Source organism: Dipteris shenzhenensis, chromosome 10 (genome assembly GCF_047967505.1).
Source record: "Dipteris shenzhenensis isolate YYH24624 ecotype China chromosome 10, Dip_SZ_1.0, whole genome shotgun sequence".
NCBI lineage: Eukaryota > Viridiplantae > Streptophyta > Polypodiopsida > Gleicheniales > Dipteridaceae > Dipteris > Dipteris shenzhenensis.
In genome coordinates this window covers 22,860,351-22,932,439 of record NC_141605.1, presented here as the reverse complement: position 1 = coordinate 22,932,439, position 72,089 = coordinate 22,860,351, and the positions used below count along the sequence as shown (strand labels likewise).

Genomic DNA, 72,089 nt, shown 5'->3' with positions numbered 1-72,089 from the left:
GTTGCTGCATCTTCAGCTATGTTTGATCAATGGACCACTCCATGCTACTTTCCTCCTTGCTACTTCAAGAGCATTAAAGGAATCCTCATTGGTTGCCAAACATATGGCTAAATTGTAGATGAGGGAATGAGCTACCATTCCGATTAGATCAGTGAATAAAGAGTTACAGGAATGGTTCCATGGACAATGGTCTAGGTGGAGTATAGTAGGGCACAAAGGGCTTGACACATTCTCAGGTAGTGATTTTTGGCCCCTTGGCATTTTTGAACGAGAATTTCTTGGCTCCTTATTTACCCAAGGGTGTCCTTATAGCATCAAACACATAAGAGACACCAATCCACCATCCGCTACTCATGCATGGATGCTATGAAGATGCTAGTTGTCAAGCTCTTGCCCTCAGGTGTCATGAATGGTGAAGGGGACAATGCACCATGGTATCTTTAATTACAACATCCGGTCCTACCTTTAGGATCTCTATTCCTTGTTCCTGTGGTTATGGGTTCTGGGGTTTTTAGTCAATTTCCATCTTCCAGTTCCATCCAAAGGATTTCCATATACTACTTCCAGTCAATGGATTTCCATCCAACAATTTTCATTTGGCAAACTAGATTTTGATCAAGGTCAGACACTCTACCCAGATTCCAATCCTAGTACTGACCAGACAATCAATCTGACTAGTTTTGGTCAATAGGCAGCTTGTTCTAAAGATTTAAAAATTTTGTTTCATCACCTTAGATCTAAGATCCATTGAGATCTATGGCAAAGAATGATTTCTTTTGTCCCTACTGATGCAAGGATGAGCTAAAAATGCTCAAGTTTCTCTCTTGTTCATGATGTATAGGTGATACAAATGTATTCTCTTACTATTGTGTAGTGATGCACAAGTATTATCTTCCCATTGTCCAGTGATGCAAATGTGTTCTCTTCCTATTGTGTAGTGATGCACATGTGTTCTCTTCCTATTGTGCAGTGATGCACAAGTTTTTCTTCTCCCTCTTCACAGATGTGCAGTCAATGCACATGATGATCTCAATCCATCGATCTGTTCATGAATCTATCCAACCATCCATCGGTCTGTCCATTAGTCTGCCATCCATCAATGTCTGTTAGTGTATTGGTTCACTAGTCTATTAATTCCAAAATTTTCGTTGAATTTTGATAGTTTAGACACATTCCAAATAGTTTCTTTCCATGATATGAGAGCCAAAATACCAATCCAACACTTTGAGATCTGTCTTGACTCAATTTTGGTGATTTGACTCCCATCCTCTAGAGTTTACCCTTCCCAAATATGCATTGTCAATGCACATGGTTCTTTTGCTTCTCTTGAAAATATGTGCAATGACAAACATGCTTTTTCTTTTGTAATCGATCGAGGTTCAATTCTTTCCCTTTCCCTATTTTTGTGTGGTAGATGCACATGTTCTTGATGTTGTGCGTCAATGCACAAGGTTTCCTCTCAAATGTGTAGCAATGCACAAGTTTCCCCCCCTCCTAAGATGTGCAATAGTGCACAAGCTTTGTCCTTGTGGTAATGCATGGGTTCTTTTTTCTCCATAGGATGTGTGGTGATGCACATGTTTATATTTCTCTCTTCACAATGTGCAATCAATGCAAAATTTTTTGTTAAATGTGCAATGATGCATAGGAATTGGTATTGGGTTGATGATAAATCCATGAATTGTATTGAGCCACTTGTAAATCCAAGGTCAGCATAAATAGACTATTAGATACATGCATTACATGAAAAATCAGGGGATGGAGCTTTCCTAGTCATGAGACAACATCCTAATACAATACTAATCTAAGGAGGATGCAACCTAAGTGCAAACATGATGAAGAGAGTGCTCATGACATATACCTCAAGTCAATTAGGTTCCAAGATAGATTAGCTTGGACTCATAAAGAGAATCTTGAGATAGTGCAAAGTGCTTGATTGATATTACTTCAAATGAACCTCCCCTTTATAGGTGAGGGTACTTACATCCATATGCTTGCTCACATGTGGCATATCTCCTCCATGCCATGAGACAGCTTGCCCTTTCCTCATACCTTTGCTCTACATGTGCTCATGGCACCACAACTCTCAACACCTCCCCTTGGTGCCATGATCCTTTGGCTATTGCAAGGTGGTCAGATGTGAGTTACAAGATCAAATCCTCTTCTAGGTGCCTACACGGCTACTCTCAGGTGGTCAGATTTGATTTACAAAATATAGGCAAGGTTGGCAAGGTTTTTTGCTTCTCAATACATTCCATTGATGTCACCTTTTGGCTCATGGCTTGATGACGATGGCGTTCACTTCTTTGCTTGGTGTAGCTTCATGCATGATGCTTTGTTCATGATGTGTGCATTCATGCTTTGATTTATCATTTGTTGCAAAGGTCTTATCATGAGCTTTATTTTGCTTCAATGGTAGTGTCTAATTGCTAACAATGATTCTGACTTGATAGACATGTAGAGCTGAAAAGACCGATCATTTTTCCTTTTTGGAGCACATGCAAATTCTTCCTGGATTGGAAGTTACGACTTGTCGAAGTTTTGCTCAAGAAGAGGGACCTTTGATGATGTGGCATAGAGATTCACATGCTAAATTCCATAATGTGCTTGGCAGGGGCTATGTGCTTAGGTGGCACTTAACTAATCTTACCCTAACCATGGTTATTGCTGGTGACTTAACTTAACCATGGTTGCATCTTATCCTGCCATGTGTTTTTACCCTCTGTTGCCACGTGTCCTAGGGTTTACAACCTTAGAGAATAAGGAAATGGAAGCTCTCTGCAGACGGCAAAGCGGTGAGGATGCGGTGAAGATCTCTGGTCATAGTCATGGTCGGCGGAGATGCTGCTGGTCATTCTATGATGGAGCGTGGCTATTGTAGGTCATTCAAGCTATGGCGGTTGAGCATAGGCTCATCGCTCTCTCGATCATCTGCTCTTTCTTCAGCTTTTGAAGAATGGAAGCCTTCTTAGAGGTCGTTGCTTCTTCAACACTAGCAGTCATGCCTTCGGAGCTATGGCTGCCACCAGAAACCTTGCTTGCCACAGTAGAGTTGCAATGTTTGTCCTCCTTCGGCTCTTGCCCTTGGAGGCTCGTAGAAGCCGTAGAAGGTTTGGGGCTGTTGGATGCGTCGTGTGCAGAAGAAGCTGGTGGAAGAGCTGTCTAGAGGCACTGAGGGGTTGTAGAAGGAGTCGTTGGAGTCGAGGTGCTCACTAGAGTGACAAAATATGAAGAGGGGAGAGGAGAAGAGTGGAGATGAGGAGAGAGGGCACAGCTAGAGAGCACACCACAAAATGACTAACTGTACACTAGATTTAGTTGCAAAAACAGAATATATACAAACCCTTTTAGGGTTAGGGTTAGGGGATCTAACCCTTTCCTTTATAGCACTCTATAAGATTAGTGCTATGCACATATGATCACGTGATGGTGCTATGCACACATGATCACATGATGTTGAGCGTGAACTCTCAACACCTTCCCTCAAGATCAACATCATGAAGTAGGCCTTCCCTCAAGATGATGATTCTAGGGAATCAAAGAAGGACTGAGCATTACATTCCATCACACCCCTTTAACGGGAATGTCCTTCCTCTGTGTTAAACCAAGAGCTAGTTGGTGTTTCTCAAATAGCTCTTTACCGAGTGGTTTGGTAAAGATGTCTGTAACATTTTCTTTGCTATCACAATGCTCCAGTGTGATGTCACCGAGTAACACTCTTTCTCTGATGAAGTGCTCTCTGACATCAATGTGCTTTGTCCTGGAGTGATATATTGGATTCTTGGCCAACCGATTGACTATCACAGTATATTGTTGTTGGTTTTGACTCTTCAAAGTAATTTGTTTCTGACAATAGTCTTCTGAGCCATATAGCCTCACATGCACCTGTAGTGAGTGCCCTATATTTTGCTTCAGTCAAAGACAAAGAAACAGTTGGTTGTTTGTTTGACAACCATGATATAGCACCTTGACCAAGGAAAAATGCATATCCCTGTGTCGATCTCCTAGTCTCATGATCTCCGACATAGTCACTGTCATAGTATCCCATGCAGCCGTGGATGACTTCCTCTGTATTCTATCCCAAACTGTCTTGTACCTCTGATGTATCTCAAGACTCTTTTGGCTACATTCCAGTGAGACTGTTTTGGATTTGCCATAAACTGTGCTAGTGAGCTTACTGCATAACAAATATCTGGCCGTGTGATTGTCTGATATATAAGAGATCCGATGAGCTACCTGTAGTATTTGTCATTGACTGTAGGCTTTTCTAAATCTTTAGTAAGTTTCAAACTTTGTTCCATGGGAGTGGCTGCAATCTTGCAATATGCCATATGAAACTTCTTCAGGAGACTGTCAACATACTTGAGCTGACTCATGAATGTGCTATCTGAATCTCTCCAGGACTCAATTCCAAGACAATAGTGCATAAGTCCAAGATCTTTCATGTCGAACTCTGCAGATAAGTCTTGTTTTAGTTTTTTGATGAAGCTATCCTTGCTTCCTGTCACAATCAAATCATCTACGTACAAAAATGCAATAGTAATGTCTTCCCCTTGAACTTTGTAGTAGAGAGTATGATCTGCATTGGACTTCATGTATCCTAGATCAGAAAAATACTTATCGATTCTGCTGTACCAACTTCTGGGTGCTTGCTTTAAGCCGTAGAGACTTTTCTTGAGATGGCAAACCTTATTCTCCTTTCCTGGTTCAACATAACCTGCTGGTTATTGCATGTAGACTTCCTCGTCTAGATAACCATTGAGAAATGCATTCTTGACGTCGAGCTGATACACATTCCATTTATTGAGTGTCGCTAGTGATATCAAGAACCATATGGAATCCATCTTTGCTACTGGAGCATAAGTCTCATCATAGTCCTGACCATATTGTTGTGCAAATCCTTTTGCAACTAGTCTGGCTTTGTATCTTTGAATACTTCCATCTGGATTGTACTTCACTTTGTATACCCATTTGTTTGCTATGGCCTTCTTTCCTGGTGGAAGGTCGCATAATTCCCAAGTCTTATTTTTATACAAAGCATCCATTTCTTCTTTCATAGTAGTTTGCCATTCTGGCTTGTCTACTGCATCTTCGAAGTACACTGGCTCTTCTGTAGCCATGATGGTAGTCATAAGAGCATAGTTGGTGGTTTCCACCTGAATTGCTTTGCCTTTCTGAGCATATGTCAATCTGGCTGGAGGTCTGCTTTCCCTAGTAGACTGTCTGAGCTGTTGTGGCTCTGCTTGGGGTGTTGCTGGCAATTCTTGCTCTTCTTCATCAACCTATTCTGTAGATGACTGTGAAGTCGATGCTTCTATCTCCTATGTAGGTGAGGTTTTCCATTCTGATTCCTCATCAAAGATTACATCTCTAGAGATAATGACTTTGCGGTTGATGGGATCATACAATTTGTATGCTTTGCTTTCTTCATTGTAGTCAACCATGATGCATTTGCGTGACTTTGAATCCAATTTTCTGCGATGGTCATCATGTATGTGGGCATATGCTATGCAACCAAATATGCGGAGATGTCCAATGCATGGCTTGTGTCCAGTGAATGCTTCATAAGGAGTCATACCCTATATCGGTTCGGTAGGAAGCCGATTAAGCAAATAGTTTATAGTGGCTATTACTTCTGCCCAATACTGATTCGGAAGATGCTTTTCACTAAGCATTGCTCTAGCACTGTCTGCTAAAGTCCCATTCTTCCTTTTAACTCTTGCATTCTGCTGAGGAGTATTTGCACATGTGAATTATCTTCGAATGCCATGATTTTTGCAAAAGTTCATGAATGCTGAAGACATGTATTCACCTCCTCTATCTGATCTCATGACTTTGATCTTTCTGCCTGTTTGGTTTTCTACCATGGCTTTGAATTCTTGAAATCTGGAAAACACTTCAGATTTCTATTTCAGAAAGTAGACCTAACAATATCTGCTGTAGTTGTCGATGAAGTTCAAGTAATAAAGTGAACCATTGATGCTGCGGGTCTAGGCATAACCCCATACATCTATATGTATCAAATCAAGAATACCTCATGCACGAGAGGTACTTCTGCCAAAGTTGGTTCACTTTTCTTTGCTAAAGTAGCATGCTTCACAAACTTTTCCAAGAAACTGTAGCTTCGGAATCCCAATTGCCATATTCTGATTCTTGAGATCTAACAAGTACTTGAAGTTGACATGACCATATCTCTTCTGCCATTTTGTAGATAGTGGCATCTGTTGTGGTTGAGCTGACATGGCATGCTTATCTGGTACTGTAGCTAGCATTCTATATAAGTGTCCTTCCTTGACACCTTTTGCTACTAGCTGGCATCTTTTGGATTTGTCTCTGATAGTGCATTCATCACTGTCGAAGATGACTTTGTAATTGTATTCCATCATTTGACCTACTGACAAAAGGTTCTTGTTGAGCTTCAAAACATAGAGCACATCTTTCACTAATCCTTTTGTACCAGTGAAATTGTTCATAGGGATAACACATGTCCCTTGAACTGTGGATTCGGTGTATTGTCTGCTGTGTAGATGACATTTTTTTGTCCTTCTAATGGCTTCATTTCTGTGAACCATTCCTAATGATTTGTCATATGAGATGATGCACCGCTGTCGATATACCAAGGATCCTGTTCCACTTGGTTGGCTTGATAGCTGAAATCCTCTTTGGGATTGAAATCAGTGTCTAGGTACACTATATCATTGTGATGCAATTCCTCGCTTGCAAGAAACATATTTCCATGTTCATTTGCAAAATGACTGTGACTAGAATGTCCACCACGATGGTTTCCTTTGCCTTGGGAATTCCCTCGATTACTGTTGGATTGACCGCCTTGTCGTACTGCTTCTTGCGGCAATCTCTTTCATAGTGTCCAAACTTGTGACAGTAGTTGCACTGAATGTTTGACACATTGGTGGATGCATTCCATCATCCTTGAATCTTCCTCGATTGGAATGATTTCCTCTTTGCTGATTCTGATGTTGTTGAGGATGATGCTAATGCTGATGCTGATTCTGACTTTGATTTTGTTGATGATGACCACTTTTTTGGTATGATCTACCTCTGCCTTTGCCTTTGCTTCTATCCGAAGCTGTGAATTCCTGATCATTAGAATGACCTTTACGTGTTTGAATTGCTTGAGTCCTGAGTTCTTCACCAAGTAGAACTAACTGAAGTTCTTCCAGTGTCGGAATTTGCCATTAGATGGCAATACTCTGGACTAGATTCTCATATCCCTCTCCTAGTCCATTCAGAATGACTTAAACCATTTCTGTGGGGTTCATAGTCTCTCCTGCTATTGCAAGTTGATTGTTGTAGTCTTTTATGCGGAGTACATAAGCATGACCGGTTTCACTGCTGTTGTAGAAACTCTGGTTGATCTGGTTTCTCAGGGTGAGAATTTTGGATGTGTTCCTGGACTCATAGAGAGCTGCAAACATATCCCATGCTTCTTTTGATGTCTTGACTGTGTTGAGCTGTCCTAGCATGACATCTTGCACATTCTGCTTGATCAGGTGATAGGCATACTTGTCTTTCTTATCCCATTCTGCTTGAGCTCGGGCAATGGCAGGATCTGCTACTAGTGTGAAAACTATTTGTGTAGATGTAGATCCCATTGTAGATTCCGTTGCTGGTGCTATGACAATAGATGGAGTAGAGCTACTGGTGGCTATATTGTCCAATGGTCTAGGTGTAGACCCATTGACATACTCCCATTTGTCCTGAAGCACAAGAATGGTCTCCATTCGGTATTTCCATGTACCGTAATTGGAGTTGTCTAACTTAGCAGATGCCTCCAGATTAAGATTGCTAGTCGACATGGTGCAAGAAATGTACTCAAAAGTGTCCTGAAGATATCTGTATGAATTAACTGCAAATACACTGAATATGCCAAGTGAAATCTCTGTACCGTCGGTGAAGATAGAACTGCAGTATATAAAACCTGATCTGTATTACAAGGCTTGTGGCAATGATGCCGGGAATAGCCAAGAGGCTTTACAAGGCTGAAATGATGTGCATGATGCCGTGAGATAGCCGAATAGGCTTTACAATGGTGGCATGTGTGTGTGAAATCAAGTGCTATCTGCCCATTGAAACAATCTACAATGCCTCTGAACTCTCTGAAGTGTGCTCACTGAACTGATGAACATAAGGTTTCAGGTAATGTAATGATGTGAAACCGTATGATGTGAGTGTATGGATGACTCCAAGTAGGTACTAGTCGAGAATTTCGGGCATGGCTTAGATTGGCAACTTGGGGAAATTCAAAGCGTCCCCTCTATGGCAATCTAGTCTACTCTGATCTTGATCTAAACCAACAGTCGATCGTTGAAAGAACAACAAATAATTCCTTTTGTTTTGTTCTTTTTAAGTGCTGGGTCAGATGCGTCGATGTAGAGGCAAATGTGCATGAAGGAAGTGGTTTTGTCGGCGAGGCTCAAATGTGAGTGTAACTTGCACCGAAATGTGTGATGTGACGAGCACATAAAGCACGAAAAACCGAGTGACTTTCCATCTTGGAGCGCCCTCAAATTCTTTCTGGATCAAGAGATATGACTTGATCTAGGTGGAGGGGCAAAAGGAGTGCAAATGTGCTCAATGATGATGTGTCACTGAGTCACATGCAGTGATGATGTGGCACTATGCCTAGCAAGAGGTTTGCCTATGAAGCCTTATGCTGAGGTGGCAAGATTGGTCACATGCAATGATTGTGGAGCACTCTGTGTGCCTGCAGAGGGTCAGTGCTGACTGGACAGCTAAGGTGGCACTGCTGAGGTGGCACAGATGATGATGTCAATAGATGATGTGGCAATGCTGACGTGGATGTGATTACATGGCACTGATGATGTGGTAGTGGTGATGTGGACTACTGATGTGGCAGTCGGTGATGACATGGTAGTTGAGCTGAGGCGATGATGTGGCAGATAAGGATTGCCATGTGGCAATGCTTGACCATAGCTTAACTGGGGGTTAACTTGACCCGGGTTTACCTAACCAACCCTATCCTATCTTGACAAAGGGTGGTTAGCTTGCCACGTGTTTGACTTCTGGGCAGTGGAATCAAGGAAAGGTACTAACGAAATCTACGAGATTCTATCAACGGAACTTCGAAGATGCTCAGCTGGGGAGCCCGTTAGGTTCGTGTGTGGACACGCTGGCCGTATGCTGAAAGTTTGCATAGGTCATTGTGGAAGGCAGCCATTGGTGAAGCTTCCATTGATGGCGGAGCACGTTGGTGGAGCAGCCGCATGGAGCGTTGCTTGTTGGGGTCATCGTAGTAACCGGATCGCATAGTGCAGTGGATTAGCGGGTGCTATGCCACTGGTCCTTGCGAGAGCCCTACCAAGTTGCGCTTGGGAGTTGCAAGGTAGGCAGAGGAGCCTATGGACATCCCGTGCTATGGCTTGGAATGGCATTGGAGAGGCGATGGCTCGTGTTGATCGAGGTTGGCATTGGCGCAGTTGAGATCGCTGATGGAGGAGGACTGGTTGCCTGTTCATTTGGGTGGCTATGGAGACTTTGCAGAGGCTATTGTAGAAGCTCACTTGTGGAAGGAGGCTTACTATTTGGAGGAGGCCCGTCGATGGAGGTGCAGTCAATTGAGTCGACTTGGAGGTCTGCTTGTGGCGTGAAGGTCTCTGCTACACCATTTGCTGCCACCCATGGAGAGCTTGGAGCGCTGCATGAAGGAGGTGAAGAATAGAGCCCGTTGTGGGCTGGAGAGCCACTAGCTACTAGCTTGGAAGGCCTTGAGCATGGGTGGATGGAGTTCACTTACACAACTGGATGAGAGCATGTGTACCTTGCCTAATCTTTCAGGAGGTTGATTCCATTGTTTGTCGTAGGAGGCATGGGTAGTCGTAGAAGTCCTGGCTGGAGCTTGTAGGACATAGAGCTACGGATAGCAGCCTAGAGCTTTGCCTAAGGCTTAGAGCCTTAGAACTACAAGGCTACAGGAGTCTGAGTCGATGAAGGCGGCTAGGTTACAAAGGACCGAACTTCATTGTCAAAGCTTGACAAAGGGAAAGCAAACACTTGCTGCCTAGTCTTGGGAACCAGCAAAGGGTAGAGAGTTGCAGAAATTCTCGTCTCTCTTTCTCTCAAAACCAATAGAGCTTCAGACTCTCTCTCTCAAACAATAGGGTCTCTCTCACAACTCAAGAAACACTCAAATGAACTCTCTCTCAAATGACGAAAATCTCTCAATGATAGAACGGAAACAAATGACGGAAATTTTCTATCAATGGACGGAAATTTCTCACAAAGGATAGATGAAGATCTCTCACTGGAAGTGGACTCTCACGGAGAACACTCAAGAGAACTCTCAATCTCACAATCTCTCTCGCACTCTCAAGAATCACAATGTCTCAGCAGAAGACAAGGGAGCTCTGATACCATGACAAAATATGAAGAGGGGAGTGGAGAAGAGTGGAGATGAGGAGAGAGGGCACAGCTAGAGAGCACACCACAAAATGACTAACTGTACACTAGATTTAGTTGAAAAAATAGAATATATACAAACCCTTTTAGGGTTAGGGTTAGGGGATCTAACCCTTTCCTTTATAGCACTCTATAAGGTTAGTGCTATGCACATATGATCACGTGATGGTGCTATGCACACATGATCACATGATGTTGAGTGTGAACTCTCAACATAGAGGTGTTGTAGATCTCTCTTGTGTGGCTGGAGAGAGCTGTTGTTGTCACTTAGAGCTAGCCCGTGTGTCCATACTCTCAGTGTTGACCACTGTGGGAGCATCGTCAACAGAAGACCATAGCCTCAGTTTCTTCTAATACAATATTTTGTGAATGCGTTGCCCTCTATAGGTCAGCTCCTCTATAGTCCTTGCCGTGGCATGATTTTGTTCAAGTCATTTGGAGAGTTCATTCTGGTTTGCTAGGTAGGAGTGCTGTTTTGAGCAATCCCAAGCGTCGGTGTTTCCCAGGCCAAAAATCTTAGAAGAAGCATGTTGTTGCTGATCACCAAGTCAATGGAGAAGCCATGAGCCCCGGAGATTTTGAGTCACCTCTTGTCTTGCTTTGCCTCTGTGGCTCTCTCTCAAAATAGAACCTTTTGAAACTTAAGGAACCTTATAATCAGAGAATAGAGAACACTCAAGCAACAACTGCCCTTCTCTCTCTTGCAACTGAAATCTTTCTCTCTTTCTTTTGAAGAAGAAGAACACTAGATATCTCTCTAAATGGAGAAACGCTCTAAAACTAATCTAAGAATGGGAGCAATCCTAGTGAATTACTAATGAGCTAAACTAGGAGAGCTAAACCTACGCTCTGATACCATGACAAATCGGGGGATCAAGCTTTCCTAGTCATGAGACAACATCCTAATACAACACTAATCTAAGGAGGATGCAACCTAAGTGCAAACATGATGAAGAAAGTGCTCATGACATGTACCTTAAGTCAATTAGGTTCCAAGATAGATTAGCTCGGACTCATAAAGAGAATCTTGAGATAGTGCAAAGTGCTTGATTAATATTACTTCAAATGAACCTCCCTTTTATAGGTGAGGGTACTTACATCCATATGCTTGCTCACATGTGGGATATCTCCTCCAGGCCATGTGGCAGCTTGCCCTTTACTCATAACTTTGCTTTACATGTGCTCATGGCACCACAACTCTCAACATTACAGTAGCATGACAATCTTTCACTTGCTACTACATGATGGAGAGGAGGTCTTATCAAAGAGCAACAAAGAAAAGGAGAACAACAAAAATTGTGGGTTCCAACTCACCCAGATCAAGATAAGCTCTTATTATGTATGTATGGTACAAAGGGGTATAGACTAGGCCATTGGCCTTTACCCCAACAACCTCCCACTTAAAGGCCAATGCTCCTTTAAGGGAGAAGATGGGCATCCTAATGTCATTCGACACCCATCAATACTCTGCAATGTGCAAATCGCTTTGAGGAAAGACTCTTTGTAAGAATATCTGCAGGGTTCTCATCTGTGTGAACCTTGACAAGCTGGATGTGCTTGTCCTCAATCACCTCTCTAATGAAGGGATACTTCACATCAATATGCTTTGTCTTCACATGGAAGACAGGATTCCGTGCCAACTAGATGGCACTCTAACTATCACAGTGCAAAACTGGAACCTCTCCTGCAATGCTCAAGTCTCCCACTAGATGAGTAAGCCATATAGCTTCCTTGCATGCCTCAGTGGCTGCAACATACTCTGCCTCAGTGGTAGACAAAGCCGTACATGGCTCCAAACGAGAGACCCATGAAACTGCACCTCCAGTGAATGAGAAAACATATCCTATAGTAGACCTCTTGGTGTCTACATTCCCTGCAAAATCAGCATCTGCATATCCAACAATAGATGTGTCCTTCCTCCCAAAGAAAATACACATGTTCTTTGTACCATTTAAGTATCTCATGATACCTTTCACTGCCTCCCAATGCTTCTTGCCAGGATTTGCCATATACCTGCTAACAGCTCCCACTGCAAAAGCAATATCTAGACGTGTAGCAACCATGGCATACATCAAGCTTCCTACTGTGGATGCAAAAGGTATCTTTGCCATTTTAGCCCGCTCCTCATCTAACTTAGGGCTGTTCGCTTGGCTGAGTTTCACATATGGAGGCAATGGAGAACTTATGGACTTCCCCCTCTCCATATTGAAACGCTCAAGTACATTGCTAATGTACTCTTTCTGTGACAAATGAAGGAGTTTCTTGTTCCTATCCGAAACAATCCTTATGCCAAGCATCACCCAAATCCTTCATGTCAAAGGTCTCATGCAACCTTTTCTTCAAGGCATCCACATCCAAAGTAGATTTCCCAACAATAAGCATGTCATTAACATATAAAATCAAAATAAGAAGGCTGCCATCTGATGCCTTCTTTGTGTAGAGGCAATGATCTGTCTCACTCCGTGTGTACCCTTGGGATCAGATAAATGCATCAAACTTATGGTACCACTCCCTAGGAGCCTGCTTCAGCCCATAAAGACTTTTCTGAAGCTTGCATACCATCCGTTCTTTGCCTTGCACAACAAATCCCTTTGGCTGTTGCATATAGATGTTCTCATAAGATCTCCATGTAGAAAAGCTATTTTTACATCCATTTGGACAAGCTCCATGTCCTCTCTAGCAACCAATGCAAGCACTATACGAAGGGTAGTCATCTTCACCATTGGGAAAAAGATCTCATCAAAGTCAATACCCTTCTCCTGGTTAAAACCCTTGGCTACCAACCTTGCCTTATACTTAGGCAATGCATCTGCTAGAGACATCTTCAGCTTGTAAACCCATTTGCATGGCAATGCATGCTTTCCTTTGGGCAAATAAACCAAATCCCAAGTAGCATTCTTCATCAAAGAATCCATTGTTGGGGTAAAGGCCAATGGCCTAGTATATACCCCTTTGTACCATATATACATAGTAAGAGATTACCTTCATTTGGGTGAGCTAGCGCCCACAATTTCGGTGTTCTTCCTTTCTTTGTTGCTCTCCGATAAGACCTCCTCTCCATCAACTAGTATTAGAGCTTGGTTGAGCGAAGCCAACAAGGAGACTGTAGCATTGCAGTGTTGCTGTGCCAAGAGCCCGAACTTTTTGTGTGGAGTCTCCTACTGCTCGCGAGCTACCCCTGGGAGCTGTATTTTGACATATACTAGCTTGTTTTTACTGTTTCAGCATATATATCAGATTGCCTTGACTGTTCCAGCAATCTATTGTCTTGTTTGAGTAGGGGAGAAGGAATATTATCCATCTATGGTAAAAAACGACCTGGTGCTCTACAATTCTAGCCACTGGAAGTTGTTTTTTGGGGGCCTGAAAGCAAAAAACGTCTTTTTCTTGTGGCGGACTCCAGTTGATCAAAGGTGGTTGGTACATTTAGATTTCAATTGGGTTTATGCCTTCAAGTTGATGCATATCAAGCCAAAGGTTGGGTGAAAGTGATTGATTACAATTGATGCATTTTGAGCCTTTGTTTAGTTGAGAAAGTGAGCATAAGTGAGCAGTGTTTTTCTGAAGCTGTCTTGTATCCCAGGAAGGGATTATTTTTTTGTGAGTGCAATACTCTTCTCACTAAAGGAATTTTTTAGACAACAATTTTTAGAATTGTTGGGCTATTTCATTGGAGTTTATGCCTTAAATGCTTCAGGAAAAGTTGGTGATTGGCAGTTTGCAGTCCTGTAACAGTAGTAAAAAGTGAGCAGGTGGCTGTATTCAGAAGTGAATATCAGAGAATCCATGAGGAATTGTCTTTTGAGTTGAACTAAGAAGTTTTAGTTTTTTAGACAATCTACAATCCAGCTTGATGATGATGGCTATCATGTGTCTTTTGGTAACAATACATGGAAAATTAGCAAAGGGTCACTTGTGATCGCTTGAGGTTCCAAGCATGGAACGTTGTACTCAATGCATGTGTCAGGCATAAGAGATAATGTAATCAATGTGATCGAGCAGCCATGCGTCTCTTTGTGGCATCATCGGTGGGGACACATGAGCATGACAGGAATGAAGATACTTTCTGGTTTGCAGTATGTTCCCGTGTTTAATTTTTCATATTTTAGCATGTGTGAGCATTGCATGTATGGGAAGCAAACACGGTCTTCAAATAAAAAATATTTGGGCAAGAAGAGGCTTGAACCATTGGAGTTGGTTCACAGTGATGTGTGTGGACTTATGCCTACTGTCTCATTGGGTAGTGCTTCTTACTTTGCTACTTTCATTGATGATGCTACATGGAAAGTGTGGGTCTATCCTCTTCGGAAGAAGAGTGATGTCTTTGATGCATTTCAAAAGTTCTTAGCATTTGCTAAAAATTAGTCGGGCAAGAAGATCAAATGCTTGCGCACTGATAATGGAGGAGAGTATACCTCTCATGCATTTAAGAATTTTTGTGAGCTATGTGGCATCAAGCGGTAGTTGACTACTCCTGAGAATCCTTCTCAGAATGGGATTGCTGAGAAGATGAATAGAGCTATTCAAGAAAGGAATATAAGCATGCTTTCTAATGCTGGTCTACCTCATGGCTTTTGGGCTGAGTCTATCAAGACAGCAATACATCTTATCAATAGATCGCCTAGCAAGGTACTAGATGGGAAAGTGCCAGAAGAGGTTTGGTCAGGCAAGCCACCATCTTATGGGCATCTTTGTGTATTTGGCTGTGAAGCTTATGTTCATATCCCTAAGGAAAAATGTAGCAAGCTGGATCCAAAGTCAAGGAAGTGCATTATTCTTGGATATGGTGATTCAGGCAAGATGGGATACCGATTGTGGGATCCAGAGGCCAGGAAGATAGTACGCAGCCATGATATTATCTTTAATGAGGACAAGATGCACAAGAAGCCTGAAAAGACTGTTGAGATATGCAGAGTGGTGTTTCAAGAGGATGGACAACCACCATATGAGAGGCATGCACAACCTGTTCCACATGATGCAGGGCATGGACAGCCCATAGATCATGAGGTGGGAGAGCCACATCTAGGTGAACAACCTCAGGTTATGCAGTAAAATTAGTTGGAAGAGCAAGATGCTCATGGTGAGCAAGTGTTGAGACGTTCCACTAGAGTCTCACAACCTCCACAGAGATATGCTCCATCTCTAGATTATGTCATGTTGACAGATTGTGGTGAGCCTTCATGCTTTGAGGATGCTATGTCTAGGAATGACAAGCATAAGTGGGAGAAGGCTATGCAAGCAGAGATGGATTCTTTGATGAAGAATGCTACTTGGTATTTGGTTTATTTGCCCAAAGGAAAGCATGTATTGCCCTGCAAATGGGTTTACAAGCTAAGGATGTCTCCAGCAGATGCATTGCCTAAGTATAAGGCAAGGTTGGTAGGCAAGGGTTTTAAGGAGGAGAAGGGTATTGACTTTGATGAGATCTTTTCCCCAGTGGTAAAGATGACTACCCTTGGTATAATGCTTGCATTAGTTGCCAGAGAGGACATGGAGCTTGTCCAAATGGATGTAAAAACAGCTTTTCTACATGGAGATCTTCATGAGAACATCTATATGCAGCCAGAGGGATTTGTTGTGCAGGGAAAAGAACGGATGGTATGCAAGCTTCAGAAAAGTCTTTATGGGCTGAAGCAGGCTCCTAGGGAGTGGTACCATAAGTTTGATGCATTTATGTGATCCCAAGGGTACACACCGAGTGAGATAGATCATTGCCTCTACACAAAGAAGGCATTAGATGGCAACCTTCTTATTTTGATTTTATATGTTGATGACATGCTTATTGCTGGGAAATCTACTTTGGATGTGGATGCCTTGAAGATAAGGTTGCATGAGACCTTTAACATGAAGGATTTGGGTGATGCCAGTCACATACTTGGCATGAGGATTGTTTGGGATAGGAACAAAAAAACTCCTTCATTTGTCACAGAAAGAGTACATTAGCAAGGTACTTGAGCATTTCAATATGGAGAGGGGGAAGTCCATAAGTACTCCGTTGCCTCCATATGTGAAACTCAGCCAAGCGGTCAGATGAGGAGTGGGCTGAAATGGCAAAGATACCTTATGCATCCGTAGTAGGAAGCTTGATGTATGCCATGCTTGCTACACATCCAGATATTGCTTTTGCAGTGGGAGCTGTTAGCAGGTATATAACAAATCCTGGCAAGAAGCATTGGGAGGCAGTGAAGGACACATCTGTTGTTAGATATGCAGATGCTGATTTTGCAGGGAATGTAGACACCAGGAGGTCTACTACATGATAGTTTTTCTCATTCACTGGAGGTGCACTTTCATGGGTCTCTCGTTTGCAGCCATGTACGGCTTTGTCTACCACTGAGGCATGCAAGGAAGCTATATGGCTTACTCATCTGCTTACTCATCTAGTGGGAGACTTGAGCATTGCAGGAGAGGCTCCATTTTGAACTGTGATAGTCAGAGTGCCATCCAGTTGGCACAGAATCCTATCTTCCATGCAAAGACAAAGCATATTGATGTGAAGTATCACTTCATCAGAGAGATGATTGAGGACAAGCGCATCTAGCTTGTCAACGTTCACACAGATGAGAACCCTGTAGATCTTCTTATAAAGAGTCTTTCCTCAGAGCAGTTCACATTGCAGAGTATTGATGGGTGTTGGATGACATTAGGATGCCCATCTTCTCCCTTAAAGGCACATTGGCCTTTAAGTGGGAGGTGGTTGGGGTAAAGGCCAATGGCCTAGTATATAGCCCTTTGTACCATATATACATAATAGGAGCTTACCTTGATCTGGGTGAGTTAGCACCCATAATTTTGGTGTTCTCCCTTTCTTTGTTGCTCTCTGATAAGACCTCCTCTCCATCATCCATCTTTGATTGCATAGCCTTCTCCCACTTATGCTTGTCATTCCTAGACATAGCATCCTCAAAGCATGAAGGCTCACCACAATCTATCAACATGACATAATCTAGAGATGGAGCATATCTCTGTGGAGGTCCTGACACTCTAGTGGAACGTCTCAACACTTGCTCACCATGAGCATCTTGCTGTCCCAATTGATTTTACTGCATAACCTGAGGTTGTCTATCTAGATGTGGCTCTCCCACCTCATGATCTATGGGCTGTCCATGCCCTGCATCATGTGGAATAGGTTGTGCATGCCTCTCATATGGTGGTTGTCCATCCTCTTGAAACACCACTCTGCGTATCTCAATAGTCTTTTCTGGCTTCTTGTGCATCTTATCCTCATTAAAGATAATATCATGGCTACATACTAGTTTCCTGGCCTCTGGATCCCACAATCGGTATCCCATCTTGCCTGAATCACCATATCCAAGAAAATGCACTTCCTTGACTTTAGATCAAGCTTGCTACATTTTTCCTTAGGGATATGAACATAAGCTACACAACCAAATACACAAAGATTCCCATAAGATGGTGGCTTGCCTGACCTAATCTCTTTTGGCACTTTCCCATCTAGTGCCTTGATAGGTGATCTATTGATAAGATGTACTACTGTCTCTATAGAGTCATCCCAAAAGCCATGAGGTAGACCGACATTAGAAAGCATGCTTATATTGCTTTCTTGAATAGTTCTATTCAATTTCTTAGCAACCCCATTCTAAGAAGGATTCTCAGGAGTAGTGAACTCCCACTTGATGCCACGTCGCTCACAAAATTCTTAAATGCATGAGAGGTATACTCTCCTCCATTATCAATGCACAAGCATTTGAGCTTCTTGCCCGACTGATTTTCAACAAATGCTAAGAATTTTTGAAATGCATCAAAGACATCACTCTTCTTCCGAAGAGGATAGACCCACACTTTCTGTGTACTATCTCATCAATGAAAGTAGCAAAGTAAGAAGCACTGCCCAATGAGACAATAGGCATAGGTCCACACACATCACTATGAACCAACTCCAATGGTTCAAGCCTCTTCTTGCCCAAAGATTTTTTATGTGAAGATCGTGTTTGCTTCCCATACATGCAATGCTCACACATGCTAAAATCTGAAAAGTTAAACACGGGAACATATTGCAAACCAGAAAGTATCTTCATTCCTCTCATGCTCATGTGTCCCAACCAATGATGCCACAAAGAGATGGATGGCTACTCGGTCACATTGATTACATTATCTCTTATGCCTGACACATGCATTGAGTACAACGTTCCATGCTTGGAACCTCTAGCAATCACAAGTGACCCTTTGCTAATTTTCCATGTATTGTTGCCAAAAAACACATGATAGCCATCATCATCAAGCTGTCCTGTACTTATCAAGCTCTTTTTCAGATTTGGAACATGCCGAACATTCTTGAGTACAAATGTAGAACCATTAGGAAGAGACAAGTGGATATCTCCCACTCCAACAATGTCACATGGATAATCATTTCCAAGTCTCACAGTTCCTTTCCTTCCTGCATCATAAATGGTAAACCACTCCCTATGTGGAGTGACATGGAAAGATGCTCCTGAGTCTAGTATCCAATTCTAATACAATGCATCATCACTACTCACAAGAAAAGCAGGCTCAAACATAGAGGCATAAAGAATTCACCCTCATCACTATTGTTACTTATGGCATTCACTTCCTCTATATTGACCGTGGATTTCTCTTCTTTTTTAAGCTACACATTAGCTTTGCCTTTGCTGTTATCGTTCTTCCATTTGTAGCAATCCTTTTTGAAATGGCCTTTCTTCCCATAATAGAAGCATTCCAAATCCTTTCTGGCATGGGATTTTCCTCTAGATTTGCTTTTAGACTTGCTTGTATTTCTGTCATGGTATTTCCCCCTGGAATATGACCTCCCTCTCACATTGAGAGCACTTGAACCTTTAGTTCCAGCATTGTTCTTTCTATTTACCTCCTCAGTGAGAAGGCTGCTCTCATTATCACTCCTTGTCAGGCCTCCTACATAGGCTGAATTGCCTATAGTAGAACTTTGAGGAAGGTTGACCAATAAGAACATTGCCTTAACTGAGTCATCAAAGGCAATTTTCTGAGCTAAAAGTTGACTGAAAATTGTGTTAAACTCATGTAAATGGCTAGACATTGAAGTCCCTTCTTCCATGCGAAGATCGATGAGTTTCTTTAGCCAATACACTTAACAAGCGGCACTCTACTTCTCTTAAAGATCATGCAATTTTGTCCAACACCTTAGGCACCACTTGCAGTATCTTTCACATTGAAATACACAAATTTTGAAAGTGTGAGCATGATCGTGGTGCATACAAGTTCATCCAATTCCTTCCACTCTTCATCATCTTCCCAATCCTCTGGCTTTATGCCTTTGGGTTTTATAGGCTTTACTTGCTTCTTCTGCACCAGAACATTGGACTTTCTCCTTTCAATAGGAGACGTTTGTGCCATCCAACTTCTCATTGTTAAACAATGCATTCTCTGATGCCGAAGCCATCACAATGGATGACAGAATAACCATGATACATTGCACCAATGTACCAAACTCAAGCCCAAAAAATATTAACTGCAATGACAATAGCCACACTGTCACTATCACAAATACGTGTTCTGTTGTAAGTGACCTTAGGGAATCCCAAAACTAGCCAATAGCTTTTGCACGGTAGCACTGATGCAAAAAGTGTAAATCAGAGAAATGTAGCTTGTAGAAAACTCTACAACTTCTCAGTTTATAGCAAGTCCAAAATCCTTATAGATTTCCTTATATCTGATGTTGGAGACCACCACTTGCAAACTTTTACTGCCTACAACAGTTTTGGCCTGTTTTGAACTGTCAATATCTTCCCAACCGTAACTCGGTTGCCTTTGCTATAAACACCAAAGTTGTAGACAAACAATAGATCTAGAAACTTCTAGTTTAGTATAGGTCAAATTTCATTATGGATTTTTTGATATTCATTGCTGAATGCAGGCCCCTGCTCACTTTTTCTAGCTACTGTCATAAACTGTAAGAACTGTAAATCATGGACATACCGGGCATCATAACTTTTTCTCTAAATCTCCAATTGAAATGCTTTCAAAACCAAGATTGTAGATTGTCCAAAAAACTAAAACTTCTTAGTTCAACTTAGAAGACAATTCCTCATGGATTCTCTAATATTCACTTCTGAAAACAGCCACCTGCTCACTTTTTACTATTGTCACAAGACTGCAAACTGCCAATCACCAACTTTTCTTGAAGCATTTAGGGCATAAACTCCAATGAAATAGCCCAACAGAAGAGGGGAGGAGGAGTTGCAAGGTTAGGACATGCTATTGGATGTGGAGTGCAAGGAAGCATGGACACTTGAGACAAATGCTTGGAATACCAAAGTAGACTCAACACAATGCCCCAAAGAGTATGGGCTTCATTCCATTATGGGGTATTTATACAAGTTGGAGAGCTTCTCTCTCTGCATGTAGAAATTGTAACACAAAGTTGTAACACAAAGTTGTATCACAAAGTTGTAACACAAAGTTAAAGTCGTATGTAGAAGTTGTAACACAAAGTTGTAACACAAAGTTGTGTCACAAAGTTGTAACACAAAGTTGTAACACATTCTCTTTCTACATGTAGAAGTTGTAACACATTCTCTTTCTACATGTAGAAGTCGTATGTAGAAGTTGTAACAGAAAGTTGTATCACAAAGTTGTAACACAAAGTTGTATCACATTCTCTTTCTACATAAGTTCATGTTGGCACAGAGTCAACAGTAGTGCAAAATCACAGAGCTTAAGTCCACACATATATGAGGTCCATTGGGCTCCCTATTTGCTTTTCTCAAGAATATGCTTGTTCATGCCTTCTACTAGCCATCCAAAAGTGGTTTCCATAAGTATGTGTAAGAAAATTACACCGCATGTGTTAGTAGGTCATCAACATGATCATGGTGCGCGGGCATGTAAGAGGTGCCTTTCAACCATAGTGGTGGGTATTCCTTCCCTTGCTAGTAGTGGATAAACATAACTGGTTCCTGTTTAGCTATAATATCACATCTTGCTCTATTAGGATTAGGCAATGAGAATCTTTGTTATTATTGTAATGTCCTTCCCTAATGTAAATGTCTTCATTTTCAACAAATAAAATTTAGTAGGAAGAATGTTTTCTAGAAGGAGAATATATTATTATTTTAATATGGATACCACTTTTCCCAAAGATGTGTAAAACTTCACTTTACCATATAAAACCTAGAGAGAGAAAATAATATTATTTTACTATAAAGAGTTTTCTATTGTAAGTTAAAACAAAGAGTAGTTTTCTATTGCAGAAAAAGAAAAGCAGACCCTTCCCACATGAACCTACCTTTGTAAAAATGACTTGAGATATTATTTTTATCATTTTTCAAGGTTTTGAAGGGAACATTTGGACAATGGAGAGGATGGACAATCCTATTTAAAAATGCCCAAAAAATACCCTACAATGACAACATTTCACAAAAATGTATTGTGGACCCATGGATATAAGCAAAAAGGGGGCCAAAGGCGATCAAGTGGACATGGAAGGGAATGGGTTTGACTAATTTTAATGACCAAAAATCATTTACTTTGCATATTTTTCTTAGCTTTTCCAAATTATGTGCTAGAAAGGAGAATTCATCAAGGCACTTTACCTCACTAATAAAAGTAGGGGTTGGGAAGAGAAAGAAAATATGAGAAATTTCCAATAGAAGGAAGGACTCATTAAGGGATGTTACCTCACCAATAAAAGGAGGGGTTGGGAGGAGAAGAACAATGAGAAGTTGCCATCTCTCAATTGATTCCTACGTGATGTTGAATTTTTCATGAACTCTTCACCACCAACATATTCTTTTCAAGTGAGAGGGAGTGATATTAGCTTTTTTCTTAGTAATAGTGGAGATTCTATCCTTAAAGGTGAGATCTAGGTGAAGAGAAGAAACCCTTGGAGAGAGGGCACCATGGAAGGCAAGATAATACAAGGTTAAGTTATGCTTCAACATTTGACACTCAAGGCAAGCTAAAACAAGGTTAATGTAAGCTTCATCATTTGAATTAAGGCAAAAATAATACAAGGTTATGGTACGCATCAGTATTGAATCAGTTCATTTTCCTAACTAGAAACCATGTCCTACTTCGCCATTTCTTTTATATGACAATGTGGAAACCCATCTCATAAACTTTTACAATGGGCAAAATGCCTAGGACCTATGCCATATTGGCAAAGTCAAACCCACCCCAAACTCAAGTCTCTAAGATACCCTCCCACCAAAGAGACCTTTTTACCCACCCATTTCCCTAGATCATCAACTAACATACATTTAACATAATGCCAAATCAGAGTCTCCCTATAGCCCACCCCCATGATGAACCCTATCTTCCCCCATTTTGGTCGTTAAGGTGAGAGAACTTTGACATAATATTTATTTTTGATATAAAATAAATATACACCCTTTTTCCTTGGAAAATGATTTATTGAATCATTTTATTTCCATTAAGAGGTGAGTGTGAGTGAAAGAAAGAAGTAAAAGTGACATATATACTATTTTAAATTCATCACATTTGTTAGATTTTTGTGGTCGAGTGGGTGGCTAACCCACATGACTTTGGGTTAGTTGCAATCTATGGATTTGGTTAAGGATAATATTCATGTAACAAAGGAACATACTGGAACAAGTAATAAGGATAGAGGTATTATTTAATGACCCTAGATGTAATTTAATTTAAGGGAACAAAAAATAAGAGTAGAAATATTATTTAATGAACCTAGATTTAATTTAAGTAGAAGGGCAACTCGAAAAAATTGCCTTGAATCTTTCAAATCTAGATCATTCCAACTAGGCCTCCAGAAGCCGCTGGGATAGGAGCTCATCTTTACAATTGTAGAGGAGAAACTGCTTATATTCTCAACGAGACTTTTTCCAATTGAGCCTCAAGGAGCAATTGAATTAACCACCATCGTGATAGTAGAAGATCAGGCCCCAAGTAAGTTGTTTCATTGCCTTAGAAGTTCTTCCTCTTTCAAATAGTTTATTGATAGCAAGTGGGGGTCTTACATCTAGTTACTGAGTATCCATCCATATTGCTATTGCTTTCACAACTGGTTTGGATAGTACATGGAACTACAATGCTACTTCCATAAGTGGAAATATGCCAAAATATGATTAATTGGCATGATTTGAAAAGTCCATAAGTGGAAATATACCTAAATATGATTAATTGGCATGATTTGAATGTGCATATGGGATAAGGCTTCAGTATTATGGTATTGAAATCCGGTACCGTGACATCAAACACAAAGATTCTAGAGGGGAAATGTTTCCATAATGTGGAGCCTATTTAAGTACTTATAAACCCTTGAACCTTTCCCAATTCATTTATACTATTATAATGGGCTCAGAAGCTTTAATTCTTCCCATATAAGGTTGGATCCACTTGCACGAGTTTCATTTGACTCTCTTGATTGTTGCTCATCTATCCTGATTTAGCTTATTAAATTTGACAATCGAACTTGCGCCACTTTCATAGATAGTTAGCCCTTATTTGATGCCATGCTTAAACATCTCTTTTGAGTCTTGATTAATCATTTTCCAAAGTTTCCTAAACATTTTGGTGGTGCTCCTCTCCAAGGTGGGGTCCCCAATATTCTGTGATTTTATTCTTTCCTCCTCAATGGTCATTTGCTCCAAGCACTAGAACCACCCCATTTTGTTCCATCATTACCCCAATTTAGATGATTTTGTGGCCAATATGTCGTTTGAGTCTGGATTAATCATTTTCCAACGTGTCCCTTTTATTTGTAAACATTCTCATACTCCTCTCCAAAGTGGGGTCCCGAGGTCATTTGCTATAAGCGCATTGGGATCCATTTGGAAGAGTTTTGTTGTACCATTAATGTATGTTCACACTCAGTTCGCATTGAGAGTCATTAGATTTTGGTTGAGACATTATATGTTCCATCCTTTCATCAATAATGGTGAACCATTGCCCTAAATGATCAATTGCCCTCTATCACTCTTTCCACCATCCATAAAGAACTCATGATGTAGTCTTTGGTTTTGTCTTACATGTTCGGCACCCTTGGGAGGTCGAATTAAAGCTCATATGCTCCAACTGCTACCCTTTAGACTCAGGTGGGCGGCCATGTTCGAAAACCAAGGAAAGCGTACTTGAAGGCTTCAGCGAGGAGAAGACTCTGTTGCAATCATGTAAGACATCATGCCATTTCCTTTCGCGTTTGATGGGTTTCTTGTAAATTTTGAACGCTAGCTTTGCCTGTAGGGTCCCTTAATTTAAAATTGAGTAAGCTTTAGGCGTTCAGACAAGCCCGTTTAAATTCAATGTTGGGTATGCTGCCTGTGAGTTGAAGGAATAAGGTGAAGTATGCGTTCTTGTGTCAGCTGAGGATATTTCTACTTGTCCTATGCACTTTGACTGCAAAAATGTGGATGGGATGCATTTGTCGTATGCACCTTGTGTGGGTCCTACTTGAGCCTTTCATTTTGCCGGCACCTTCTTGCTTTATGTTTTATATCAACACATGCTTTGAAGCACAAGTGGTTCTGGGAAGGGGCAAGCCATGTTTCTGGATCTGCTGGGGTACTAAGGTGATTGCTTGCTCATGTTACATGTGTACTCATATGCTCTCCTTGGTCTCTGATATTGCTCTGCTAGAAAGCGCTCCGGGCACAATGAGTGGGTGCAGGCCTCATTTATATATATCATGTGCCATGGGCGTGTGTGTGAGAGAGAGAAATTTATGGCACCATTTTGTTGTCATGTAAACTCCCATATTGTTGACATTGGAAAGCCATCTTATCAAACAATATCTCAGATTTGTGGCCATCAAATAGCCATTAGATTATTCATAGAAGGGGTGTGGGTGCTGGACTAGAGAAAGGATGGGGAGTCTTGTCATTGAACATCCAGTTGCCCCGGGGATCCTTGTCCTTTTCCAGGTGTCATAGTTTTAGGGAGGTGGAAAAATGAATTTGATTGTGACCTGTGCAGAATCTGGTGCTGCCTTCTCAATTGATGGAGAAAAAACTATGAAGATTGTGCCTTTGCCATATCAAAGGATTCTGAAATGGAAGGGGAAAAAATGTTGAAAACCTATCCCTTAAATGAAATAATGGTGTGACGCTTCAAATTCGAGGTGTGGGATCACTTATGTGGCTGTGATGTGCTCTCTCGACTAAAGACCATGCGGACAATCAAGAGAATGCAAATTTGCACCTTTAGCCTAGCCCATTTTGGAACATCCAAATGAAATGGGGTGACTCTTCAAATCGATGTGTGGGATCACTTATGTGGCTGTGATTTGCTCTCTCGACTCAAGACCATGCGGACAATCAAGAGAGAGCAAATTTGCACCTTTAGCCTAGCCCATTTTGGAACATCCTTTTCGGGTCTTCTCCCCACACCTAGGGTGAAGGATAAGAGAATTCTAAGATCTGTCCACGTAAACTATGGGATATCTTGGCCTAATGTAAAAAATTTTCATCACTTGTATTTTTTTAAATCGTGAAAACTCAATATGTTCTCTGGCCTTTTTGAAAAAGAGAGGTTTCTGGAGGCTGCTTTCCTTTAATTGAAGAAGGTGAATTTCTCATTTACTTGCACTTGAATTTCTCATTTACTTAGAAATCACCTCACATATGAGAGTCTTTGGTGAGTATAAGGGGCTTTTTCCCTCAAAGGATACATCAGGCATTTGAGTTGTTCCTACTTAAGAACAGACCATGAATTTTTTTTTCACAACTAACCAAAAACACTCACGTCTTCCTTGTAAGTTGGTGATCATGCTGTCACGAGCTGTCCTAATTATCTGTGTGAGTATTCACTAGTCAGGATAACAAGTCTTGGATCCCCATTGCGAATAATTATTTGTGTGTAGTTTGGATAATTATTTCATGTGAAACTTTATGTTTTACATTATTCGCTTGAGAATTATGTAGACAGGATAACAGGTTTACGAAGCTTGAAAGATGAGAAGCATTATTTCACTCGCAATTGTGCCACATGAGCATTTTTACTTGGCATATGCCTTGCATCTGTGAACCTGTTTTCCTAAGTGGACAATGTTTGAATTTATGCTTGCAGAACACGACTGACACCAAGTGATGGCTTGGAAAGCACGGAGGAGAGGGTGCTGCCGAGGGTCCAAGCAGGGTTTGAACCCAAGGCCTCTCAGTCCTAGGTAGCTTATGAACTGGTTAGGTAGCTTCCGATCAAACCAAGCTTGTACAAGGACATACTTCCGAACATAATATTGGAATACGATCTAATCTCATGAATTGTTGATCTCACTAGGCTAATTATATCACATAACGGTTGACCATTCTCTCAGCAATGTAGCAATGTGAATGTTTTAACTTCATAAAGAGCACCTATGAATGCATATGCCTCAAAATTGGTAGAATTGAAGTGCCTAGTGGCTAATTTAAAGCTATACAAGAGAATCCAGATGTACAAAAATTTTGGGTAGCCAAGAAGTAGTACTCTAGAGAACTGGCCATTTATTTTTCGCTCCCTTCTTTCCTTTGTTCTATTAAAAACTTTAATTTGTAAGATTTTATATATTATGAAGGTATATAGAAAGATGGAGAATTGGTCTTCAAACAAGTCTCACAATTAAAGCATCATGATCAGGCCATGGAAAGAATCGAATCACAGTGGTACGTTATGTGGAAGAGTCTGGTGTGAGGAAAGATTTGAAGGATGTAATTCTTCTTTCTTCCATTATATAAAAGGTGGAAGATGGTGGTGAGTTTCATCTGCACAAAAGGTAGAAAGAGAAGGAAATTGGTTCTTGATAATTATCTTGTCTAGAGCGCGGTAGTCAACACATATATAGCAGATGATGAATGATATTTGTTTCTAATGGTTTTATTCGATAGGTGCAGAATGGTTATAGTTAGTCATTGCATGACCATGTCTACCATCTTGGGACTGCCTTATACATATTGAGACATGAGGTGTATGCCAATAAATCCAGGTGTGCTTTTTTCAAATTGGAGCTTTGCTTTCTAGGTCATGTAACGGTATTCTGGTAGACCTAGAGAAGATGAAGCAAGTTCGTGAGTGGTCATCAATCTTGAAGACCGTTAGGTAGGATGACTCTTTTTAATAATGTAGTGGATTTTTCCAAAAGTTTATTCAAAATTATGCTAAGTAGCGGGACCTATGACACAATTCCTGAAAGGAGTGATAAAGAAAAAGAAAGGCAAGCAGAGTCTTTCGGTGGTGTGGAATAAAGTTCTTAGCAAGAGCTTTGAATTGATGAATATGGCAATAATGCTACATTAGCTCACCATTTGTGGTCAATAGATGCCGTTGATTTTGCCATTGAAGCAATATGCAGACCATTTGTGGTCAAGATAGATGCTATTGATTTTGTCATTGAAGCAGCTCCTTTTTAAGACAGTAGGCTGGTTGCTTTTGGGAGCAAGAAGGTCCTGGAGGCAGAGATGTGTTATCCAACTTGAGAGGAAGAGCTACTTGCAATTATTCATGCTTTGAAGAAATGGAGACACTAACACTATAGCTCTAAGTTTGTTGCATGGATTGATTGTCATTCAATGAAGTATATTTCCAACCAAGGAGATCTTTGAGGTTGCAAAGGTAGATGGGCTGAACTAATGCAGAAGTTTGACTTTGAGATACAATACTGAAGGGGGTCCAACAATCGGGTTATGGATGCACTGAGCAGGATGCCTGATGTTAATGCTGTCTCCATGGTTGAGATATCGACTGATCTTTGGGGGCTTTGTCAAGGTGATTGCTTCTTGGAAGGACATGGCAGCTAGTTCAAAACTATGGGCAACTCAGAAGTTTCGAAGAGGTGTAGAACATAATTCTACCTAGGTGATAGTGAATACACCAACTAAGACGGCCACGTTTATTCCAATCAGGTGTACTATAAAGAGCCATGAGTTGGCTACTCTGTTTGTATGTCAGTTGTATAAGCAGTATGGATTGCTTGAAGACATAGTCAGCGATTGAGAGCCAAAGTTTACTGCAAGATTTTGGCAAGCTGTATTTGCTAAGCTTGAGAGTCACTTCAGTATGTCTTCCTTAGATCATCTAGAGTTAGATGGTGAGACTGGATGGATGAATGGTACTTTGGAGAAAATGCTAAGGGTTAATATCTCTAAAAGGTAGTTAGAGTGGGAAAGGTTCTTCTCACAATTAGAATTTGTGTTCAATAGAATAAACATTCAACCACAGCATACATCCCCTTACACTCTACTGCCAAGTGATAGATTGCTAAAGAGGTTCTTTTTGGAGGTGATGTGCCTGGATGCGCTGCTGTCAAAGTACCATACCACATCACATGTGTTAGTGGCATTGTAGCTTCTATCCTCCTCGGGATCGTAGCTGAGACAAGGACTCCTTGCACAAAACTGGCTTCCTCAACTTGCTTGTTGGAAGATGGGTCTTCTATGGCCGTCATGCTGGAATCCTCCCCCTTGGTGAGTCTTATCCTCTTTCTTATCCTTGTTTGGCGATGACGACTGTCTGGGATTTTCTTTGGGCTGATGCTTTCCTCTAGGTTTTCCCTTTCCTTTTGTAAAGATTGCTTGATCTTGAATTTGCAAATTGGAAATATTTATTCTTCTTGCAGAATCCCACTAGCTCTAGAAAGTGAGCAGGGTGAGGTTTCCCCTCATGGATAGAGTGTGACAGCCAAGGTAAAACTCGGGCAAGGAATGTAACCATTTCACTATTAGAAATGACTTTATCAATATTGAGTAATTGCTCACAAAGATCCTGAATTTTGGTCAAGTGGTGGGACGTGAATCTCACTCAATTATGTGTTGGGTGTCCAACGACTTCTCAGATAGGCAATCCTTGCCTTGTTCTTTGCTTGATATGTAGCCTCCAGAATATGCCAGGCCTGTTTAGCAGTTTTGCAGGACCTAAGATGGGGTATTATTGACCTTTTGACTGAGTGCAATGAGAGACTTAGCTTGTGTACTTTCACTTTTAGTATGTATTCTTATATTTATTGTATTATGTGTGTTGACAGATGAAGATATAGAAGAAAATTTAGCCATCCATCTCATCTCTCGAGTTCCCCTCTTCTTTGTTCTTGAGATGGTGTGGGTGCAGGAGGTTGTGCCTCCTCTTGCTGGGCACCCCGGCGTTCATTCCGCTATGGAGTTGTCGGCTACAATGAGTAGTTGAGTCCCATCTCTTTTGTCCTTGAGATGGTGCGGATGCAGGAGGTTGTGCCTCCTCTTGCTGGTCACCACACATTTCATTCCTCTATGGAGTCGTTGGGTACGATGACTAGTTGGAAACGTCTAACTTAAACTTGTGAGAGGACCCCCAGCATATATGCCCAGACCAATTGTCTGGTGTAACTAGATGTGCGGCACACCAAAGAACAAGACTTGCAGCCAACATAATGGAGAAGTGCACAAAGGAGTGTGTAAGGTTGCCTTTGCCGAAGATGAATCTCTCTCTATTGCTTGATACTCTTACTTCTGAACTGATTCTCTGTTGCAGAACTCCTTGAAGAAAATCCCCAATCTTGAAGTGACAAACTGTAAATGCTGCTGTGTACAAGTATGAGCTGCTGAGGGCACCTTTATGTGCTGCAGAGGCTACAAAATATGAGCTTTTGAGACTTGAGAGTGCTCACAGAAGCAGATAGGTTCGTGGCTGTGCTGGACAGCGAAGGTGTGGCTAAAGCTGTGAGCTGCAGGTATCGTGGCTGAAGTTGTGAGCTGCAGGTTGATAGGCAGCAGCATGACACACGAGAGAAGCAGGTCTCACAGTCTAGGCAGCAGGTTACACAGGTGGGAGAGGGGGCAGCAGATTGCACACAGGTGGAGCAACACGTGCTTGCATTGTTGGAGACATCAGGGAAAGCTTTGTGGGAAGAATTCGTGAGGGAGTGAACTGATGCTGCAATACCATTGTAGGCAAAGGTGGAGAGAGAGAGAGAGAGAGAGAGAGAGAGAGAGAGAGATTAACATCCACAGGAGACCTCACAGGTCTATGGGACAAAATGCACACCAAAAACATCAACATCAGTTAGAGACTGAGAGTCTACGGGGGAGTACAGCAGCTCAGCCCCAAATTATTATAGCATAACTACATTCAAGTACTATATTAAGGGTGATCTGAATAACACCAGTTTAAGACTGAGAGTCTTTGGGGTTAGGCTTGAAATCTCTAATGCCCGTCTCGATAAACCGCCCATTTACCTTCTTTCCTTGCTTCTTTCACTTTGATAAGTTCATTTTCCCTTTGTTTGAGTTGGGTTGGAGTGAGCTCTTCAGATATCCAAATCCTAGTACCCTTGAGCTTGTTGGTTTGTCTAAAGATCTGGGACAGCCAGACTTTTCTCCTTGTATTTTCCATCATCAGCCCTATTTTGGCAGCTGATTTGTATGGGGTTTTTCTGAAGCATTAATAGAAGTTTCCTTTCTTTGCAAAAATAAATTAAAAAATCAATTCTTTTAAAGCTTGCCATAAGCTTGTAGATACTCTGAAAGTTGGGCCTTGGTTCACTTACACAACTGTTGAAAAGGATTCAACAACTATTTGATCTGAGTGATGACCTAGCTTGGGGCTTTTGCTTTATCATTGAGTCATTTGAGAAGATACAATGGGCCAAAAATTTTAAAGAACGTTTCCCTTGATTGTTTAAAATAAAAATCAAGCTTGTAAAAGGCTTTGAAGGCTCTAGATTGAGCTTTCTCTTGCTCATAAGCCACTTGGTCTTTCAACATACTATGCTTAGAGATGATATCTAAAAAAGTTATTCCTTCACATAAAAGCAATGTCCAATCTTGTACAATTATGTGAACAAGTATGTAAACGGGAGATTTCTAAAGTTTATGCGCAGGAGCATGGGCATGTGTGCATGTTGGGTTGCATGGATGTATGCTTTGTTTTTCATGTTTGACAAGGGTTAGTCTTGGAGCACCAGCTGACACCTCAAACTAAGGGCTACAAGACTGTATGTGTGAATCTAAAGTAGTTGAGATTTTATTGGATTTCAAACGGCCTAGAAATTATGCCCAAAGCCTTTATTTAGGAAATTAGGGAAATTGTTTGAGGGATGGAATAAGATGTTTTATCATGGAAAGTGGGTTGCTTTTATTGCTTTGGAGGTGTGAGTGCAGTCACAAACATTAAGCATCGCTCCCCAAGGATGAGTCGAGCTTCTCGTGTGTACAAGGGTTGTTGGCACTCACTAGACAGCCATGAAGCATTGCTTTTATTGGAAAGAAGTATTTGGACTTCATTGGATCTGTTGGGCTTGCCATGTAAATCTTGGGACAGGATAGACGTGTCTGCTAGAATTATTCTTACCATTATCATTATTTTGGGAAAATAAACGGTTTATATTATATTGTCACAAAAAATCGAGCGATTACAAAGTCAGCCTACACATCCTCTCTCTCTCTCTCTCTCTCTCTCTCTCTCTCTCTCTCTCCCTTCTTGCTGACACGACCCTGCGGGCTGAAAGCAGCCACAATCTGTTTGTTGACAGGGCACCTCAACCTGCTTGTAAGCCTCTTGGGTCTGCCACGTCGTTCCCCCGATACGAGGACTGAAGCTGAGAAGGAGGCATTGAAGGTGGAAAAGTCGTGTAATCACTGCGGTGAGAAAGGTCATTATTGTTGGAAATGCCCATATTGGGCTAAGAACAAAGGCCCCAGTTCTTCCAAAGAGCCAGGTTTTTCCTCTGCTGCTATCAATCCTGCTTTTGTGCACATTGAAATGATTGATTCTCTTGGATCCTCTGTTGGAGTGAGGGTTTTGTCTCTCCAAGCCAAAGACGTCTGGACCTGGATCATTGATAGTAGGGCATCCAGGAATATGAGTCCTTCTTCAGCTGGGTTGAAGGATTTTGTGATCTCCGGTGGTGATGTCTGTATTAGTGATAGCTCGATCATCAAAGTTCGTGGTGAAGGCAACCTTGACATCATTCCTAATGGAAAAGGGGACATCAAAGTCCGTGGTGATAGCTCTTTCTCAGGCCTTTGAGACGACAGATTTCGGTCTTCTTCACTTCTTCCTGGGTCTGGAGATTTCATAGGGACTGGAGGGTTACTTTGTGTCCGAGAAACGTTATACTCAGGAGCTTCTGGAGGCTTTTCATATGTCCAACTGACATGCCATTTCTTCACCCATGGACCCCAGTACCAAATTGACCAAGTGTGATCCCAGTGATCCAGTGGATGCAAGCAGATACCGTTAAGTTGATTGGATCTCTGATTTGGCTCCTCAATACTAGACTAGATGTGTGTTACTCTGTTGGTCTTCTCAGTTCCTTCATGCAGACACCTAAGAAGACTCATTGGGACGTTGGTCTGTGAATCCTTTGTTATCTTCAAGGATCTCGCAATCGAGGGTTGTTCTATCAGCCCAGACAGCATTCTAGGATCCAGCTTTTAGGTTGGAGTGACTCCGATTGGGGAGGAGATTCTGACACTCGCCGATCCACCATTGGTTACTGTTTCACTCTTGGCTTGGCCGCCATCACTTGGAGCAGTAAGAGGCAACTGACTGTCGCTCTCTCTTCTACTGAGGCAGAGTATCGTGCTGCATGTTCCGCTACTTGTGAGACAGTTTTGTATTGCAAGATGGAGGACAACAAGGCGGACCTCTTCACCAAGCCCTTGGCGCAGCAGCTGCTCAGCGACCATTCCAGCTCCCTCCGGTTGATTCATGATCCAAGAGCTGAGAGGGCTCCTATCTCCTTGAGTGAGGGCCTTGGTTGTGGGTTTGCCTGCCCATATGAGGGAGTGTTAGGGCCATTGTTGTGGGTTGCCCGCCCCAGAGAGACAGAGGGCATTCACCATGGAGGTCTACGTGTTCCTGGCCCTGGGCATGGCTGTCTGCCCCTGTTTCGAGGTCACGAAGGGGCTGCCATCTATCCGGAGCAGTGTGGGGGTCTGCAGGCCTATCTTGGGCCTGCTAGAGGCACACAGGGGGGCGCGCACAGCTCGCCTTGGGGGCTGCCACCAGGCCGCACTTGTGGCCTGAATGGCACCCTGGTTTGTGGGCCCTTTGGCCGCCGACCCCACAGCCGACATGCTGGTTGGTCTGCCAAGGCAGGGGTCGGCCCATTTAGTCGGCTACTTACCCCCCCCTCAGTCGGTTGGGGTGACCCTATAAATAGGGCCCCCTCCCTCCCTTGTTTTCCATCTCAGCTCACACTTGGGGCAGTCACCAGTGGAGGGTTTTTCTCCAGCAGTAGAGGAGTTTTTTCCTGAGATCCTGTGCAAGTGTCTCTTGTTCTCTCTCTCTCTTGTGAGTGTTTGCTGTTTTCCCTCTGTTGCTGCTCCGCATCGCTGCACTTCTCACACTAAGCCTGATAGAAGTTGTTGTACTTGGAAGAATCAAGTGCAGACTGATTGTACCACCTGGGCACCTGTGACTTTTTACTCGTTTGTATCCATCTTTTAGTCCCTAGTGTGATGTACTTATGAGTAACACATTCCCTGTGATAGTGGTATCAAAGCAGGCCTTTTTCCCTCTTTGGCTGGATTGGTGAGTCTTCAACTTCAAGCTTTTCATGTATATGGGTTGTGTGTGCGTTTATGTTTGTGGTACTTTGGATGCAGGTTGGTTGTGGAACGATGGCTTCATCAATGACAGACAAGCACTTAGGCGTACGCCTTGCACTCACCTCAGCATCAGCAGTCGTGGCAGAGTCTGCAACCTTTCCTATAGACATAACAAAGACCAGGTTACAGCTGCAAGGGGAGAAAGGAGTTCTGCAGAGTGGTGTGACACGGGGAGCACTCAAAACCATAATAGGAATAGTTCAAGAAGAAGGTTTCGGGGGTCTGTATAGAGGCCTCTCACCTGCTTTGCTGAGGCATGTCTTCTATACAAGCACTCGAATTGTTACCTATGAGAAGCTAAGGAGTGCGACAGCACAAGGAGAAAATGAGAAGCTAAGGAGTGCAACTGTGGCTCGGCATGCTCTTCTTGGTGGTATATCTGGAATTATTGGACAGGTACTGTGTGTAGTGTTCTCATTTGCATGTATGGGTTTAATTCTATAATTCTCTTTCCACATTCCAGTTCTTGATTAAGCTAGTCCGCCCATAAATTGGGTGTTCACATCTTGCAGATAATTGCTAGCCCTGCAGATTTAGTGAAAGTGAGAATGCAGTCTGATGGGCGCCTTGTGAAGCTTGGCTTTTTACCTCGTTATAGTGGGATATGGGATGCCTTTGCCAAAGTTATAAGAGAAGATGGCGTTTTGGGTCTTTGGCGAGGAGTGGGTCCAAATGCTCAACGTGCTTTTCTTGTCAATATGGGAGAGCTTTCATGCTATGATCAATCAAAGCAGTTGTTGATACGTAACAGCATTTGCTACGATAATGTCTATGCCCACACCTTGGCCTCCATGATGTCAGGTCTATGTGCAACAACTCTTAGTTGTCCGGCTGACGTTATCAAGACAAGAATCATGAATCAAGTCTCTAGTGTGAACAATGGGGGATCTGCTGCATACAAAAACTCCATCGACTGCCTCTTGAAAACAGTTCGGGCCGAGGGTATCATGGCATTGTGGAAGGGCTTTTTCCCGACATGGGCACGGCTTGGGCCATGGCAACTTATCTTTTGGGTTTCGTATGAAAAGATGCGACAAGCTGCAGGAATTGCATCATTTTGACATGTGAAGTCAAAATTGCACGTGTTACAGGCAATTGAAGGCCCCTAATCATTTCATTGTTTTGGGCATTGAAGGCCCCGTATTATTTCATTGTTTATTCCTAGTTACTTACCATATTTTTTGTCCTTGGAGAAAAGCAAGGTTGCAACTTGCTTCATGACATGGAAATGGAGTCATATGAGCTAATGTAAGCCACATCAAGTGACACATTCCATCACAATCCATAGTGGTTTTGTTTGCTTTAAGAAGTGACAAATCTACCTATATAGATTTGCACTAATTGATTATCACACTAAAACATAAATTTGGTGTAACTTAAAGAATTGATGTAACATGCACGAGCTATGTGCCAAGGGCATGAGCACATTTTCAGTGTAGATAAATAATATTCAGCAAAGATAGTATGTCTCAGATGGTGGCTTAGGTGCACACCAATGTTTGGTTTACAAATGCCTAGAGCCATCAGATCCCCACCACCACTATCTAAAAGCCTATTTCTCATCATGGCAGCCGTATTGAGCTATAAGATCCTCATCACGACCATTTATTAGCCCATTTCTCATTAAGTCAATTCATTAGAGTTCATTTTCTTCTTCTAGCATGGTGGGTCGAGTTTGCTATGCTAAACTTCCGAAGCTAATTACTAGATCATGGAGGTTGGACTTGTGTAAAGGGGAGATATTTGTGAAGCTAAAGCTATGTGTACATGTGCACGCATGCCACACTTTGTATATTATCCATGGAGTTGCCATGAAATTAAGCACTATATCCATCCACAAAGTTCCAACTCAATCATGTGCTTCCCAGGAAAAGAAACGTGTGCATGTTTGCCAGCACACATGCATAGAAGCATGGATAATCATAAATTCCACCTTCATTGATCAATTAGAAGTAAGCAACTAAAGCATTTGAAATAACTAGTCTTTACTTTATTATAAAACTTTTTAAGGGAACATGTTGGATTGCATACAACTAGCAACCTTCCAATAGGACTATAGGAGCTCTTATGTTATTGATTTGTCATGCATGCAACTATGCATTGACAAAACCATGCTTTAATAGAACATAAAAATTGATCAAGGAAGCTAAATAGAAGCAACCAATATTCTACCCATCCTACGGAATACTACCTTAAGCCAAATGATGTTGATAGTCAACATTTGCTTGCCCACGATAATTTCATGAAAGAGATTGCGTGCATCTTAATATAAAGTTGATTTTGGCCCATGTATTCCAATGCATCACTCCACCCATCTTGCCCTACATTTGTTGCAAATTATTCAGCTATTGCCCTTGTTCTTGAAAAATATATCCTCTCCTATAAATTGTAACAACACTCTTCTCTTTTGTCACTCGTGCACGATGAGAGTGTACCCCTTGTGTCATGCTCCATTCATCTTCTCATGCTCAAATTAGTTTAATGTTCCAATTTTTATGCTCGCGTTATACAATATGCAATACAAAAAGCACCCTTACTGCATGTGATGGGGGAACTCTCGAGGCCAGAGTAGAGTCTAAAGGGCATTGAAGCGAGGAGCTACTAGCTCCAATCCCGGAGATAGGATCTATGGGTGGAGATAGTGTGCACAACGGGATGGACCAAAAGGTGAAAGGGGAGGTGTAGGATTTTGCCTCCAGCAACAAGGATATAAAGAACATTGAACCACTTTCCTATGCAAACATCGTGGCCCATAAACTCTTCGTTGGTGGATGAGGAGGTTTGAAAGATAGTGAAAGCTAATGTGGATTGACAAGCTAAGGGATTGGGGTATAAGGAATGAAGCAAAATGGGGCAGCAACATATGGTGGCTTGTGAGGTTCAGCTAGATATGGTTAAACTAGAGTTGGATAAACCTATTAGGGGAGGTGTGTACCTATGCTTCATAGGTCAAGTTCCATTGATGACTTTCTAGCATTCAAGTGTGAGTTTTCTTTGGATAGTTATGTTGGTCAGCACTTCTTGGGAAAAGTCTTCTTTCTCTTTAGATGTGGATTGGAATGATTTGGTGGGTTAATCCTTCATGTTTGCGGGTGCCTATGCTAGTCATTCCTTGGAGTCCCTACTTCTATGTTGATGAGTTTTTGTTCCAGGATTGCTCGGTATTGATTAATTTTCCTAACTTGCTGTCTTGGTTGGGGATTGTCGGTGAGTGCATTGAGAGTAGTCCTTATTATTCCACCCTTGATGAGAATTGCATTCAGAGCCAAGGAAGAATGGATACTGTGGGATAGGGGCAAGAAATCTTGGATTATGATGAGTTTAAGCTATCTAAAGGTTTGGTGCATGCCCATCTACTTTATATGCAAGAAGTGTGGACATTTTTCTCAAAACTGCCGATCAAAGGATGAAAATGGGGTGCTTGTGATGGTGTTGCCACTATCACGGATGGAGAAGTCACTAGAGCCCTTGCCTTTCTCTTAATCTCCTTCCTCCACACCCTTGTGATGTTCTACTCAATTGTGGGATTCTTCAAGTGCACCATTATGGTTTGAAATGATAGTGCCCCCTCCCACAACATAGAATAAAGCCTTCCCTCAAAGATAATCTAATGCCTTTGCTAGGATTTTTGAGCTTGCTTGTCATGTTTTGCCTCATCTCCTCCTATTAGTGACTACTCGGTCCTCCACCCTTTGAAATTTTCTCTTCCTCCTTGGCCCTGGTCATCTACTCTTGCTTTGCAGCCTTTTCTCTCATTACAATAATATCTTGCTCAAATGTTAGGATTAATGAATTCATTGTAATCCATAAAGCACTCTCCCTTAGATGCATGATGGTAATATCCTCTCAAACCACCTTTAGGATCTCTTGCACCCTATTTATAGGTGTAGGCCTCTAAAATAGATGCACCTAGTGTTTTTTATAACTCGGATAAACCTTACAACTCCTTGAATTTGAGCGTGTTGGATACTTGGTCGAGTATCCTACACTCCAAACTTACACTTTAATTCAGCCTTCATCTCATTGAGGTGGTGGTGACAGGAGGGAGGTGCTAGAGCACTAGACATGGGGGTGCCCCATGTCTCAATATTGCTAAGAAAACTGATGAAAGGGAGGGGAGGGAGGGGAGGAGAGGGGGTGGTAGTAGTGAGATTCAGACTTTCCATCCAATGGTAGAAACGATGAAGTTTTGTTTAAGAATTCATGGACTGAGCTTGAGCTTTCAACAAGAGTCATGGAATTATCTTGAGATAACTCAATCAACCAAAAGTACCTTCAAAGAATCATATATTTATACATTCCATCCAATGGTGGCAACAATGGTTTTTTGTCCAACAATTCATGGAACTAGCTTGAGCTAACTAAATCTACCAAAACTACCTTCAAAGAAACATAGATCCTATACTACCTTCAAAGAACTATAGATTTAAACATTCCATCCAATGATGGCAATGATGAACTTTTGCTCAACAATTCATGGACTCATCTTGAGCTAAGTAAATTAGCCAAAACTACCTTCAAAGCAATTGCAGACAAAAAATACTATACAAAAATAAGACAAATAATGAGATTGTGAAAATTTATAGTTTAAAATAACAAGAATAATTTAGCAAAAAACAAATAAAATATTTTAAAGAAAGAGAAGGCAAGCAAGCACATACCCAAGGGGGAAAAAAGGCTAAGATGGTCACATGGGAGCCCAAAGGAAAAATATAGAAGTAAGGCAACCATGATGTAGAAGTATCACTATACACTGACTACAAATCAGTCAAGGGAGGCACACCCACAAACGACCCTAACATACGATACAAACTTAAAAAAGTGAGCCAAGGCAAACAAGGACAAGGAAGCATAGTAGAAATTATCATGGATGACATCTATCAAAGTTACAGCTAATGTGGTCAAAAATAGCTACATCAATCACAACTTCGATAACATTCTACTACTTTCTCCTTGTTTCTAAAAATGCTATACTTTTTATTAGGAGAGTTGATACCCAACGAACAAAAAGATATAGCTAGAGATTGGGAAACAGAAAGAAATATGCATCATACAAATGTACACCATTGGATCAAAACTCTTTTGTAACGATAAAAGGCATAGTACAAATCAACCAACTAATTTACACAAAGTATAGCTCAAAAACTTCTTCTTCATGTAGGTCTTGGCTTTGTAACTAAAATTCTTTTTGCATGGGAAAGAATGTGCACAAATTTCATTACAAGGGTCAAAATTTGTACATTTTTTCAAAAAGAAGAGAGGTTACATTGAGCCATCATTAAAACTGAAACAAATAGACCATAATGAACAAATAACTTCATAGTGCTTAAGAGTGAACATGACTATCATCATATCTATAGAAGAACAATCACGTCTCACCACACATAGAATCAATATACATGCATGAAGCAAGCCTTTTGCCAAATATAGTCTATGCCTTATTCACCGAACTATGTCCAAGGCATACTAGCCCTAATAGATCCTTGAAATGAGCCTTTTGCAAAACATACTCTATGTATTATATACCGGATTATGTCCAAGACATAATGGCCCTACCAATCTTTCACACATAAACTAATATCAATCATGCATGTCTCGATATCGATTTCAAGGTCATCCATGTTGTGTGTGTGTGTGTGTGAGAGAGAGAGAGAGAGAGAGAGAGAGAGAGAGAGAGAGAGAGAGAGAGAGAGAGAGAGAGAGGGAGGGAGGGGAGGGAGGGAGGGAGGGAGGGAGAGAGAGAGAGAGAGAGAGAGAGAGAGAGAGAGAGAGAGAGAGGCAGGGAGGGAGGGAGGGGGGAGGGCGGGAGGGAGCAGGAGGGAGAGGGAGAGAGAGGGAGAGGGAGAGAGGGAGAGGGAGTGGGAGGGAGAGGGAGAGGGAGTGGGAGGGAGAGGGAGAGGGAGGGGGAGGGGGAGAGGGAGGGGGAGAGAGAGAGAGAGAGAGAGAGAGAGAGAGAGAGAGAGAGAGAGAGACAGAGAGAGAGAGAGAGAGAGAGAGAGAGTTGTATTACCATCTTTAGAAGGCCTCATGGGCCTATGCCAACAAAGTACAACAAAGTATAGACTACAAAAGTACACCATAGAAGACACTATGGGGTGAAGTAAAGGGATTGCTAAGGTCCTTCTTGAATGCTAAGCTAATAATCTCAAAAATCTGCTATGTAAAGCTAGTTCTCAAAATACATATCTAGTCACCATGGTGGCTCTTGAATGAGACTCTTGGCTAGTCCATCTAGATGACTCAATGCCAACATCGGTAGACTTGAGCTAGGCAAGGCCCATACCTGATATGTCACTTTCTAGAAGATGGCATTAAGATGAATTGGTATAATAGTGAACTCTACTTGTATGATCTGATGTGGGACTGAGGGCTTCTTCCAAATCATCCTAGATGCCATAGCCACTTGTAGACGATCAAATCTTTGCCAGTCGATTGCTAATAAGTTGCTCCCCTAGAAGGGCACTATATATGTGGCTATTAGTCTCACGTGTTGCTCTAATCAAGCTAGAGCTCCCTTCCCTTACGTGACTCATGATCTAGCTACATGAGTCATTGCAAAAACTAGCCTTATGAAGACTACCCCTAAATAGGTTCATGAATGCATGATCTCAACTAGCTCCCCTCGGTAAGAGAAGCTACATCAATGAAGCATTGCTCATGAGGTGCTGAATATTATAACCTTGGTATTGATTGTCAGATCTCTCTCGCTACAAAACACCTCTAGGGCCTTTAGGTGTCTCTATGGGCCTAGTTTCAGCAACATTTGAGCCTTTCAACCTAGTCCTAGTACCGAATACCTTAACATACTGCCCCTTCCTTTGTGCTTGTAGAATTTTTCCCCCCTTATCAATCATGAGGGGGGGCTCCTAGTTTCAATAGTTTCTTGATCAGCTTTCAGTAACTGCCCTTCAAAGTTTTGCGTATTTGACACAAATTCCTCCTCCTAAGTTGAATCATCTAAGCCCATGTTCTCTTCTTTAAGGACCTCAAAAGTGTTCTTAGTCTCTACTACCTTGCCCCATTCTTTTGCTCTAGTACCTTTGCCCAACCCTCCCTCATCTCGAAAAATTCTTGCTCTCTTTTGGTAGTCCTTTAGGCTGAACCCCCTCCTTCTTTAACCATCGAAAAGCCATGCTTCCATTGCCCTTGTCTTAAAGGCTTTTGTCTACGATCTACTGCATTTTTACATCCCATAAGAAATCCTTAATGAAACGACCTCCTAGCCTACATAAGAAGCACAAACTAGATGTTCACATGGAAAACACACAACCATCCCCATCAACAACACACATTGTGCTTGAGGGGTATGAAGCTAGGTCCACTAGGCCACACGCTTAGGGTTTCCATGTGCATTTATAAATCTTGGCTTCAAGCCCTAGGAATTGTCCTTAGGCACACAACATCTCAATTCATAGGAAAAGTGAGAGTGGTAAATTTGGAAATTCCACCAATATGGGGACCTTAGATGGAGGAGGCATATTTGAACTAAATGAAGGGTCCCACATGTGGATAGACAACAGTTGGTTCCTTATGGTTCAAGTGTTTCTCTTAACAAGCTCCAAGGTCCCTAAACAAACACTTGGGAATCCTCAACATTTGGGCTCAAAAAACATTCAAGATTGTTCAAAAGTGTGCTTGGCATTGATGGGAGAAGAAACACATAGCACACAAGAGGGGAGAGATGCTCATGAACTATCTTCTTTCATTACGGAATGCCAATCTAACTACATCTTCAACTCTTCTTCTTACATATCTCAATGCACAAGGATTGTCCCAAAGTTCCTTCACACTTATTCTTTAAAGATGCCAAGTCATACACCCCTCTATATCTACACATACAACATGTACATAGCATCTATCTATGCACCAACAATCTCCCCCTCAAGCTTAGCATGATCTTGTACATCACTTAGGCCTAGAGCCTTTCTAAAAAACAAAACTTATCTTTACCCAATGACTTGGTGAGGATATTTGCAACTTGTGCATCTGCCTTGACATATCTCATGTCAATCTCTCCACTTATCACCTTCTCTTTGATGTAGTATAGTGGACCTCTATTGTTTAGTCCTTCCATGGTAAATGGGATTTCGAGACAACATTATACTGCTTATGTTGTCACAGTATATCACAACAATTGGACCATCAATGCATACATACAAATCATCAAGAAGTAATCTTAGACAAGTTTCTTCACATGCTGCTATGGTAGCCCCTCTATACTCAGATTCCATGCTAGAAGATGCAACTGTGGGTTGTTTTTACTGCTCCAACTTATCACACCACTTCCAAGAGAGAATGCATACCCACTAGTAGATCTCCTATCAGGCAATACTACCAGCCCAGTTTGCATCTATATACCCATGCAAGCATATTCCTCCTTTCTTTGCATAGAACAAGCCAATATTGATTGTGGCTTTCACATATCAAAGTATCCTCCTTATTGCATCAAGATGGCTCTTGCAAGGCTTTTGCATATACTGACTCACCATCAATAACATAGTGACAACCTGCAAGTAATTACCATCAACAAACATCTTTGCATTTTGCTGAAGAGAGTTTTAGCCAGTTTGCATGCAGTCATACCATATTTTTGCACACATCCAAGGCATATTGCCTTTGAATCATCCCAAATACGATCAGGAGTATCAATGGCCTCAATGCCAAGAAAGTACCTAAGCTATCCTAGGTCTTTCATGTCGAATTCTCTTGCCAATTGCTTCTGTATGGCTGTAATTCCTGCATCATAGTTTCTCGTGATGATTAATCAACATATATGATTATGATCACTATTTTTGACTCCTCTTGTTGCATAAACAAGGAGTAATCGGCTTTGGACTGTTTAAAATTTAATTTCATCAAGGTTTTGCTTTGTTTCAGCCCATATAAAGCGTTTCTCAGCTTGCACACATGCATTGGAAACTTAGGGTGTACATACCCCTTTGGCTGTATCATATATACTTCCTTGTGCAATGAACTGTTTGGAAAGGCATTTTTAACATCCAAAATTCTAGCCAAACATGCTAGCCAATGCAATAACCGTCTTTATGGTAGTCATCTTTCCTATCAGGCTAGAAGTCTCATCATAATCCAAACCATATGTTTGGTCACAACCCTTTGCTACTAACCTTGCCTTGTACCTTTCAACACTCCCATCCAATGTGCATTTAACTTTATAGACCCATTTACAGCCAATAAGCTGTTTTTTCTTTTTTGTTTGACAAGAGACCATGTACTATTTTTGTCCAAGGCATCCATCTCCTCATCCATAGCATCTTTCCAATCTAAAATTTTGACACCTTCTTCAAAACATGATGGTTCAACATGTTGCATTTTACTAACCATGTATGCATAGTGCATCCTCATATTGCCATTATAATAACCTATCCATGGGATGTCTAGCCCTTTTCAATCTTCTCAAGGGTTGTGAATCTAATAGTTTCTTTCTAGCACGTGGTGGCATATATTTTGTGGCATACTTGGCATCTTGAACTTTAACAAGCTGTAAATCACTTCATCTTCACTTGCATCCTCAGTGCTCTCATCAACTTCAACTTTTTTCTTTTGCATGCTTACTCCCCCTTAGCCTTCCACTCCAAGGGCTGACACTATCAACACTTTCTTCATGTTGCAATGGACTTGACATAACGTACAACTTGCTATAATTTCGCCTTATCAACCTTAGGCATGTAGCCATCCTCAACCATAATTGCTTTGGGCTGATACCAAGATTCATGCTCACTAATCTAATCCTAACTAAGGAAGACTTGGTTTCCCAAATCTTCACTTTTGTCGGGGATGGCTTGCGTATTTCACATCCCAGCTCTCATACACTTCTCTTGTAGTGGGATCATAGCATTTATATCCTTCTTCTCTTGAATGCTCAAAATAGAGAAAGTTTAACCACTTGTGGTGGCAAAAGGAAAATTTGAGATTTGGATGCTATATGCCTCACATGAAGTGAGTGGAAATTGGTGTGTAGAGAATTCCAAAAAACACCAACACTTTGGGTGTTGTTGAATTGCTTTTGGAAGAAATAATATACATAAATCTCGTGCATCACATGGATGAAACCTCTCCGATTACACAAATTGTGGGTGAGAAACTTACCAAGGACAATTATAGTGTTTGGTCCTATCATATGGAAAATTTTCTCATGGGCGAAGGAGTATGGGGTTTGATTACTGGTGAAGATGAATGCCCCATATTGCCATGGGAGGAATTATAGAGGAGGCAAATATATAGGTCTTGGGTTGAGAAGTCCAGAAAGGTGTTGCATTGGATATCAATATGCATTTTAGAAACTCTCATTCCATATGTCAAGAAGGCCAAACTCCAAAAGAAACTTGGGATGTAATTCAAACCAATGAAGCAAGAAAAAATCATCTTAAGCAAAGACTCCATGGAATGTGGAGAGGTTATAGAAGGATTATAGATTATGTTACATAAATTAGGCAAGTGATGGAGGATTCGGCTTCCATTAAGTACAATGTGGAGGATGATGACTTAGTGTCCATCAGCCTGAATGGATTGGGGCTTCAATAAAAGTCTTTGGCCACATCTATCTCCGTGAGAGGTACTATGTTCAATTTTGAAGAGTTGGTTTCTTTATGCATGATGGAAGAAGTGAAGCTTAGACTAAAGGGTCAAGTAGTACTGGAAGAGATAATACATTCTACCATAGGTGAGGTAGAAGTGATTTTAGAAGGAGTACTAGACCCTCTGGAGTGGCATGGGAGAGCCTCATATGCTCACATGGAGAATGGTGGAGAGTGCATGTCTTATGAGTTCGATGAGTTCTTATAGAGTCAAGGCATAAAGAGATGTGTTAAATGCAAATACACTCCACAACAAAATGCTATTGCACAAAAAAAAAAAGAGTGATTGGAGATATGTCTAGAGCCAATGTCTAGAGCCATGATGGATGGAATGAATATTCCATTGACATATTGGATTGAAGCTGTGCACACTCATTGCAACAGGCTTGAGGATCTGGGTTTATAGGTAAACATCAAGATTCATTTCATTTTTCTCTCAATAAATTTGAGCCCTTCTTCCCAACTCATAACTAATGACATGGTGATGTGGAAGTCGATTTTGAGTAGTAGCAACATTGATGGCTCAGTTCCTAGGACAAGCACAAAATACACTTTGAAGGCCCCCTTGGCATGCATGGTTACTAATCTTGCAATCAAGTTGCTCAGCATCAGATATGACTACACAACAAGAAAGGGGAGATCATACTCATATAAAAGGAAGTAAGGTGGCACTATATTGGGTGAAAAGCCAAAAGTAAGGTCATTGGTGGGCTATCTTCACCTCTTAAAAATTATTGTAAATTAGTGAATGATACCATATAAAGTCATGTAAAGTATTTTAAATTAGTGAACGATGACACCATATAAACTCATGTAAAGCTACAACCTTTTACAACGTTTCCAAAGGATTGTAGAGAAACCCTTTTTTAAAAAAAACATGTTGAAATTGACAAAAGACTTGGGAAGATAGTATCCCCTTGAACCTAGAAAATTTTCAAATGTAGAGGATTGAGACCCTTTCAAATCAAACTGATCATTCACCAAATTAGAAGCACTAATTTGATAAATTCATCAAAGGCATTTATAGAGGAGCTAGTAAGACCTAGAGTTGCACGAATCCCCATCCCTAGAAGCGTCCTCCCCATCCCTAGAAGTGTCCTCCCCATTATTGAACACTGATCTCCACGAGGAAATTTTGCAGCTACATAGATCAAGGAGGTATATTTTATATCAACTATGACGATGCTCAACACTATCCAAACCCTTTATGCAGATAGTGCACCCCATAGATCCTACCTCTAGAGTGCACCCCCATAGAGCCTACCCCTTAAAATTTTAGATGCGAAAAGAGGCCTTGGAGCTTTGTTGGATTGTGAAAGGGACTCTTAGACTCAAATTTGGCCATCAACCTCTCAATGAAATTTGTTGGGGTGCCTAGAATTTGAGCCCACACATACGATACATAGGATGGTGGATTTGATCCTATGGCATAGACTACCCTATTGAGGTAGGGGGACTACTCTTCAAGATCACCTTTGTTGTGGTAGAAATGTCTAGAGTACCAACCTCATACATAGTTTCACCTTGATATTATTGAACTCAAACCCTGCAGCATTCACATCAACTACTATATATGCACACTCATTGTCCCTAAATAACTCTTTAGACCATAGATAGATATATCCTACGAGGATAGAAGAAAGACCTCTAATGTGAGTCGAGCAATGGACATTCTCTGAAAACCCCATCTAACTAAATAAATACCAGAATCCATCCCCCTCACCACAATCGAGCTCCTAGAGCAAAACACATCCAGTTTCATCTCCCTAATGATAGCTACTTAACATTTTTACTTGATCCTATCACAACATGTAAATTTCATGAAAGTAATGAAACATAAACATTCTTCCCGAACCCCTTTTTGCCATATGACTTGCTATTGAGCGAAGTCTTTGTAGGCATCTCATAGAGAACATAGAATGTAGAATTCTTAGCCTTTAGGCTTTTATGCATGGGAGTTAGCATGTTGCATGATGCATAAATCCTACATACAACAATTATCAAATGCCAGATGGTTTGCTAAAGATAAACTAAAATACCCAAAAGATAAAATATGGCTAAGCCAAAAAGATCACTCATAGCTCCAGTTTATTAAAATATGCCACACCTACTTTGATTGCAAGTTGCCTTTCACTTTTTCGTTAGGTCAGTGTTACCCTCTTGGTTGTTGTCAATGCGAGCAGCAGTTTGCAAGTCGTTTGTTAACCCGAGAAGATGCCTCGAATGCTGTTGTGCTCCAAGATATCTGGCTAAAATCAACCCTCCTATGGGCCCTTGACGTTCTTGAAAAGGCCCATGATTGATTTTAGGCTAGGTTCACACCACTTGGCACCCATCTTCCAAAAAGGTAGGTGAAGGGTTACCGTACTAAGTGGCCCAATAGGAAGGACAACTGCGGACACTGACATTGGTTTAGAACTCACACAGACTTATTTGGATATTCAGGCTCAATCATTACACCAATCAAGCTTTGGTGACAATCAAGTCCTGAATGCTGGGTGGTGTAAACCACAACAAACCAGCAGCCATTTGTGACAAGCATCTCTCTCTCTCTCTCTCTATATATATATATATATATATACATACACACACATATATATGTATACACACACATATATATATGTGTGTGTGTGTATATATATATATATATATATATATATTGTGTATATACCCATATCGCGGCCAACATTTGTTGCTCTTGGTGAGCAAGCTTGTTGGTTACGTGTCACAGACTTGTTGGTCACGGGAGTGACTCTTATTGTTGCAAGATTGACTTGACGATGACCTGGCTTGACATCTCTGCATCTCTGTGTTGGGTTTGTGGAGTTATTGACCTTGCTAGAAAATTCTTCAAGATGACCTTAAAGCTTTTCTTCTTGCATGGACCTTAGGCCTAATGCCCAAGCAATGCCCACAGTCTTGCTTTTGCAGCGCAGTCTTCTCCTACTAGCTTCTTCTATGCTTGTGGGGTGCTCCTCAGTGTATTTCGGAAATCCCAGTGACTAGATTTGTCGTCTGTCCGCCAAGCTCCCTCTTTTTTGATCCCAAGAGAAAATTACCGTCTATTAAACTCTTTGAAACAATACTAAGAAGTCTACTATCCGGGAGGCTCTGAGAGAAAACGTTAGTTGTCTTGCAGCCTAGGACCCCTGAGAGCAAAAGCTCGTGGGGTCCCACTCACTGCTTTTCCTAGGCTGCATTTCAAAGGATGCAATTGTCTCCCCAACCATACAGAGCAGCAGAGAATACTGTCTCCTTTGAAGGTTTGAGAAGATTGTGCAGGGAGGGACGACTCAATGAGGCACTTCATGCTGTAGATGTTTTGCTCAAGCGGGGAATTTCTCTTTCCACCAGCATCTTCTATTGCCTTCTACAGGGTTGCATCCATAAAAAAGACTTGGCGGCAGGCAGGAAATTGTATTCTTACATCGGGAGGAGTGAATTCGAATCAAACGTTTTCCTAGGGACCCACCTGATCCACATGTTTGCTTTGTGTGGGAGTCTGTTGGAAGCAAATCTTGTATTTAGCAAACTGGCTAGACCAAATGTATTTTCGTGGAGTGCAATTATTTCAGCAAATGCCAATGATGGACAAGATGAACAGGCTATCAAAATGTACAAGAAAATGCATCAATCATCCTTGAAACCAGATGGATATGTTTTTGTTGCTGTCCTCAAAGCATGTGCAAATGCAGCAGCTCTTACGGAAGGAAGGCTGATTCATGCCCAGTTGGTTCATGATGGCATTGAATCAGATATATTTATGGCCAATGCTCTCATCAATATGTATGTCGAATGTGAGACCCTGGACGATGCACGTGGAGTTTTTGGCAGATTGCCAAAGAGAGATGTGGTGACTTGGAACTCTATGATTGCAGGTTATGCCCAACGTGGGCATTGCCAGGAGTGTCGTCAACTTTTTCAAGAAATGCAATCTGACGGTATGGAACCAAACCTTGTGACGTGGAATGTGATGACTGCTTGTTATGTAAACTGTGGGCATGGGCAGGAGGCTCTCAGAATTTTTGAACAAATGCAGCAAGTTGGTAAAAACCCAGATTGTGTCACGTTTTCCATTGCCCTGAAAGCATGTTCCAACATAGCATCTCTTAGTTGTGGCAAGTTGATACATGACCAGCTGATTGAGAGTGGTATTGAGCTGGACATGTATGTTGGCAATGCTCTTATAGACATGTATGTCAAATGTGGAAGTTTGGAGGATGCACACAAGGAGTTCCACAAATTGCAAATGCGTGATGTAGTGACATGGAGTGCAATTATTGCAGGGTACACCCAACATGGGCATGGTCATGAAGCTCTGGAATTTTTTAAACATATGCAACGGGAGGGTATAAACCCAGATCATGTTACCTTTGTGGCCATTCTAAAGGCATGCATCAGTGGAGCAGCCCTTGAACAGGGCAGGCTGATTCATGCACACATTATTGAATGTGGTCTGGAGTCTGATATGCATGTTCAGAGCACCCTCATTGAGACATATGCCAAATGTGGGAGCCTTGACAGTGCCTGCAGAGTATTCGAGAATTTGGCAGAGCGAAATGTAGTGATATGGAGTGCAATGATCTCAGGATATGCTATACATAGCGAATATGTGCTGGCTCTGCAATGCTACCAAGGAATGATACAAAAAGGTCTGCACCTGAATGATGTGACGTTACTCTGTCTTCTCTCTGTATGTGGTCATTTGGGCTTGGTGGATGAAGGTTGTCGCCATTTCATGTCAATAAGAGAAATGCATGGCCTTACCCCTACGATTGAGCAGTACAACTGCTTAGTTGACCTTCTTGGACGTGCAGGACACTTGAGTGAAGCAGAAGATATACTTACATTTATGACTTTTCGATCCAATATTGTTGGGTGGACATCTTTGCTCAGTAACTGCCGTTTCTATGGCAATGTGCAGCTAGGAAGGCGGTGCTTTGATCACATTGTCACAATAGATCAGAGATATGCCTCTGTATATGTGTTAATGTCGAATATTTATGGCGATGCTGACATGTGGGAGGATGCAGACAAGATATATGAGCTGAGAAATAATGCAAATGTGCCAAAAGAGGCAGGAAGGGCATCTATCGAAATTGATAGTAAGATGTATGATTTCTGTGTGGCAGATGAAAGCCATCCACAAAGTGATGATATCTATGCAAAGCTCAGCATGTTAGCTTTGCATATAAGGGTGGAAGGACATGTGCCACATGGTGTTTGATGCTGTCGCCAATGCTTGATCATCATGATAAAAAATGCTGTGAGTGCATTGTGAAAACTGTTACGTTTGGTCATGCCATGATAGAATTGTCACATTCTTGTTGGGATCCAGGGGAATGGCTGCCATGCGGGCAGCAAGCATGGCTGCGACATGAGCAGCACATGAATGGCACTATGGGTGGATGCATGGAGATCCTGCAGGATCCCACATGGGGGCAGATGGGTAGAAAAGGCAAGGCAGGGTCTGAATAGCCCAGCAATTGGGTCATGCTTTGAGCTTTAAATGTGTCTAGTACCAGTCAGCATGAACCAGGGTCTGGTCGGCCGGTCATCCAGACAGGTCAGTGAGTCCAAATGTGGCCAGGTGCATGCAGCAGGGTTGGCCCTATCTGGGTCGGCCTGCAATGCTCCTGGTCAGCTAGGGTCTGCAAGGCCATACTCTATAGGCCCTTCTATTGAGCGATTGAGCAGCGTCCCAGGCTTGTCTAACAGCTCACTGAAGCTCCTAGAGAGCATGCAGGCTAAGAGATTGCAGAAGGTGCCAGAAGGTGATAAAAGACAGCACTACTGATATTCCACCGTCCACATCTAGGCAGCACTTGGCTGCTAGATATGGTTTTTCTACTTTTGGAGCATTCTTATATACATGTTTCGGCTGCTCCATATGCTGCACACTTATCAAATCTGCGCTTTTAGATCCTATTCACTTGATCTTGTGGAAAGTGACGACAGGAAGGAAGCTGAAATCCCAACCCAGCAGAAAAGGTAGCAGCACCTATACCTGCAGATCTGGTTAAGGTGGAAGAGTGGGAGGACAAGGATGCTGAGGCCTTGTCAGTGGTCATTGGGATGACAGCGGAACGGTTCCACACATCTAGTTGGTGAATATTGCAACAAGGGAAACATGGGATATCTTGAAGGACCAGTATGAGACGAATAATTAATGAGGATCCATCATGCATTGTCAATATAATAGATGCGATGATTCCCCACATCCCATTGGGGAATGTTACAAAGCATGGGACAAGACAAAGCTGCTGTCAATGGTCATTGGGATTTGGCCAATGCCTTGATTCTGCACCTCCAGTTTGCGAACACTCGGAAGCATGAAGGACCTATACTACACAAATAACTTTACGAATGAGAGAGGATGCATGATTACCTCACAAAAGTGAAGGTGTTCATGGATCAGTTGGCAGAAATCGGTCACAAGTGAACCTAGTCAGGTTGCCGTTGCTTCTGTTCATGTGTTGTTGAGAAGCTTTAGATATTTCAGAACCAGTTACTTATTTGGAAACGTCAAAGCCACTCAATTGAAGAGCTGGGGGCGATGTTGTGAAACAACCGCTAACAGGTTAGTTGTTACTAACCTAAGGCTTTTATGATCTCCTCGTCTCCATGCCCACCTGCAAGATCAGCAAGTGTCAATGTGCAAGCATAGGGACACCTTGGGTATAGGCCAGTGCGTCACCACCCAACCGTAGCTCCCTTAGGATCACGCCCTAGCTAGAGGCAATGTCCGACCATAGTCCATCTTTGAGGTAAGACTATGCATGCCATACCATAGAGCCCCATCTGCACACAGGCGTCGTTAGGGAGACATAGGCCTGGACGGGCTCTCAACCTAGTTGGATATTCTTGGAAGGCCCCACTCCCAAGAATGCTAGTGGCATAGTTGTTGGAAGGGACACAGGGTACAATAATATCTATGAACTTTTGACTTACAGTGCTCATGCCTTGGCATGAAAGGTTTAGTCATCTAAGCCTTGTTGCACTTTAAGATGCAAAAAATTGGGATGGTGGCAAACCTTTAGTATTGACGGATTTGTGAGATGTATGGGCAAGCAGCTTTGACAACCATTTTTGAAGATGCAAGTAGAGCACAGTCTCCTCTACGGCTCGTTCATGGACCTCTACGAGAAGATGATTATGGAAGCACCTGGTGGTTCTTTCTGCTTCATGATACAGATCAACAATTATATGAAAAAGATTTGGATATATTTCTTGAAGACTAAGGATGAGGCCTTTGGAAAATTCAAAGAATGGCATGCAATGGTTGAGAATGAATCAAGCAAGAACCTAAAGTTGTTGAGATAGGACCGAGGTGGAAAGTTCACATCCAATGAATTCTCAAGTTACTGCAAGGGGCATGGAATGAAGCAACAAAGCCGCCTTTCCATACACCACAATATAATCGAGTACCAAAATGCAAAAATCATATCACCTACGAAATCGCTAGTATGATAAAAGGAAAGCACCTGCCAAATATTTTTTGGGCATAAGCATGTAACACAACAGGGTACATAGCTACACCAAATTGGTGGTGGAGATGACCAGTAGAAAACCTTCAATTGCACATTTCACAAGTTTTGGAAGTGGCTGTCATGTGCATTTCTTGATGCATCAAGAACCAAGTGGGATCCAAGGAGCCAGAAATGTATCTTCTTGATATACAATCATGAGGTGAATGGTTACCACTTCTATGATCCTACAAAAACGAAGGACATTTTGAGTCGAGATGTGGTGCTTGTAGAGGAGCCTCATCAATTGGAGGAGAAGGTGTCTCCTCTAGGAAGTTAGGAAATCTCTGTCCAGAAGACAAAACAACCAGTAGTAGACCTATAGGCCCCTAAGGTGGATGGGAGGTCAACTGTGTTGGAGTAGCAAGAAAGATTCAGCAAGTGAAGCAAAAGAGAGTTTATTCAAGAGAGATAGGCCCAATATATAGGTTCTAGTTACATCTAGTAGTGACATCATTTGTGATCTCAGTAGAGCATCTAGATCCACAAATCTCTCAATCAGTTCCATGATTATCTCAATCACACACCACACACCTAGATTCACTCAATCACACCTACTGACACCTATCCAGGCACACCATGTGTTCACACACTCAACCTTAGACCTTAGGACTCTAGATCCCATGACATCAATTTGTCCTTTATTTCTCCCCACAAATTGATGACCTCAACCCTAGCAGTAGTCCATGGGAAACTTCATGGCTTGCCCACCTCTAGTGGCAACACACATGATCCACAACTTGGTACTAACTCTAGTTACATCAGCTGTAGACTCATTTGGGCATCCTCATCCCAACATGATCTCACTCTAACTTTGGTCTTTTGGTTTATAATTGGGAGATAGACAATGATTATGCATGATCCAGCAAGGTAAAGCATAAGACTAACAATCATTTGAGGGGGGACATCCCAAGGCAGAGAACCCTTATTGACCACACACACACAAATTCTAAATTGAAGATGTGGGGAAATACCCCCCTTCGATCGCATGTCTTGTCCTTTTCCTCCTTCTCTTCCAAGCTACCATAGTGTGAGGCTCATTGTCATTGGAGAGGTTCTTGGTATAGCCAATCTTGTAACTCCTTTGCTCTTTGTTCTTCTCCACACTCTTTAATGTATCTTGTCCGTATTCTGCAATACAAGATCCTTGTAGTCCTTCACCTTCTTTGAGTGTCCAAGCTTTAAGACCATTTCGTGAATTATATGGATTGAAGAGGGTCTTACCATTTGTCATGTAAGGGCAGTGTCTACTCTTGTACAAGAGGTTGTCATGATTGTATGGCAAGGTATAGTCAATCAAATACAAGCTCATTTCATACATCATGAAAGATGTTGAAACCATCATGCAAGTCATGATAGACTCTTTCTTCCTGTAAGCTCTTGTCATGGTCAATCCACACTAATCAACTAGTCAATAAGATAGTATGACTTGAAATCCACTTCAAAGTACCATAACCTCAATCCTCAACATAAATATGAAAAATGCATTCAACCTTCCAATGCTGACAGTCAAGGAATAGTTTGACTCAGTCAACACATATAGTCAAACTTAGTCAAAACTGTCAAAAAATGCTCAAGCTTCATACAGAGATCTTGGAGGCCAAAATTGAGGTGATAGAGAGCAGCTCTTTGAGGGCATTTGGTGCATAAGAAAAGTCCTATTGATAGAGAAGACCTACAACGAAGCTTGGGTAAAGAAATGCGTCAGGTCGCCATAGCCAAGAGCTTCAATCCTGAATTGGTTTTTTTGTCAGTACGCCTCAGATAGTGGACCTTTGGCCTTCAAAATTCATCAGCAGCTTCCTAAGGAGGTCGCCCAGCAGCAGCTCAGAGCATTTGAGCAATGGTGACTCCAGCAGGCTCAATTTGAAGAAATGGTGCGGAATGGAGCGAGCAGCATGGGCTGTAGACACCTTATTTCTTCATCTCCCAGCTGGAAGTGTGCTCTAACTAGGGGAAACTACAGCTAAAAGGGCAGGAGCAATGGTTCAGAGATGAAGGAGAACAAGCACTTGGAAATTTCGTGGGAAGAAGGGGAAGAAAAGCTTCAAAAACCTTCATGGTGAAGAAGATGATGACATGGCACTCAAGGAGGTCTCAAGGAGAGTGAACCAATGCTTTGATACCAAATGTTGGACTAGCAAGAAAGATTCAACGAGTGAAGCAAAAGAGAATGTTTCTTCAAGAGAGATAGGCCCAATATATAGGCTCCAGTTACATCTAGTAGTGACATCATTTGTGATCTCAATAGAGCATCTAGATCCACAAATCACTCGATCAGCTCCATGATTCTCTCAATCACACACCACACACCTAGATCCACTCGATCACACCTATTGACACCTATTCAGGCACACCATGTGTTCACACACTCACAACCTTAGACCTTAGGACTCTAGATCCCATTGCATCAATTTGTCCTTCAAACTGAAGATAAAGAAGGTGAAGACAAAAGAAGCCTATGGAACCATTAAGGTAGAGGCTATTACCTAAGTGGGTCAAGCATCTTTTGGATGGTAAGGTAACAAAGGGTCCAAGCTCACTTAGTCAGCGATGCACTTATGATTGAAATGCTGAAGGTGGATGAAGCTTGGTTAGTAATGGTTAAGAGATGCCCTAAGGCACTTGCTGACACATGCAATTTGGAGGAGTAATCCCATTGGTAATTGTGTGTATATGAGAACCTTGGATATATGAAGCATTGAACCCCTCTTCAGCTCATCCCTACTTGGGTTCTTTTGATTGCCATGGAGGTTGCAATGGCTATGGGGCGGGGTTTGGGGACCCCACACCTAAGTGCTCCCAGTGTGGACATAAACAGCAACGAACAATTAAGTTTGGGTGCTTTTCTCAACTCGGAAGTGAAGCAAAGGCTCTAAATGATCACTGTGATGTGCATGGCCACGAAAAGAGGCACTGCTCCCATTTTCATCCACAGATGCTTTCCTTCATAAAGTTGTCAATCCCTCAAGGGCAGTCTCACAGGCGGTAGAAACCGAGTAGAAGGGAGACCCTTAAGGAGAACAGTTGCAAGGTTCTATTTGTTGGTCGTGTCCCTCGCCACTAAGAGCTCTGTTTTTCAATAGTACATGGAACATGCTTTTGGGAGTGCATAGCAATCATGTGGGACATTAAGCTCCGCATCAATGGGATGTAGAGAAACGAACCTCTATTATCCCCGTAGTTAGGCTCAAGAGACGTCATCTTTGGTGCACCATGGCTTGTTGACCACCACGCAATAGTCAGTTGGCAGGACCACACCATTTCAGTGATGGATAGGTTTGGGTACTTTTTATGATACGTACGTAATCTGAAGTTAGGGGCCGGCTAGCAATAACGTAGCACCAGCCACAAATATAGGCAGTTCTTGTATAGGGGTCTTCAGCTTTGTTTTCTGTTCGAGTTTCTGTAGAAGGTATGTCATGGGTTTCCCATGGCATAGCTGTCTATCTGGCAGCTTTACAGCCCATTGCAGCCCAGAACTAGTGTGCTGTCAGCAGCAGCACTACAACAGTCCTTATGTCAGCCATATATGGCAACCTGCAGACAGACGCGGGGCAGGCAATAGCAGGTACATGCAATGGGAGTAGTGCAAGAAGACAAGTAGCAAGTCGTGGCAGTTTGCAACTATATCAGAGATGTTTGCTACAGGTCGGGGGAGTCTGCAGCTAAGTCAGAGCAATCTACTAAAGGTCGAGGCAATCTGTGGGCAGTTTACAAGCTCACAAACCCAACTGTAGCCATATTGTTCAGCCAGCTCTGGGGGGGTTGGAGGGCTATAAAAGGAGCCTCTCCCTCGTTCAACAAGATCTCTAGCATGAGCTTCATCAGCTGCAGTAGTGGCTCCACCTGTACCCTGCTTGTGTAATTGTAATACTAATAGTTTTTGGTAGTGTGAGTGATTGTAGATTTTGCACCATCTACTCGATCGACACTTGTGCACCGTATGACCATGGGTTTTGCATTTGTGGAACTAGGACTTGCCCTTTTTTGGGTTCTCTCGGATGCCCATCTCCTCTTTCATGGTAACCTGCTTCGGCACCTCTTCTAGTTCTTTGTCTTCGCTCTCCGCTTCTTGGACGAGTAGCTTCTTCTTCTTTCGAGACACTACATTCCCTTTTTTAACGCAATTGCTTGGGTGAGCAATTTATCATATGTCCATCTTGGGTATCGATCTCCTTCTTGTGCAACTACAGTCCCAGGCCACTCATCAACCAAGATTGCAAGCCATTTTTCCTTACACATTGATGAGTTGATTGGTTAGCACTCTCATCTTTGCTACAAAGTCATACACCGATTTTCCTTTCGCCTGGTGGAGGTTGCTGAGCTTCAACAATACATATTCTTTGCTAAATTCATGCTGGAACCTCTTTAGGAGCATACCCTTTCAACTCGTCCCATGTGGCAAAGTTTCCATTGGGGTATTTGTCGCAACATTCGATGGCCAACAAGGTGAACATGTAGGGAAATACATAAAGTACTCCTCCTCCCGAAAGAATTAGGAAAGTTTGAACATGAGAGTGGGGATTCTCTCTCTCTCTCTCTCTCTCTCACACACACACACACACATTCCCTTTGGAGTTTTGAAACTTCAATCTTTGGTCCTCTTGCTCCATCGCCTTCTCGGTTCGGGTTTCTTGGTGGGGTACTTGGAAGAGGAACAGCGTTTCACTCCTCTCTCCTTTTGATTATCGCATTTGAATCGATCGCCCCTCTTATCGATCATCTTCACGTCATTGGACTTGTCAATTTATTGGCTTGATCCATCTCAACCTGATCTTCTTGATTTGATAATCCTCCTTGACAAGAATAAGGATATGTTCCTTGCCAATACTTGCCCGCGAGAGGTGGGGTTTGGTGACTCCTCAAGTCAACTCTCTCTATCACTCTACTCTGCCTCTCTTTATTTAGTGTCAGTGAGAGTGGACTCGTTGGCTTTCTTACCACACCCTCGACCAAGGGTTCATCTCCTTTTGCGATTTTTTTGAGTCTCCTGGTTTCTACCTCAACTCCTTCGAGCCAATACACTCTTCTCTTTTGGTATATGAGTTGACATCTTGATTTCACATCTTTTGGCTCTATCATTCACCAAAGTCGTTCCGCTTACTCTCCACTAGCTCCTAAGTAGGATTGTGAAATGTTAATGTCAACTCCATGTTAACTCCTAATGCCACCTAGCCCTATCCTTTGTCTTGTGAGCCCTAAATTCAAGGTGGGAACAAGTTAGTGAAAAGGGGGGGAGAGAGAGAGATAAAGAGAGAGAGAGAGAGAGAGAGAGAGAGAGAGAGAGAGAGAGAGAGAGAGAATTGCAATGATTGATATTCTATTACTTGGAGCCATGATGGCTAGGTTACAACATCACGTCTGCTAAGTAGCCTTAGTTGCAAGATTCATGGACTCTAGCACCTAGGACTCTCTATCCTTTTATACTAGGCTAGCTACCTAGCAATTGCGGTGGGTACTACCCATTGCATTTACAAAGGCTTGTCTTTCTCATGTCAATGGCGAGCTAACGCCTTGACTTCAAATCAATTTAGGCTAACAAACTTCACTTGGATGAATCCTTTGTGTTGGAAGATGATGGTGTACTTCATCCGGTTGGTTGACACGAGGGTTAGTGGGTGTAATGGCATTTGCTTTGGTGGTTATGTCAGCCATTTGCCTCAAGCTCCTTTCATTATTTAGCATCACTTCCTTTCTTGTATAGTGCCATGGTCCATGGTTGTTTCACCTACCATTTGATGCACGTAGCCTTGGTGAATGATCCATCCTCGCTACCTCGTTGTTGGGCCAAATGTGGATGGTTGGATTCAAGCTACTCCTTCCTCCATCGGGTCCTTGAATTGTTGTCTCCTGGTGCTCTTCGTTGATCTCCGTTTGCTCCTCACCCATTTGCTATTTTCTCTTCAATTGGGGGATTTGATCTCATTATTCATCCTTTGATCAGCAAGCTCTCTTCATCCTTGAAAGTTTTATTCATTGGTTTTGAGATTCAACAACGATGAGTAAGCCATGGCAAGGTAGGAATGTGGGCTTTGAAATGCATTTGACATGCTTTAGAGTATGTGTTAACCGCCACTCGGTTAATAATCCTTGTATTATAAGAAGTGAGTGAAAAGGTAGGAGAGAGCATAAGGAATAGCAGTTGATAATTCCCTTAGAGGATGGGCCCAATCGGTGTACAGTGAGAGAAGAGAGGTACAAAAGAGTGTAACAGTTAGCTCTCCCTTCAAAAGGTGGATATGTATAAAAGGCCAAAAGTTTGACTTTGGTCTTCATTATGTACTTTCAAGGAATTGAATAGAAAGTCTCTTTTCTTTCATTCTCTTGCATTGAGTTTCTTTGTTCTTCCTTGTGATTGCCACTACTCCCTTGCTCTCATTCTTCTTCCTCATGCTCTCTTCCCCCTTCTTTCTTCCTCTCCCCTCTCTCCGTGGAATCACTTGCTCACGATCCGGTAGACGCTTGGGTGACACAAGCGGGTGGTTTCTGCATATGGGGCTCCCATAAGGAGTTGTTCGAGAGTAGAGGTTTCGATGGCATTCCCCGAAGATCCCCACGACACGTGAGTCACTGTCGAACTACATAGTTTTGGCGCCGTTGTTGAGGAGTTTAAGGTATGCTTCCGTAATGCACAAGTTTTCGATCGATATCCACCCACTGCACAATGCTTCTAGCTTATCTAGGGGTGTTGTCAGTGGAGTATAGGCTGGTTTGGGTGGAGAAAAGTGGGATTTTGGCATAGGAACAATAGAAATTGCCATTTCTGTCCATACAGAATTTTTTGCTCATTTGAGCTTGTTTTTTGAGGTCTTTTGTTACCACATTGTAGGAGTAGCTAGTAGGGATGATTGCTAAGGTGTGTATGGAGTCACATTTCACTTGCAAACACCTAAAACTGAGTTTGAATCCATTCAAGTTGACACAGGTGTGTGTTCTCAGCCACCACCTTTTAATATCCTCATTTTGATGCTTTCATGTGAGCATAAAAAACAAGTCGACAATTTTTGCAAACTGGGAGTCGCTGATATAAATTTAAAGTAGTGGCTCAGGCAGTCACTTCTATATAACACAACACAACTGACACGTGGATTAACAGTTGGCCACCCACCCCCACCCACCTCACCTAACTCCAAGTGACAGTTAATGAACTCATAGCTGTCACTTCAAAAGTCAACCCCTGCTTTAAGGCTAGTGCAACGATTGAGGACTCATCACTTTATTGGTAATGCAGGACTCCTGACCCATTGCTATAGGCAATTGCTCACACCGGCTACTTTATTGAGTCATTGCTTTATTCACCCGTTGCTATATTGCTAATGCAGTGATGACTGACAATGCAATGCCTTCTTAAGTCACTGCTTTAAGGTTAACATAGCGATGACTGATGCTTTAAGGGTCAGAAAGACACAAAGACTAATTCTGACTGGGCAGCTAGGCGGATTAGGAAACACATGCACATGAGGTCTTGGAGGGTGATAGGAGTTGAACCCGAACTGGAGGATAGCGCTTCCAATAACATCCTCACTAGTCCACCAACTAGTGCTGCATTGTTAGTACTGTCTGGGATCTTAACCTTAAGCTCATACTTAGTGCAAGGTCTTGCACACACTGAGTCCTCAAGTTCAGAGGATGCTATGAGCTTCGACATTGAGAAGGGGGAAAAATGAACCTGAATTTGGGGGCCTCCATGGCTTCAAACTGTAGCTCTATAAGGTCCTAATCTCCCACTCCTTCTACCACACCCTCACGGTCGTTCTCCAATCTCATGGGACGATTTGGGTTAGCTAACCTCAACCAAATTAATCCATTCCCTAGGAAAAATAGGGTGTCCCAGGAGCAGCAAGACCCACTATTGATTGCAGTATCTGGTAATGCATATCTGGTAATGCACTAGGCAACCCCTTAACGGTATCAGCCGAGGAACCCATAGGAACACACATACAGTTCTATGAGGGAGAACCATCCTTCACAAGGGCTTCTGAGCCCTGGGTACCCAGCTATTGGCCTCCTAGTCTTGAAGGATAAAGGACTGATCAGATGGGCTTCGGCAATAACACCTTTTCATGATCAATGGCCCCTCATCCTAATCTATTTGCAACTTGGGGGGGGGCCTCCAGAGAGCACTTCCTTCCCCATGGCGTCATCCTATATAGGTTGGCTACAAATGTGAACATACCTGTACTACCAAGTCCCATAATGGTGAGACCAATAGACCTGAGCCCACCGCGTATGCCGACTTCGAGTCCCACGAGGCTAGGCCAATCCATTCCAAATACTATCTAGCTGACTAACCTTTATAAGCAACCCCAAGGACCAACCAACATTGGCACTATGCAAGTCCCTCAAGCCCCTCCGCCTGCGCCAGAGATGGTACTCATTGATGAGGCGATGAGGATCTTAGTGCAAGTGCTAGGAAAGGGGGCGACACTACAATGTCATAAGCGACACTGCCAATAGTCGTGGGGATATTAATGCCTCACGTAGCCACCCGGTCACAATCTCTAAGCTCATCACTAAGTTCTTAGGTGAAGGAGATCCTGTCTCCCACGTTGAAAGGTTCGAGCAAATCTGGGAGACCTTTGGAGACATTGGTGACTTGGACAAAGTGAATGCATTTGGGCTTAGCCTTGATGGCAAGGCAGGCCAGTGGTACAGAGCCCTAGGGCTTGAAGAAAAGATCAACTGAGAGACCTTAAGGAAGGCCTTTATAGTGGGATTCGCTCCCACAGGCCTGAAGTGGAGTCCAATCAACTAGTTTTATGAAGTTAAGCAAAAGGAGCACGAAAGCCTTTGGGAATATATTGCAAGGATCAAGCATCTAAATTCCTATTGTGAACCCCACAAGAGGATGAGTGATGAGCCTTTGTTGCATCGATTCCCCATCAGATTAAGGGATGCGAAGTTACACAATCATCATTAGATTAGTCATTATGTGACAAGACAAGCAGTACATTCCGATGTATCAAATGGCTCCTACAATGCAACGAGCTAGGGACATGAACGTTGTGAATCAGAGGCCAATAGTCTAGTGTTATACTTGCTAAGGTCTACACCGCGCTAGTGAGTTTCCGTACAAAACTATTGCTAACCTGGCCATACCTATTATAAATTTCAAGGGCCTCACTTACTTAGGGATTGCCCATACAAGGATCATCAACCCACACTTGGACCAACTACAACAATTCGAACACCCCATTGTGTTTTCAGTTGTGGGGTAGATCATCTCTAGAAAGATTGCCCTATGAGGACTCCTAGACCCCGGCTCTTAACCCAAAAGCCAGCATTAATTGGCTAAGTATTGAAAGGGGCCAAGTTTCCTCGGTGTCATTGAATGTTATCACGAGGGTCCAGGCCAAATCCATGAGTAAGGAGCTCCGTAAGCAGGTCAATAAGGAAAGGATAGCCACACAAATGTAGTTAAAGTAGGAAAAGGTTCCAATTAAGTCGTTATCCAAAGTGGTTTTGTATGAAGAGACTACAACAACGATCTCCATTGTGACATCATCAGGACCCATACAATCAATCATGGAACCCACCGCACTGTGGCCCAAGATAAGGGGTAAGACAAGTGCAACACAGCCACAAAGACAGGATATAAGCCCAGTGGGCCCAATCGAATACCCCGATCTTGCCAGGAAAAAGCGATGTTTGTGGTTGAGGCACAACGGTTTGTCTAGGATTGTTAGGAGCTTTGAGCAACGGCTCAAGGCTCTTAAGAATATGGACACCATTCATCCTAATCATCAGGTTCCAAAGGGAGCTGCAAGGCCCCTTTCCATCGTCGATAAGGTGGATGAGATCATTGCAAACATCATTTTGTCGGGGAAGTCCACAAGATGTTTGAAGAGGACCCGAATTGGCATCAAGCAGTAAATAATGAACTGCCATCCTTTTATGGGTTTGAAGAACCCTAGTCTGAGGGTAGAGAACCAATGGTCAACCATGGGATGTGAATGGGCTTGCTACATTCCTATCCACAGAGATAAAGATGCCCATATTAGCCATGCTAAAAGAGAATCCCATCCTTTGGAGGGATCTCTCCAATTGGATGAATGGGCAGATGGTGAACCCAAAAGAGGTGGACACCAATGCTATCGAAGTCCCACATAAAGAGCTGAATGTGCTAAAGATATCGATCAATAAGTTGGGCCCATACTTCGAGAGCGATGAGACAAATGCCGTAATTTTGATTTTTAGCCAAAACAAGAAGGCCACGTCTATCTTAGATGGGGGAGCGGGTGTCGATATCATTAGGAAGCAATGCTGGGCAAAATACGAAAAGCTTGAGATGGAAAGCACCAGTCTAATTGTGACATTAGCTGATGGTGTGATAGCCCAGGCAATGGGGGTCCTAAGGGACATAAAGATCAAAACCTTCGGTCTGGCCTACCGGGTCTGGCTTTTGGTGATGGATTTCCACAGGCAATTGGATGGCTACTACGGTTTCATCTTAGGCAGACCTTTCATGCGCACCACATGCCTACTACATGATTGGGGCTCTAATTGGATTTATTCGTGCAAGGACGGGCAAATTGTGAGGGTCAACCTACAGACTTGGAAGGCACACCCCATGACCTAGCAATTTGTTTGTAGTTGAGTCAGATACGACTCAACGAACCACTCCCATGAATGTGTTCCAAGCCTACAACAATGAAAAAGATATGGGTGAGGACCGGGATGAATACTGGTATGCTCCGCTACCAGAGCTTAAGTTTTTTGAAAACTGGATGCATATCTCGGCAACTATAGAAGGGGTAGAAAAGATGGGGACCAGGGTGGTGGCTCACTATTCTAAGGGTCCAGGCATGGTAGTACACCTTAATATGATAAATGTCCTAAGAACACCACAGAAGACCAAGGGGTAAGGAAAGTCAAAACAAACCTTCATTGGTTGAGGTATGTGGGTGCCGTTACGGCACATCACGAGTTCTCATCAAACTTGGGAGGCCGATTGAATAGGCTAAAGCCCCGCCTAGGTTTACTTAAAAAAAAGGAGGCTCCTCCCGCAGAGATGCCTCCTACAGAGGATGCCCGAGCTTGAGTTTTTCAAAAATTGGATGCATGTCTCGGCAATTATAGACGGCGTAGAAAAGATGCGGACCAGGGTGGTGGCTCACTATTCTAAGGGTCCAGGCATGGAAGTACCCTTTAATATAATAAATGTCCTAAGAACCACCATAGAAGACCAAGGGGTAAGGAAAGTCAAAACAAACCTTCATTGGTTGAGGTATGTGGGTGCCGTTATGGCACATCACGAGTTCTCATCAAACTTGGGAGCCTGATTGAATAGGCTAAAGGCCCCCCTAGGTTTCCTTAAAGAAAAGGAGGCTCCTCCCGCAGAGATGCCTCCTACAGAGGATAAACCACCTCACAAAACCAAGGCCTCAAAGGCCAAGGACCCTTATACACACTGCAAGGGAAAGAAAACTGTTCCAGAAGCCATAAAAGATGGCATGGATGAGGAAGAGACTCACCTGTATCAGGTCCCCAAACACTTTAAATCTTACACGATACAAGACCATAGAATACTGCTAGAACAGGCTAAGAGGTTTGCCAAGCAAGGAGACCAAAATGGGTATGACGGTCCCACAAAGGTCAAGGAAGTGAACTTGGTCGGAGTCCGGGAGGGGACCCTAATCCGGTTACATAGTTGAAGACCTAACGTTCGAGCAAGAACATTGCCTTGCTTGCCTTGTTGCATAAATTTCAAGATTGCTTTGCCTAGAAGTACACAAACATGAAGGGCGTGCCACTAGAAGAAGTGCAACACACCATCCCTATGATGGATGACATTAGACCGGTATTGCAGTGACCCTATCCAATGAACCTGAAATATGCAATAATAGTTTGAGAGGAGATACAGAACAGATCGATGCAGGGTTCATTTATGAGATTGAGCAAACAGTGGGATTCGCCCTCATTATAGTGCTGAAAAAAAAAGGCAAAGTTAGAGTATGTGTTGATCTCAAGAAGGTGAATGCCGTGACTTATAAGGATCATTTACCACTGCCCTTTATGGAGCAGGTCCTGGAAAGCATCATAGGAAAATAAGCTTATAGCTTCCTGGATGGGTTCTCAGGGTATAACCACGTGTCCATAGCACCTCAATACTAGCATAAAATGGCATTTGCCATGGAATGGGAAGTTTATGCTTCAAAAGTGATGATCTTCAGACTCACTAATGCACCATCAACATTCCAATGGCTAATGATTACCGCCTTCAAGGAATACCTAAGGGATTTCCTAGAAGTTTTCCTAGATGATTTGTATGTTCACTCTAATTGGGATAATTATCTTAAGTATTTGAGATTGGTATTTCCTAGATGATCTATGTGTTCACTCTAATTGGGATACTCATCTTAAGTATTTGAGAGATGTCTCTATAGAATCTCCCTCAATCTCTTGAAGTGTCAGTTTTGGTGAAACATGGTGTAATACTCGGACACGTAGTGTCCAAGAATGGGATGTCCACTGATTACAACAAACTCAAACTAATTCTGGAATTGTTTCAATGTTTGGAATCTAAGAGAAACCTTTGAAAGATAATTAGATAGGTTTGAGGTACTACCTTGCATTTTTTATGTACAGTCTAAAAACATGGCTGAAAGGCAAGTTTTTTGGATAGACCTTGAGAGGTTTTACTATCCAAATAGTATAAGTGAGAGGTTTCATGTGCAAGCACTAAAGAATGATTTTGGCATTTGACTACTCAAATGGTTGGGGTTGCAGGCTAGCATCTACTTTTGTATATGAAAATTAGTAGCATGTTTCATGAAAAGTTTTCTATGGGTTGGCAATTTGGCCTCTTGGTTGGCCTAGTGTAATTAAATTATTTAAGACTAGTTTAATACTTTATGTTATCTACTTCAAATTTTAATTGACTAGATCGAGTTTTTTGGGGCTCACTTTTACTACTTGGCTTGCTTCCCTCGGCTCACTTTTTGGTAATCCTCGAGGGGAAGGGTATGCAGTGGTGGGAGAAGCGAAGTGGCATGGCACACATGAGGGCTGGAGGCAGAAAGGCAACAAAAGGCAGCAGAAGGGAGGGAGGAGGTGGGAGGGAAGATAGAGAGAGAAAGAAAGGAGAGTAAGTGAGAGAGAGAAAGGACAATGAAAGGGGGTTGGGAGAGAAGTACACTAAAAGAGAGAGGGATAGAGAGTGTTAGAAGCTTTCAAAACATACTAGGAATGTCACAATAGAAAGGAATGTAGAAACTATAAATGTGAGAATGAACCAAGGAAGGAATGTCGTATAATGAAGGAATGCCTTATCTAGGAGAATGTTTAAGAGAATTTCATGGAAGAAAAGATTATATTTAAAATTTTATATCTCTCTTCTCAAATAGAAATTTATATCTCCCGCACTCCCCTTTTCCTTCCTCTTCCCTTCCTGTCTATCTTCTTCTTCCGACTCATTCTTTCTCTCCTCCCAAAAAATTGTTTCTTCCTTCTCCCTACTCCTCTTGGTAAGCTTCTCTTTTTACTCTCCCCTTCTCCCTCTCATGAACCATCTCTCTCTCTCTCTCTCTCTCTCTCTCTTTTCACCTCACGCCACCTCCTTCCCATTTTGCTGCATGCTCCTCTTCCTTTTGCCGTTGCTTCCCTTCCCCACCATCACTACTCCCTTCCTTTTGCATTTTCCTGCCGTTTCTCCTGCTTCCCCTCTACCTTCTGGTACCTCTTCTCTTCCCACCTTCTACTGTGGCTCCTCCCTCTTCCCCTTTAGCTCCCCCATTGCCGCCGTCACCTCCTGCCTCACATGTGCCACACCACCTTGGGCATCCTTGCATCCCGGAGCATCCCATTCTCTTACCCCTTGGCGTCCATGTCCGTCAGGGAGTGAGGGAGGGGGGAATCATATCCACCCTCTCCCTTACTCAAATCGATAGCCGTGGTCACTGCTAGGGGGTAACGGAGGGGGGGATTCATAGCCTCGACTCCCTTACCTCTCGACGGCTGTAGCCGCCAAGGAGTAAGGGAGGGGGGATGCAATTATAAAAAATATATTAATACTAATTAATTATTTTTCAAATTTTAATTTATATTGTTTTTAAAAACAAAAGTGAAAATTCGATTATGTTTTATAAATAAAGTTCAAGTTATGGTTAACTTTGAGGATTTTTTTTTCAATTTCAAATTTAAATTTAGTCATTAGTAGTATTTAAATTTAATCATTAGTAATATTTAAATTTAGTCATTAGTAATATTTAAATAGCCTTTCTATTGCAAATCAATGTGGATCTACCATGTGGTAATACATTTATCTCTCTCCCGACACCAAGACATACCTAACCAACATCATTCGTTGTCATCGTATAACAACTACTGAATTGGGAAGATGTTATTGTTTGTATTGGTGTATAAAATAGATTTACCTTGTGTGTAGCCTGGAGGTGACTCCATGTGTCATAGGTCTCTTGGAGGAATGCTGACGGAGACTCCACTCTCGAGCAACTCCTTGTGAGAGCTTTGCAAGCACGAGCCTAAGATTTGTGTCATACTGGATTGTATCAATGTGATTCCACATGAATGAAGGAGGGGAAGGGGAAGAGAAGGGGAAAGGGAGTGGAAGGGAGGGGGAAGGTGAAGGTGAAGGGGGGAGAGTGGCAACCACAAGGCAAAAAACAATAGAAAGCAAGAAGTCTCACTCACAAGAAGATAGAGAGAATGAGAGAGATTGTATTCCAAAAGTTGTATGTACACAATGAAGACCAAAGTCAAACTTTTGGCCATTCATAAATTCCACTTTTGAAGGGAGGGCCAATCATGTACTCTCTTTCACGTCTTTCACTCTCTTTCTACAAGCACTTGGGCCCATACAGCGGATATCATAAGGCCTACGTCACATCCTCTCCTACTTCTCCGCTTGATCTTACAAACACTTGGAACTTGCATAATTTGTTAACCGTGGTGGTTAACATGTCCCCCTTCCTGCTCACTAACCACCCTTGGATTGTGTTTGGTGCATGATGTCGAACTTTAGGGCACTATTAATAATGCAATCTCCGGGAGATTATGCAAAAGGTGAGGAGCGGCTTAAAAAAATGTGTCTCAAACATGTCTTCAAAGGTCTGAATATGACCATGAAAATTTCGGACACGACGGTATACGCACATTACTTGGGAAAATTGGGGCTCAGTGTTGAGGTCAAAGACTATTTCGAGGCATAGCCATTGAATATTTTCCTTTGTTGTAGGCTCTTGAGTGGGAATGTCCCTTAACAAAATGATAAGCAATATGAAAATATGCATTGTTGCAATAGTTGCTATCGAATCTAGTAGTGAGGCAAAAGTTGTGTTGAATTCCTCCATCTATGCCGCCAATGCATAGGAGGATCCCACTTTTGGAAAATGAAGCTTAGGAAAATTGTATGCTATATTCAGATCCAAAGCCTGCATTTGTTCAAAATTTGGCCAAGACCATCTTTGAAGTAGTTATATGTAAGTGGGGTCGATGCATCGGTCTATGTTGATTAAGCGGTGCTAAAAATCCTTGTGCTTCAAAATGAAAATTATGCATTGAGGTTGAAATCCTATAGCCATATCTATAGTTGGCACATGATTAGGGTCTGGCCTCCCATAGCCACATCATGTACTTCTAAGATTTTTCCGCCGCCACTTGTTGAAGCTCCTCTGGATCAGCTCGGTGTCAAGGAACACACTTCCATATTGTCCTTTTGATTGAGCTAGAAACTATGGAGCTTACCCTTCCATTGGTTTACGTCTACCACATCATCGATGACCTTGGATGATGTGATGACCTTGTACCAAGTTTAATGGCTAGGTGTGAGCTCTTGACCTCATCTCTGTGGGGGTGCTAGTTGCTTCTTCTAGATCCTCCTCCTCATAGGGACCTTCCACATCCGAGAAGAATATGGGCTTAATAATTTTATACCAAGGGGTGGTGACCATGTCTTTTAAACCCTTTGGCCCGAGAGACTACTGCTGCATGTTGGTGGTGGGTGATGTAGTGGTGTGCTGCAAGGTGGATGGTTGTGATGGTGGTCAGTGGCAATGATTATAGAGTTGGGGTCAAATTTAGGTGCAGTGTCAGGATGAGACAATGGGGGAAGTGGATGAGAAGAGTTAAATAAGTCCCATGGCGTATTGGCATCTACCTCATTTAGAGCCGTAGGGTATGCTATATGCGAATCATCAAATTGGCTAATGGTAGTTTGAATCATGTTTTGAATGGTTTCAAGAATATTGTTGTACATAACTATTATGCCGGTAGGGGCATGGTGCTCGCTATTGTGTGCAAAGAGATGATTGAATATGAATTTGGCATCCCCATGGCCATACACTTGTAGCACTCTAAGCTTCTAGCCAAGGTCTTTGGGTTGCAAAGTAGGTCTTGTAGGACACTAGGTTTTGGCAGGTCTAGCATGGGGCTTTCATTCAAGAAAATAGAATAATCTTAGATAACTCTTACCCACGCCATAAAATTACAGACGATGGGGCGGTATGCAAGTGTCAAAATATTTGCATCATCCTGGAGGACAATGTTCTCATAGTGAATAAAAGCCATAGCTACTATAGGATGTGCCAATAAGTTATTTGGTGAGAAGAGTCTAGGCCAACATCGGAAAGTGGGTGCTCAAAATTGATACTGTGCTGTGTGGTGATGCGGAGTTAGTGTGATGATAGTAGTAGTTGAAGCTGTCTTCAATTGTGCAGATGGAAAAGGCTAGTGATGAGGTACGTGTGGAGGCATTCAGCAGCAACTCGTGGAGATCATAGGGCTCCTAGTGAGGAGAAGTAAGTGCTTGTGCGGTTTGGAGCTCTTTCTAGAGGCAAATAATTTGCTATTGCCTATGCTGGAGGAGTGCATCGAGCTACTCTATTTGTTGGTCCTATTGAGCCACTTGCGCTTCTAGAGCCAACTTTTGTTCTTCCACCCTCGCGTGTTGTTGTTGATCCATGGTAGCTTGCCTTTGGAGAGCATCATAATTAGCCTACAGTGTATCATTATATGTGTGCTCCATGGGAAGGGCTTCTTCCATCTGTTGAATCTTGATATCTATCCCGTTGCCGCCCACTAGCCTCGACCATTAACCTGTCTGCCCGTTCCTTTTCTAATGTAAGCTCCGTTTGTTGGAGTTGTCCCCTAGTGTGGGCTGCTACAATAGCTATTGAAGCTTTTCAGCTCCTTTAGCCTCATTTTTTCAATTCTCCTCCAACTTCTGCCTTAGTTTCTCTTGTTGCTTTTGGAGGGCTTCTTGCTCCTGTTTTCTCTTGGCTTCAGCCTGTCTCTACTGCTTTGCTCATCCTTCCTCTTTTCGCACGAGGGCTTTGTGGGAGTGGTCCGTGGTGTTGGAGCTGATAGAAGTATGCTATCTTTCGAGGCATCTCCATAACCTTCTGGGACTGGATAATCTGGCAAACAATGGGTGATCATAAAGAACATTAGGTTGCTGATTTTCTCCTTGGAGTGCGTGAAAACATTGATGATCTTCGTATAGAAATGATCACCCTAGTTTGCCTCCTCGGGTTGATGCAGCAATGCGAGCGGCCTTGGCGGCGGCTGTCTTGCTGATGGAGCTCATAGGGATCCCACCCTTATGGATTTTTGTATTATATTTGACGAGCCCCTGTAACCATGCTAATCCATTTGTTGAGGGTTGAATAAGGTTTCTGGGTGCTAGGAAGCCCAAATGCCATGCGGAATGTTTCAGCCATGAAGTGATAGAAATGGTACTCCCCATCTGCATGTAGCCATCCAGTTGTTTGGGAAGCATTATTGAACCTATCCACAAAGTGTACCACTGGTCATAGATTCAAGCAGCATGAAAACTTGTAGGCCACTAATTTAAGACCCATGGCTTGGATCATGGGAGCCACTTCCGGGTCCTGAAGTGCTTGGTACTGGGATGCATTGTGGTAGTAGAAGCAGAAGTCCTTTATATTGCATTTGAATTGTGAATGAATCACAACCCCCTGAATGTACTCCAACGATTCTGGTCCAAGGGGGGAGGAATGTGTGATTTGCAGATTGTTCTCACAATAGTTTTGCGTGTCTTCTGTGTCAGTGATACTGTGCTTCTTTACGGGCCTGCTAGTGGACTGCTAAGCTGAGGGCTCGTGTTGATGGGTGGTATGCATCTCATATTCATCCATTTGGGAGGCAAGGGATACGGAAGAGTGCGGGAGCTGGAGGGATCAGTAGAGATTGGGAAGGTGCAGGAGTCTTCATTACTTCGAATTAGTTCTTAGGCTGAAAATATGATCAATGAAATGAAGTCAAATTTGCAGTCAAATTTTACTGACACATGGCCGATGCGATTTCTCCCCATCATTCTTAAGTGGATCAAAGAATGATAAGGAGGACTACAATGTGTACTCCTCTTTGTGTGTGTGACTCCCCACTTCATTATGGTATCACAGCTGATGGTTCTCCCACCTCCTTTATGAGTGTCAAGCCCTCCTTCCGTGAGGGATCCTCCATATTTGAAAGAGAATGTCATCCTTTGAGAGAGTTTTCCATTTGGAAGAGTACAAGTCCTTGCCCTTTTCAAGGCGTAAGACCTCCCTCATGTGGCATCTTCATTTTTACTCTAGCTCTTCTTGTAGAGCTCCTTCTCCTCTCCGATTCGCTTTAGAAAGATCATCATTCCAAGCTATGGAGACAACTATATATATATATATATATATGATCAATTGTGTTTCAAAACGAGAGAGATGGTTTAAGGTTCATTCTCTGAGGTTCTTCATGAGTTTTTCATGTCTTGAGAGTAGTAAGGTTCATTATCTGATTTCCTTCTTTAGTTTTTGGTGGACATGGGACTTTAGCACCCTTCAGCATTGGTGCTTATTTTGGTCCTAACCATATACAATAACAACACCCTATAGCCTTGACACAAAGGCTACAAGTAGAATCACTAGCTCATACCTCAACAATTGACAAGCAAAGCTCAAAAGACTAGGGTACATCAAACGAAAATCTACTAGAGCAAAGCAAAGACATCAAAGACTCAACCTTCACTCATTTTCAAAAGCTTCATACCCACGTATCTAAGCAACTCCAATGAGTGACCTCTAAGTAGCACTCCAATGAGTCCATGAAGCTTCACTTGACATCTACCATCATCTAACTCCATCGACTTCAGCCACGCCAATGAACTAAGAAAAGCACACCCACAGTAAACTTCCTATAGCAACACCAAAACGGCATCTACAATCCAAACTTTAGTAGTGGCTCCACGGGTGACGTGCTTCAACGTCATTGACCATTAGCCCATCTCTGCATGACCCAAACTCCTAGCCGCAACCTACATGCAGTAGGGAAACCATAGAGCCATTGACTCTGTAGATCCAAAGCTCCCGGCTACTATGCAACTAAGTCGAGCATCAACGTCTATGCCTTGGTGCAACCTATGTAAATGACCACCACACACTTTGCCTCCAAAGCAATCCGATGCCTCCAAAGAATATCATAGCTAGCCAACTATCTACACGGAGTAATCGACCTCAATGACCACAAGCTTCAACACATAGCTCCATCCTTGGATACGGCTCCCACATTCATGTGCCACTGACCAATAGCAACAAGTTGATGAGAACACTATAAAAGAGCTACCACTCGAGGGCTCACACTAAATGGTCAAAACTAAGTCCTGTGAGAACTACGGGTGTGCCAAGGATGAAACCTGTAAAATGATGGTGACAACTGTGTGTCAGGATAGCCAAGAGGCTGTACATGGCTGAAGCATGTGTCTAGGAACCAATGCCAAAACTAGTCAACAATGTGTGACTGTACATGGGTGGCATGTGTGTGTACAAATGTGCAACAATCCTGAATCCGAGCAGGAGAACTCTGCCAAGTGTCACACTATGTAATGAACTGCCAAATGCAAAGACTAAGATGGTGTCAGTGTGTGAATGTGTATACCGATGTAGAACCGCATGGAATGACTCTGATGGGAACTAATTGGGTAGTGTGGCAATGGTTGACTTGGCTTAATGGAGTTGGATCTCCTCTATGGTGGTGCTAGTCTACAGCGAGACTACAAGTCAAAGCATCAAATGCAACAAAATGAGTTT

The 72,089-nt window shown here is 42.3% G+C and overlaps 2 protein-coding genes across 7 annotated transcripts; both read left to right on the top strand.

Annotated features, from left to right (window-relative positions):
* Nucleotides 1–24,278: 24,278 nt before the first annotated feature.
* On the top strand, nt 24,279–35,173 carry UCP3 (Mitochondrial substrate carrier family protein). 5 transcript variants are annotated; one of them, XM_087380662.1, is made up of 5 exons: nt 24,279–24,376; nt 24,459–24,539; nt 26,434–26,550; nt 33,924–34,322; nt 34,439–35,173. In XM_087380662.1, exons 4-5 carry the CDS (start codon nt 33,939–33,941, stop codon nt 34,985–34,987), a joined length of 933 nt encoding a protein of 310 aa, XP_087236788.1. In that variant the 5' UTR covers nt 24,279–24,376; nt 24,459–24,539; nt 26,434–26,550; nt 33,924–33,938; the 3' UTR covers nt 34,988–35,173. The 5 variants fall into 5 exon arrangements, with proteins under 5 accessions (XP_087236788.1, XP_087236789.1, XP_087236787.1 ...); XM_087380663.1 differs by having other exon boundaries at nt 24,319–24,376; nt 24,465–24,539; XM_087380661.1 differs by having other exon boundaries at nt 24,325–24,539; nt 26,434–26,530.
* Nucleotides 35,174–47,380: 12,207 nt separating this feature from the next.
* Nucleotides 47,381–50,940, top strand: LOC147897566 (pentatricopeptide repeat-containing protein CRR2, chloroplastic-like). 2 transcript variants are annotated; one of them, XM_087380387.1, is made up of 2 exons: nt 47,381–48,462; nt 48,808–50,940. In XM_087380387.1, exons 1-2 carry the CDS (start codon nt 47,730–47,732, stop codon nt 49,746–49,748), a joined length of 1,674 nt encoding a protein of 557 aa, XP_087236513.1. In that variant the 5' UTR covers nt 47,381–47,729; the 3' UTR covers nt 49,749–50,940. The 2 variants fall into 2 exon arrangements, with proteins under 2 accessions (XP_087236513.1, XP_087236512.1); XM_087380386.1 differs by having other exon boundaries at nt 47,381–50,940.
* The last annotated feature ends 21,149 nt before the right edge of the window (nt 50,941–72,089 follow it).

Excerpts from the sequence above, each read along its gene's own strand:
- UCP3 (XM_087380662.1), top strand. The coding sequence starts at position 33,939 with ATGGCTTCATCAATGACAGACAAGCACTTAGGCGTACGCCTTGCACTC. Across the intron at positions 34,323-34,438 it reads TATCTGGAATTATTGGACAG|ATAATTGCTAGCCCTGCAGA; the intron begins GTACTGTGTGTA and ends CACATCTTGCAG.
- LOC147897566 (XM_087380386.1), top strand. The coding sequence starts at position 47,730 with ATGCAATTGTCTCCCCAACCATACAGAGCAGCAGAGAATACTGTCTCC.